Consider the following 71,361-nt stretch of genomic DNA (forward strand, 5'->3'; position numbering starts at 1 on the left):
TTAATTCAAATTTAATATTTTTTATAATTTGTAATAAATTATTTAAAATATATTATATTGAAGAATATGTTACTGAATTTTTTTGTGTTTTTCTCTTTCTTATTATTTATTTATATTTAAATCATTAAAAATATTTTAAATAACCAATTGCATTAAGAATTACTTTATAAAAATATTTATTGTTAAAATTTGCAACATAATAAAAATATACTTAAAATTAATGTTTAATAAAAATTTTCAAAAACTATCTTTCTGCTATCTCTTTTCTGCATAATGTTGGACTATTTTGTTTGATATTCGATAGACAAATTTGAAAGGCTTAGAAAAGGTGAGCATAGAGATTTACTCTAGGAGGTTATCAATGTTTTGATAGCGAAGATGATCAACTCTCTCTTATTATTATGTGTATTTATAATTTAATTAAAGAATATGAATTTGTTAGCTTAGTCCATATTTATCAAAAAGCTAATAACTGAACTGTTGAATGTTTAGCTCCTATGACTTAGGATGTAGATAATATTTGTTGTATTTTAGAGTAAGTTCCATCATTTTAAGGTTTTTGTTGAGATTTTTGAGATTGACTCTCCAAAAGTTAATTTGTAGTAGTTATTGTTTTTTTTCACTCCATTTAATATAAGAAAATAATTTTTTGAATATAAATCTGTCAAATTAAAAGAATAAATATGATAAGAGTACCGACAATTTGCTATTAGGATGGTTCCTTATCGTGGTGTATTTTATTTATTTGTAGCCCACACAGCCTTACCATGATTCGTTACTCGTGGACATCTAAGACATCACTATAGTTCAAAACGTATGATCGGCATCAAGGTATTTTATTTTTTCGCCCAGAAAAAAACATATTCATAATGAGTTTATGATTTCAAACAAAATCCACATTTTAAAATTACTATTATTTCGAAGCACGAATTTATAGCATATTAATCCATTTGATGTCTTATAGTGATAAAATTTAGCTTAAAATGTTATTTTAAATTTTAGTAAGGACTATAAATGATACGATATCTTATCTACCTAACAAGGAGGCAACGATAACTCAATTATAGCCATATCCCATAATTAATGTCTTGATAATGAATTTATGTTGAATCCAACTTCCATAGGTGACTTTAACAAACTAGATAACAGCAGTAGTTGGTCCACATTCGGCGATATTCCATAGAAAAACAAATATAAAACGCGTGAGAAAGAAACAGGTTCATAGAAGGAAAAAGGCACAGCTGTAAGCTAATCAAAGTTTTGAAAAATCTTTGATTTTTGAACTTCACTTCAAAGCATCGAAATTTATCAAATATTATTTTCCTTAATACAACAAATCGCTTCTTATCAATTCTGAGAGTCACTCACATGATATTAAAACCCACGTTGGGAGTAACACAGTTTTTGGTTATGGTTTTTTTCTGGGAAACTCTTCAATTTTTTTCTTTGATCTTTGAAGAGACTCTTTTGGAGTGTTGTCATCAAAGATAACAACTTTGCTGTGTTGGGGGTTTGGAAAACTTGGATTTGGTTTTGGCCGTTTTTTGATATCGTGGCTTGGATTTGTATGTTCTGTGGCGGGGATCTCGGGAGTTTCTGATGGCAGAGAAGGTAGAGAACCATAGGGCTCTTTGGTCTTCAAGCCCAATACTTAACTGGCGTTTTGGGTTGCTCACTCTTCTTGTTCTGGTTGGCATGGTCGTGGTTTGGAGCATTGATGGCTGCACTGTTAGGAACATCATCGAAGCTTGGAGGTATGGTCAAGATTCTTTTTCTCTAAGGTCTCATTCGCCTAATTTTACTCATTCGCTTCATCCCAATATCACTTTTGTCACCCCATATAGTCCAGTTAGTTTCAATCAAAACCAAACCAATGCTACCCAATTTGATCCCCACAATCATGGGAACATCACACTGTCTGAGTACAGTGAACCAGTTTCAGCTAAGAACTATAGTAGTGATGTGGTGTTTGATAAGCTTCACAAAACCCTACTAAAGCCTGAAGTTCAGGAGCATGCAACTTGGCTTTCAAGTGAATTAGAGCCCAACTTGACTTCTAATCTTCTTGCAAGATGGTTAGCTCCTGGGGGAGAACCTTGTAAAGATTCTAAGACACTGGGAATTTCAATTCCTGGTTTGGATGGTGGGCAATTGATAGAGCTATCAGCTGGTGATGTGCATGAATTTGGTTTTCAAGCATTGGATGAATCAGGGAAACCTCGCTGTTTGGGAGGGGATTACTTTGAGACTGATCTTTCAGGGGAATCATGGAAATCTAGGCCTTTGGTGAAAGATTTCAGTAATGGTTCTTACTCCATTTCCCTTCAAGTTCATCCAGATTTTGAGGGGCTTTACAATCTCACTATAATTCTGCTTTATAGACACTATGAAGGCCTGAAATTCACCCCGTGGCGATTTGTCCATGATCAAGTGCTTTGCAATGTTGCTATCAGATTCTACAAAAGCAGTGCTCAGTTACAAGAATTAACGACCTGTAAAGCTTCTGATTTTGGCAAGGATGTTTGGAGTGGAAGGTGGACAAGGCATGGCAAGAACGATGAGTGTCAAATAGGTAATGATGGTAGGTATAGATGCTTAGCACCGGATTTTCCCTGTAAAGCTCCATGGTGTGATGGTTCCTTGGGAATTCTAGAGAGTAATGGTTGGGTTTACTCAACACACTGCTCATTCAAGATGTATTCTGCTGAGTCTGCTTGGAAGTGCTTGAAGAATCGGTGGATTTTCTTTTGGGGTGATTCAAATCATGTTGACACGATACGAAACATGCTCAATTTTGTTTTAGATTTGCCCGAAATACATTCTGTCCCTAGAAGATTTGATATGAACTTTTCTAACCCAAAAGACCCTTCTCAAACGGTTAGGATCACAAGCATTTTCAATGGGCATTGGAATGAAACACAAAACTATTTAGGATTGGATGCTCTGAGAGATGAAGGATTTCAAAGTTTGTTGAATAAATACTTCTCAGAAGACACAATCCCGGACACTGTGATCATGAACTCTGGATTGCATGATGGTGTTCACTGGCGTAATATAAGAGCATTTTCTGCTGGTGCAGACTATGCAGCATCATTCTGGTCAGGTATTATGATGAGAGTGAAGCAAAGAGGTTTAGCATGGCCACGAGTCTTTTATCGGACCACAGTTGCAACTGGTGGATATGCAAGATCACTAGCATTTAATCCTAACAAAATGGAGGTTTTCAATGGAGTGTTCATAGAGAAGTTGAAGAAATCTGGCATTATAACTGGTGTGATTGATAACTTTGATATGACTTTTCCATGGCATTTTGATAACCGGTGTAACGATGGAGTTCATTATGGAAGGGCTCCTGCAAAGATGAAGTGGCGAGATGGCCAAATTGGTCATCAATATTTTGTGGATCTCATGTTAGTTCATGTTCTGCTAAATGCACAATGTGCAAGATAGCTTGGGAGATTCAGTTTAAAAGAGGAGAAAATCAGAATTCAAAACTTTATCACAAAGTGGATATGGACTTGAATAAAGTCTCTTCAGGTAGCCTCCACCATTTTGGGTTGTGTATTATTTGTTCACCACGAGTTAGATTAAGCATTCTTTTTTGTTCATAGATTTTTAAGCATTGAGTGTTGTGTATTCATGAGCTCCATTAATAGATTAGCAGAGGATTTATATCCTTCAAAACACATTTTCCTATGGACGATCAATATGAAGTTTATAGCGAATATATGCTTCATTTGCAAATTTCTTCTTTGAGTAGCTGTGGGATAACAAAATAATAGCTAAGCAATTGTTTTATGACTTTGACGCCATATACAAAGGCTTGTGGTTAGTTACCTACGATAGCTTTTGCACCTTTTCTAGTTGACATGAAATTATGTTGGCGGAGTTTCCATAACTCCTAGTTTGCTTATAAAACAACCAACATAAAATGATAACGAAAGGTAAAACTTCAAATCCAAACCTCCTTAGTTTATTCCACAATCTGTTAAGAATTCTGTCTATGGCTTCATTAGATTCTTGGGGTACACGTCCAGCAATTGGAGGATTGGACAGCTCTTTACAAGAAATAACAATTGGCATTTGCCACCAATCAACAAGTGACGATTAAACAAAAAAAAATAAAAACAATACTCAAACTATTTATTCTGTAAAATAAAAAAAAATACCCGTTTTCCGCACAAATTCTCACCAATTTGTGTGAGAAATTTTTTATATGAGTCCTACGAAAAATATATATTTTTACTTAGATAAAACAAATTATCCAAGCATATGAAATGTTTCTTTTCCTGCATTTTTCTATTCCTACGTAATCCTTTCTTTTCAAACAATATTTTATATAAGCAAACAAATAAATTTTATTTAATTTTTTATTCTGTAAATTGTCTTTCATGATATTTTAAATATTTAAGTAAACTTCATTTAAGTAAAAGATATTTTAAAGATGATTTTATTAAATGGAGTAAAATTAATTAATATTTATTTATATTTTGAAGTATCACCCGAGTTCAAATTTACTAGGAGTACAATTTTAAGCTTGTCAAAGCGTGAACTTTAGGCTGGCTCTAGCTTCCCATAATTTTTAACTTGGTTGTTTTTTTAGTTTTTGGTCTGCCATAAACTTTTCCTTTGTTTTTTTGTTAGCTTCCATAATTACTTACAGTAAGGTTTACCCATGTCCCTGGGCCGAAAACTATACCTATATTATTTTGTCTTAAAACTTAGATAATCACAAAAAAGGGGCAAAACTTAGAAAAATCCATATTTAAACATAGATAAAAAGATTTAATTTTAATTAAAAATAGCACTAAAAATAATTAAATAATTATATTTAAATTATATTTTTTAAATGTGTCTTTAACAATATATGATAAAAACATTAATAAATGATATCTTTTATTAAAAATACAGTCAATCATATCAATGTATTGAACCAATTGAACTTTGATAAGCAATTTTTTTAATGTAAGTCTAACAATACATAATAAAAAAATTATGCATAATTTTTTTTTTTGTTAAAAATCATATAATATTATAATATTTAATACATTTGGATATATTAAATATTGTATTTTTTGATATAAAAAAATCACTTATTAATTTTGTATTGTATCATTGAGCATACATTAAAAAAGTACTTAATTATATTTTAGTCTCGTAAAAATAGTATTTTCATACTAAATTCTTAAAAAAAAGACTATCATTAATATTTTTCTTATTTAAATATTAAATTTCAAAAAAGTCTCTAAACTTAATTATATTCACCGCTTATTTATTTTTTCTTTTTTTCACCACAAGAGAATCATCTTTTTCTACCTCCCATCATTATTTGCACATGAATCTAATAAAACTTACCTTTCCTCAACTGTTGTGCCTTCAAGAGTGCTTCATGTATGCTACGGTTGGACAAAAAATCTAATTATACAAATTTAATACATAACTAATATTAAATTAATTTTAAAAAAATTATATTCATGTCAAACTAATTTTTTTATTAAATATATTTACATAACTAGTTTAGTATTCTAAATTCACTTTTTAAAATCAGATTTTTCTTTATTCATTCACATTTATATTATGTATACAGTACTATTTTATGCTCCGATTTATTAAATTTATATGTTATATTAGTTCACAAATTTTTTTATAATTATATTTTATAATTAATATTTTTTATTAATCTTAATTCTTATAATTAAGATTAAATATTTAAAATATTTTTTTAAATATAATTATTATATTAAAGATATAAAAATAAAAAATATTTTTTAATTAATTACTATTATTATATTTATATTTTAATTTATTTTTTAAAAATTTAAAATTTATTACATAATAATTTTATTATCTTTTTATATTATTAATTTTTTATATATAAATTTTAATTTAAACTTTTATTAACTATATTTATTGAAAATAATGATAAATATTTTATGAAAGCATCTATAAAGTATAATATACTTAATAAATATTATTAAAATATTTTAAGAATACACTGATCTAATGTAATGGTGTAGTATAACAAATTAATTTTATATTAAAAATTAAATGTAAAATTAAATTTATAACTAATTTATTATAAAACTAGACTTAAAACTAATTTATCATAAAGCATTGAATTTGAATTTGAAACAGGTTTTATAAAAAAAAAAAATAGATTTAAAACTAATGTTAAACTAAATTTAAATTTTAAAATTTTTTAAATTAATTTTTTTAAAAATAGATTAATTTAAAATTCAATTCGTATAATTTGTTTGTGTGATAGATAAATGATAAAAAATATATTATATGTAAATATTTATTAGTTTAATACAATATAAATATAAGAAAAAAATATATTATTAACTGATTAAAATATATCTAAATATATTTTTATATTAATTATTATAAGATTTAAATAACTTTTAATATAATAATTAAATAATAGTATAAAAATATTTATAATATATTTTATTGGATTTAAAATTAATTTAAAATTAAATCTAAATTTTAAAATTAATTTCAAAATAATTTTAAAGAAAATTAAAATAGATTAATTTAAAGTCCGATTTATATAATTAAATTTTTAAAGAATCGATTAATTTTTTGTAAATTAGATTGATTTTCCTAGCAATTTTTGTTAATTAAAGTGATTACTTGATCAATTTTAGGTTCAATTAGTCTATCCGATTTCAATAACTATTTTAAATCCGTAAACCTACCCATTCTAATTTCTAAATATGTGGGTTGTGCGATGCCATGCTCTATCAAGTGACACCACCCGCATAGTAGAAGCAACGCATGGGTCAAATTACGAAACTAGCCAACACAATATTTCTCGTATTCTCCAATATTCTCTCTCTCTCTCCAATCCAAAAATAAAAAATAAAAAAATAAAAAGAAAGAAATTGTTGCGAACGAAAAACACTTGAGATTGAGAGAGAAAGATACAAGAATAGGCAAAAGCAAAACGAACGATCGTGATCTGAATCTGTGTGTTAGATGGCCTAAAAATTGGGTACATTTTGGTTGCTTACATTGAAGGAAAGAAAGAAGGAAAAAGCTTCAAATCTGGCAAATCTCGTGGGATTGAGGGCTCGATCTTCGTTGAAGCAACCTTCTCCTGATTTCAACGACGACGACGAGGAGTGTAGGCCTTGGCGTCGCAGATTAACAATGGCTTTCTCCTGGGCCTCTGCCCTCAGGATCACCCTTCTCCTTCTTCTTCTCGCCGCTGTTGTTACCGCTTGTTTCACTCTCCCTGTTGAAAAGGTTCCTCTTTTCTAACACCCTTTTCCTTTTCCATTTCAATTCCCTTCTGGGTCGTTCATCGCCTTTCCATTTCCATTTCATTCTTTGATGTTCTGTTTTTCCTCTGCAGATAATGAAGGACTTCTTACTTTGGGTTGATCGTGATCTTGGGCCGTGGGGTCCTGTTGTTCTGTATGTTTTTTTTAATCCCTCATGTTTTTGTATAGCCACCGTCTTTTTGGATTTTTACAGTTTCAGATTTGTCAGACTTGGTTTAGTTGTGAAAGGGAAATAAATGTCTTGGTCAGGAGTAGCTTATTAGGTTTGTCAAAATGTTGGCTGGCTGGTAGAGCTCTAATACTACTGTGTCATGTGCCATTTGATATGGTTAAGCTAGCTGGGTGAAGTATGACATTATTTATTTTTTTAGGAAAAAAGGGTGTTCTGCTAATGAGTGCACTTAGAACACTTTGATTAAGGGATTGATAAATAAAAATTTTCCGTTTTGATTCCTTAATGATGAATCAATGTCCTTAGGACTTTGGTGAGCTTCTCCTAAAAAGTGTTTTATCTAACTTTTATTGACGAGGTAACAACTTGATCTTCAGTTTATTTTGGAGCTATTCTTTTCTCCCAACCTGAGCCTGCGTCAAAAGCTAAGATGTTTCTTATAAAATAGGCTCTTATGCATCCTTGCATCTTAGCTAGACTTTGTTACCCTTTGGGGTTGGACTACTAGTGAAGAACTGAAACTTTGCTGTGTGCTTGAAATATTGTTATTAGTTATTACCTTATTGGTGTTGCTTGTATGATTGTTAAACACTCCCATGACCATAAGAACCCTGTGTTATGAGTATTGACGTTTTATAATATTATACCAAATTCAGAAAGACATTTATAACTTTTCTTTCTTGATAATAGGATTAGATTGGTCTTAATTATTGTGCTGTGGAAAGCATAATTATTTACATAATTTCTGAATGCATTATTTGTTGGTGATTGTCAGGGCTGTTGCTTACATTCCTTTGACTGTCTTGGCTGTTCCAGCTTCAGTACTTACTGTAAGAACCATTGCTACCCTGGCACTTCTTGCAAAACTTCTTATTTTATTTGTTGTAGAAGATAATTTTCTCAAGTACCTGTATAATACGTCTGCTGGTTGAGCAAATAGTGATCTGTTATGCTGGTTGAGCATCAATGGAAGCATGGCAGCTGGAAGAAGAGAGAAATCTGAAGGGAGAAGGGATTTAGGATTTGAAGAACAGAAGACAAATTTGGGGAGGCTATTAGGGAGAGATCATGTGTTGGTTAGAACTTAGAAGTGTGAATTAGGGTTAGGAATTAGGATATTTTGTAGTTTTTATTTTAAATAATATATTAAGCAATGAGGAAAAGGCTAAAATGAAATGACTCATGCAAATAAATACATAAATATATGAAGGATAATTTTGTAATTTCATAAGGGTGTGAATCTTGTGGGATGAGGAGTGAGGTATCTAGTATTCAGTCGTTTCCACCTGGATCCTGGAATACTGGGAAAAATTGCCATGCCTAATGTTAACTTTAAAAGTTCTAGAAAGGTTATCATTTTCTTTTAACTCTAATGGTGTGAGTATGATATGTCTGTTCTGTTAGAAAGTTTGAATGATAGGTAATTCAGGATAAAGGAAGCATATGCATCAATGATGAGAAAAAAGTAGTACTCAGAGATCACACTGTCAAGGACTTGGATTTGTCATTTCTTATTTAAGGCTTATGTGATTTTATTCATGTTTATAACTTTATGATATGTGATTTGTGTTTTATCCCCTGCATTCTCTTTCATGCTTATAGTTTTATTTTCCACCTACATTACAATACCTGGCAGAGAAGAAGAAAACTTGGAAAAGCAATGTCAAAAGTAAATTTGTTGAGTCACTTTACTTGATATTCCATTTTCAGCTTGGTGGTGGTTATCTTTTTGGGCTTCCAGTGGGCTTTGTTGCTGACTCTATTGGTGCAACTGTTGGTGCTGGAGCAGCATTTCTTCTTGGTAGAACAGTAAGTTTTTTTTTTTCTCCACATTTTACATTTATAGGTGGTTGTCAAAATAATACAAATCTTTGTCCACTGCTTGTCACGGAATAGTTGATTTTAGGTTTTTCTTGAATTGATTAGTCCATGGGGTGCTCTTCATTGGCACTTCAACTGGGCTTCACTTTGATCCATGTGTTTCCATATTATGGTCTAGTTATTTATATCTTATGATTATGAGGTTACTTAATGATATCTTTATCAATTTCTACAGATTGGGAGATCATTTGTTGTTTCTAGGTTGAAGGATTATCCACAATTTAGATCAGTTGCAATTGCAATTCGGAGATCTGGATTTAAGGTCCGTAGACTCTTAATTGTTTAATGCTATTGTGAATTTCTTGAGCCTTTTGCTTTTTACTTTCTAATATTCCTCTTGTTTTTACCTTTTTTCCTGGGATTCTTGTTTTCAAACTCAGAATTCTTGGTGAAGGGAGTGGTTCACATGAAATTGTGTGTACTATTTCTGAAATTTTGGTGTATTAAAGTAGTATTATTTTGATCTACAAATTATGTTAAAAAATTCTAATAATCATGAGTTTTTAAAAAAAATAAATTAGAAGTTGTTTAAGTGCTTCTCTTAGAAGTCAAATAGAGTAGCTTACAAAAAAATCTTTTTAAAGAAAGTTTATCATAGAATCTCTCTCTCTCTCTCTCTCTCTCTTTTTAATCTTAAACAAATGGGTCCTTAATATTACTCAAGTTTTCAATCTTAATTGTTTAGATTATTATTTAGAGGGACCATAAACGTTTCAGTCAAAAGGATTTTTCTGGGGAGTAACTGTAACATGCATTTGAAGCAAGGCGAACCAACCGTTGTCATATACAGTTTACTTAGCTTGGGGATTGGACTGCATGTTATTTAACAAGAGACTATGATCCAATTTTTATAAACTTTTAAAGAAGTCCTTATAAGAGGAAAAAATTAGTATAAAATTATGAATAAAACTTTTTTTATTAGTTAGAAACACCTTATCTTTTTAAATTTTAGAGAAGTTAAATGAAAGAACTTCTCAAAAGAAACATAAGTTGATTTTAATTTATGGAAGAAGTTTGATTCATTTTACTGTTTAATTTTTACTCTTATAACTTGTAAGTATTTATTAAGAAGTTTATCCAAACTGGACCTATGTCTTTCCTTAGTCTTTATAAGTCTATATTCATGTTTGGTTCAACTTATTTCAAAGAAATAATTGTTCATTTTTACCAATTTCTTGAGAGGGCTTTTGAAAAATAAGCTATTATTTTTCTGATTTAAGCACTACCAAACATCACTATCTATAACATCACTCTAGCAATGGCATGTTTATAACATTTTTAAGTTATTGCATGTGACTTGGTATTCCCTTTTGTTATTTTTTTTCAACTGAGTTCTTTTTTCAAAATTTCTTTCTCTGTCCTTACAGATTGTTTTACTGCTTCGGCTCGTTCCACTACTGCCATTTAATATGTTAAATTATCTCTTGTCGGTGACTCCTGTTTCAGTCGGGGAATACATGCTGGCTTCCTGGTTAGGAATGATGGTATGTTCTTTGCCATGATCAGTTATATATTCTGGAGTTAGTCTATTAGTAAATCTTTATTTTGTTGTATGATTCTCAAAATTTAGTTTTAATTAGATTTCTTCCAACAATCACTCTCTTGCTTTCTGTTTATTAAACGCTATCACTTTGGTTTTTAATAAAAAGATGCATAGGCTTAATTAATGGTTACCTTGAAACCTTTAAAGCTATAAGAATTGTTCCTTTTGATCTATACCCCCAACAAAAACAGAGCTTTTCTTTTTTATCGTTTATCGTGCCTCATGAAAAACATTCTTCATGGATGTGCATATCATGGTTGTCAATTCATGAATTGAATCAAGAATTGGAGGGTAATCATATAAGTTCTGAATTGTTAGATCATGACTTGAATGAGTGCATCTTCTATGTAATAATATGTGACCTGTTCAGGAAGAGATGTTTTGATCATTCTGAAAATTATTCATTGTGTAACCCAAAGTTTAAAATCCAAACTCTAAAATGTAAATTAAGGTTTGAGTTATATAGTCTAATAGTGACTTAAATAATGAAAACACAAATCACAACTTTAAAATCTCTAAACAGTCATTCATGATTTGAATTATTGAATTATGCAATTCTGACAACACAGTGGTGTATCAGTAAAATGATTTTTGTAACAAGTATTGAAATGTATAGGATTGTGCTTGTGGTCTATGCCAAAAGGTTGGATCTGTATAACAGTATATGAATTCTGACTATTGTCAACCTGTGATTTGTATGCTTACTGCTTATGTTTTGGGCTGATAGTACATATGATTAGCTCTTAAAAGCAAGTTTATTTGTTTTTGGTATTCTTATATGACTATCTGCATTCTGCATCAGTTTTGACTTTGAAAAGTTTGAGGAAGCATCTATCTTGGTATAATCATGTAGTTTAACTCCTCTTGGTGAGTAGATCTATGAACAACTAGAATTACCACCAGAAGATTCCTATTGCTCATCATGTCATCATTATGGATACAACTTTGTTTCTGCCAGTAAATTTAGTGTAACATCTGTTCCCCTCTTGGATTGATGGTAGAAATTATTGTTCATGCGTTCTTGTAGTTCAGTAGACAGCATTCAAATTATAGCACTATGTTAATACGTGATACTGTTGCTATTGCAGCCAATTACATTGGGACTTGTATATGTTGGAACAACTCTTAAAGATCTTTCTGATGTGACACATGGATGGGGCGAATTTTCAAAGACTCGTTGGGTAAGAGATGCTATGCTGCATTACTTATATTAATGAGCTTTTCAAATACTTGTTTGATGAATTTTATCTTTTTATTTGATGAACACCTTGGACGGTACAATCTTTCTATTTTGTTGAGTGGATTATATATGTGTGCTTTATCTAATATTATCTTCAGTAGTTCTGATATACATTTCTTTCTCTTGTGGATGCAGGCATTTATCATTTTTGGCCTCGTAATATCTGGTAAGTTACATTGTTATTATGGTCTTTCATCAATATAAAATAAAATATTTACTAATTGCATGTGCCATGTTTCAATTGTGTGCTGCATCCTGTCTCAATGTGACTTCCATATTATTCTTGTGATGCATCAGTGCACCTCGATTTGTGTTGCATTTTTCATGTGCAACGTGTAAATGTAAATCAGGACAAGACTTGGAAGACTCCTCCATATTTAGGGCAAATAGAATTATTATACAGCCTTCAAACTTCACTAAAGCAAGATATTTCAAATCTCTCTATGGTCTTTCAGAAGACATTTCCAATAACCTGTTACTTCATATAGTCTCTCTCTCTCACACATGTTTAGCTCATATTTTCTTTGAATGAGTGAACGTACTACACAAGTTAGGATTAGAATTGAATGTATTAGAGAAAAAAAGTTGAGGCAGTACCTATGTTAGAAAGCTTAGATGGTTTGGGCATGTGTGGAGAAGAATGTAGAAACCCAATTAATAGAGTTGATCGGATGGATGGTAGCTCAATAATTAGAAGTAGGAGGAGATCAGGAAATACTGTAGGTGAAACCATTAGGGGTTAATTGTTTGAATATAGACAAGAAAGGATATTATGACAATGTCTGTTCATTTAACTAATCTCACTAAGTGGGAAAAGATTTGGTTGTTGTTGCCTGTTATTTTGTTTTAATCTGTTTAATTTCAGAAGGTATAAATAACAAATGAAGTATTAAATTAGAGGATCTATATGGTTCATTGTAGATAATGATGATTGATAAATTCTTGAGCTTGGAAGAATAGTTGAATTGGTTGGACCATGCTGCAAGATTTGTATTGAATGAGAAACAAAAACATTACAAATATTTATTTGATTAGCCAGGCTAAGATCTGTTATTTTGGACTATGTGCAGTGATTCTGATGATATGTGTTACTAAAGTTGCCAAGTCTGCTTTAGATAAAGCCTTGGCCGAAAATGAAGAGTTTGATGGGATTACATCTCCACCAGAGTTACCAATTGTTGCTGAACCATCAGCAGATCTCAACCAACCTCTCATAATTAAGATAGATTCTGCTGAAGACAATCATGAAAAGTAAAATCCTTTTTGTGTAAATTCTTTCTCTACCCTACCTTCTAAAGGCTATGCTTTTTATTTAAAGTTTAAGCAGTAGCTGCCTGCTTCTATTGATTTGTGATTTGTACAGTTTCAACAATATATATATAGTCTGTGACAGGAGAGTTTAGTCCTACAATCAAGATGACATTATTGACTATGTATCTTTTTGTCAACAGCAGAAGATTTCATTTTATGAACCATTCCTGATTCTCCAATATATTGTACTTTCAGTTTTCACTTACGTTGCATTGGAATCAATGGCAACTAGGATTTTGAATTGTAGTAATTCTAACACTTTACTAAAACTTATTAGCACTGCTATTATTATATCGATTCATAAGTAGGAAAAACTAAACAGAATTGGTGATTTTAACCAAAAAATTGGCATTTATGTAAACTTCTAGACAAACTAGTTAAGAATTGGCCAAACCAGGTCCATGACCGGAGAGCTTATGAACCAAAGTTACACGTAAATACAAGTTATAAGGGTAATTCGAATATGTTAAAAATATATTAGCTTCTTTAGGGATCAAATGAGCTTGACTTTTTCTTCTCTGAGGTACCATAAAGATATTTCTGAAGGAACAGTAGTTTAAAAAATTATCAAAATAAATTTTTTAACATTTTCTTTATATACATGAACATTAATAGAATTCAACCCTTTCTTTTTTATTTTTCAATCTTGGAGTTATTTCTAAATTGGTATAATAGTTTTACTATAATAGTAAAATGTACTATGCGAAAGTGACGTGTCAATGCGTCTTCTACTAAGTGGAATACATATGGTGCTGTTCACTCACATGCTGGTCCTTAATTGCAATGTTGTCACCAAGTACCAACCATGATCTAGTCGCTCCTTAATTTTTATTAAGATTTTATTTTGTGAGTTTTAATCTATTAATAGTTATATTATATATCAAACTCATTAATGATGTACATGTCACTATAGCTTATGTAATTTTTATTAAAATCAAAATTTTAAAAAAGTAATCACAAGCTGAACATATGATTCAACACGGATTTGGATTCTTTACGGTGCTGACAAAAATTACAGCTTAAATTTGTTTAAATAAAAAAAATTTACTTGAATTAATTTGGCAAAAAGTAAATTTTACTTTAACAAAAAAATTAATTTAAGTCAACATCGCAAAAAAAAATTATTTTTTTTAAACTACAAAAAATTTGATAAATCTTTATTAAGATAATGTAATCACACTTTGTAGTCATCTTTATTACTAGTCATGCATATATAAATGAATTCATTTTTAAAGAGTTTTTTAGAAAATAAAAAAAAATAGAAAGTATGTTAATAATTTTTTTTTTCAATATTCTTAACTCAATTCCAAACTATTATACCTCACTAATTTTTTGTACAAATAATACACGTTTAACACAAATAACACACTAGATAATATATTTAAAATATTTAGTAGAATGATATATGCAATAGTCTTTTGTAACTAACCATTAATAAAAAAATATAAGTTTCTCAATTTTCTATAGTTTTAAAAAAAAAGATAAAATTATAAAATAAATTTGCAATTTTAATTTTAAGCAATTTTTTTTCTTTAAGTGAAAAACACTTTTTCTCTAAATTCACTTGAACAAATTTAAACTCCAAGTTACATTTTCCACCAAAACTAGAAAATATCCAAATCCAATTCAACACAATCGATAAATGCAATATATAAGAATCAGATCAACTAAAGGGCGTGAGACAAAAATCTTTGTGGTGTATATAAAATATTCAACAGTTGGACCACTTGGTAATTTCCTAAGAAGGGCAGGAACGGTCACGAGATTATGGGTGTCATATATAAGTAGGATATTTGCAGTTTGATGATAAAAACATAGCATAATTCAGTTTAAATAAAATTTTAATTTAATTTAATAAAAATCGATTTTATTTAAATTGAATGATTCAATTTTTATATTTTTATTTTGATTTAGTTGGAAGATAGTAAATAAGTTATTTTATTATCTCTTCTTCACTATTTTTATTTAATATTTTTTTTTATAAAACATAAAAATTTAAGTTATAAAAAAAAGAGAGAATAATACTTTAATTTTATTAGTATTTAAAACTAATAAATTTAAAATCATATTAAAATAATAAGATCTATCTAAAAAATAATAACACGTGATTTTAAGAGTAAAACCACAAAAATATAATTAAGCATTATAATTTCAGAATATATAATCATGTGTAAAATTTATTTCATGAATAAAATTGTATACATACATATGATGAAATTATTTTTCAAAAATAGATAAACACAATTCAATTCATTCTAATAAACTACTTTTAAATTTATTTATTTTTGAATTTTGGGTTATTTTATTTTTTATTTTTGGCAATTTGAAGAGATTAAATCGAATTTTGAACACTCGACTATAAGATTTGTGCTACCTTGATAGGGAATACTTGTATTACAGATTTTTGTGATGAATTGTACATGTCATGTCAGATTTTTTTGTCAATCGGTACAGGAAACACACGGGTATAAGAATAATATTTTTACACTATTTAATAATTTCATATACACACAATTATAAATGCAAAAATTATATGAAAATTAGCTAAAGAGAGATGGTAACACAATGCTGCAATCTCTGATGTGTAGAAAATATTCTTGCAATAGGACCACTACTTAATTCTAATAAACTATTGTTGTCGTTAGATGGCCATAAGAACTGTCCTATATATATATATATTATATATAAAATATCATGCAGGATGGTTGATTCGTTGTCAACTTGCCATGCATATCAGCATTGAGTACATATTACTTTCTGTACTTTTCTTCTGTTTTATGTCACACACACATATATATAAGCGCGCGTAATTGCTGTTAATAGTGTTGTCTTATTATAAAACCATCTGTTCAGTGTTCAGATTATAACACCATAAAGTATAAGACACGTGCAAGGATCAAATGTGAAGTGTGTGAGTTGTTTTTAATTTGATTCTTTCGTACTAATTCCACAATATTATTAGGCTAAGACTATTTATACGTATAGAGATCAATGATAACTTTTTTTTTGCTATACACACACACCAAATTAAAAATAAAAAGAATGTTATGTATAAAGACCGAATCAAATATAAATTAGTATTTTCATGATTAAATCTTCTTACATAAAAAAGAAAACAAACATGTCTGTGTTATTTAAATGTTCAACCTACCTCTGTTGTTCAAAAATAAAATGCTCCTGCTATTTTTGTTGGTTTATTTTATTTCATGTAACGAAAAGAAGAAAAGAACAATACATTTGTATATATTGCAATTTTAATCACTGTCTATATGTTGTGTGTTCAAAATAACACATCCTTGGCCATTCCCGTGGCAAGTGTCCCACTGAATATGAAGTGTAGTGCAAAAAATTGGAAGGGAAAGTTATTTACTTTGAAACTAGAATTAAATAAAAGGACACCCCTTAAGATAAAGGTGAGGCAACATCATATGCGGCCTCATCATGAATCTGTGAATGCCTTGTATAGGTGCCAATACCCTCTTTTTCCAACCCAAAGCATCAAAGCAAAATCCATTTTCTAGGAATTTTTTAAATTTTTGTCAGTGCTAGAAAACTTTTCCACTGTCTTCTTCTGTTGAATTTGGGGGTTTATGGGACCCTACCATTTCCTTGATGGAGGGGATAAGCAATATTCTACTATAGTGTGAGTTCTGAAGTGCACGTCTCTACATAATCTGTTTTATGATCTTTTATGATCACAGCCGGAAAACCATTACCAACTGCTCTCTCATGTGAAGGATATGATCATGATCCAGAGACAAAAACACAACAGAAGGGAAAAAAAAAATAATCCTTGTGTAGTAATGCATATTTCTCTCAGTATAATATTGATACCTGACTTTGTATGATTATTTTTCTCGATTTAATTTTTCAAATAAAAATTAACAAAAAATAATCAAATTTAAAATGTTAGTATCTATGATAATATCATGTATGGTAACACTAGTTAGAGAATAAAAAACAGAAATATTTTGTGGAAAAACGTAAAAATACACTTATTCCCATTTTTTAAAGTTAAACACCCCTCCCCCTTTTTTTTTCCTGTGTTTTTCTCTCTCCAACAAGTTGCAAAAGAGCACAACTTTATTACAAGGGTATGCTATGGTGCGAGCTATACACTTATAAATGAAGCTTCTATAGCACAAAAACATGTGTTGGTTGGAAACTTAAGATGACTAAGAAGCAGTTTGAGTCTCTCATGGGGAAAGTGCGAGGTTTAGGCCTTCTATCTCTTGGTGGTTGCTTTGATAGCTGCCGTGACCACACTCAAGCCTATGGACTAGGGACAAGGATCTGGAACCTCAGTGATCGACCAGTGGAGCTGCAGATAAGGGTGGGATCAATATGGAAGAAGGTCCACACTTTGAAGCCAGGGACTTCTAAGAGACTGAAAAGTAAACGCATATATAAGGCATATATGCCTGGCAAGAGTGGCAGTGATAGTGGGGCATTGAAGAGCCTGTTGTATTACTATGATGAAACTTGCCACCCTTATATTTGGATTCATGACAAAGGAAGTGATTCCTTGAGGATGGTTAAACAGCAGTATATTAGCCTTGAGGATTTGAGGGATGCTTCTGAGATCAAGATATTAAGGGATCAGCAAAGAGGGTGCATTTCAGTTCTTAAGAGAACTAGGCCAGATTTCTGCTGAATTTGAATGTAATTCTTGCGTATTTCAGTAGTTAAGTGTGTTATGGATATGAAATACCATTTTTACTTCTTGCTTTCCTTTGTTGGGTGTCATTAATTGCAGAAGGCAATGGTCTATGATCATGTTTTATTAGTGTACTGTTTACGTGATTTCTTGTATCCACTTCTTTAGAGATATATGTTAAAAGCCAATCACGATCCTTTAGTAGATTAAGATTTTGAAAGTGTTTTTCTGAACAAACTTAATGTTGTTTTTGTTATACAAGTGGTCAATTGGTAGTCAATATTCTTATTGACAAACGATAGACCTATGAATCATACTTCAAATATAACGAATTTAATATATTTACAATGTCTTTGCGTGGTACCAAGAAATATTTCTCCTCAGATTTTCTGAAATTATAACAATATTCTATTTATGTTCTTAATCTTTGGAGAAGCTATGCAGAGAAGGTACATATGTCTTTACGCAAAATGTTTTATAGTAGAGCTCGACGGACATGCAAGACTCAAATAACAGATTTAATTTTTTTTAAGGTTTAGTGCAGGGTCCTAAAATATGCCAAATTTGAGACATGAATTAACTTTCGACATTGATTGCTTTTTCCCGAGGTCTAAAACCCGGATAGAGAAAATAAGGAAACTGAAGAGTTATCAGCTCATGGATGAGCCAACAAAATGTAGGCCTCTCTCTCTCTCTCTCTCTCTAAAGCCCTCCAGCTACCAGCTACCAGCTACATGGATTGACCCAAATGGGTCAAGAGTCTCGCTAGACTATCAAAGGCACTGAGTTCTGCAGTGTTTAGAGTCTTCAAGAATGATGATATTCAATTGCTAAAATTGCTAAAATCAGGGGGCAAAAAAACTGAAGGCAATAGTAGACAGTCATGATTTCTCTTGAACAAGCCTATGTTTGTCAACCTAAGGCCCATCCTTCAAGGAACAAATTCATTGATTTATCCCAAATCAAGGTAAAACTCATCTTGGAGCTTATTGGCAGCAGAAAATGACCTCTCTGAAAGTTCAAGATTCAACTTAGTCCAATAAATGTCCATACTGACTCGGAACGTATAATCGGGACTGGGTTCAAAATTGTTGAATTAAATGAATATTTTGTTTAAAAATAATTTCTTGCCCAAAATTGTTGAATTAAATGAATATTTTGTTTAAAAATAATTTCTTGCCCAAAATTGTTGAATTAAATGAATATTTTGTCCAATAAATATATATTGTCAAATACTCACCAGATTGTAATTTCTTGTTCCTAAAATTTTAACCTGGTGTGATATAATCTCCAAATTTAGATACTTTATTCAAATATCAAGTTGGAGGTCAAAACTTATTTAATGGTCGATATACGATCTTAGCCTAATCTAAATTTCAAAATTAGCCTTGATCAAAATCAGAACTATGAAAAGCGAAGAAATTAGTTATAACCAACCCAAAACGAAAGCTTAAATAAGCTTCATCTGACGCGGTTCACATGGAAATCAAGCGCAAGTGGATCCACCACAATTACACTTCTCCCAAGTGTCCCCTGCATATTTTACCAGATATCTTCGGAATACCACGCCACTACCAGGATCTATATGGCAAGGCAGTGTTATATAATGCTACAGATAGGAAAGCAAATTAAATTCATTCAAATGAACCATACAAATTACAATATAGAATTGGCAAAAGTATGCACGGAGGCAGAAGTAGAAGACCCTCCCAGCATTTGACAGATTGCTTATAAGGCATGTTAGAAGAAAACTTGCTCTAAGAGATACTGGAGACTGAACCTCTCTCGTAAAACTGTTGTATTACAAATTAAACCATGGCTTAAAATTTCAAGGCTCAGTTAAATGTAGCACCAAGTTATTCTTTATACCTTTTCTTCTCAACGACTGCTTATCACGTATAATCCAATTTGGATTTACAAAGCTATAAAGGAATGGAGAAATCACTTCGGTATATTGCAAGAGCCTTCTATGGACCTGGACCCATTGCACCAGCCCTCACTCTTAACATTTCAGTCCTCTTGCTTCTCTCCATCACCTCCACCAACCATTCTGCACTTTCCCTAATCCCAATCCTGCAACATTTCGAAAGAAAGTCACCTTAGTTAATTGCTTCAATATCTAACAGTTTTTTTTACTTTGAAGATAATGCATATGACCATATACTTTAGAGGTCTCCATCTTTATCAAAATATGATATTATCATTTTAGATTAAGCTTTGGAAAGTTGATACTGCTACTTACCCATCATATGCTGACACAGCTTCAAACATGTAAACTCTTTCATCCAGCTTCTTTAAATCTAGATACCGAGCAAGTTCTTCAGCTGATACTGCTTCAGGAAGATCCTGCAATCATAAAAATGTCAGGCAAGTGACCATCAATAGGTCAATACACACCTGAGAGGACCAGGAGGAGGATGACAACAAATGAGGAAACCAAAAATTCATAATCACTGTGCTATATTACTCATGAACTTCCACTAAAATGCTAAGAGGGTAAGTTGACTTATTGGTCAAGGAAAAAAGAGGAAAATTAACACATAGCTTATAATGCATGAAATGCAATATAAATCAATTGGTAATAAGCATTTGCCTATCTTTTCTTTTTCTAAAACCAAAAGGAAACATATTTTGTATCCTTACAGTTGCCTAGTGCTCAGATAAGTAGAACTGGTACCTCAAAGCATGTGGATATTAAAGAAGACTTTGAACATGTAGAGCAAGAATAAACACTAGATTATATTAGAATTATTTGACACATTTATAAGATAACAGGGCATGCTACAAGGTTATATGGGACAGAGAGAATAGTTATACTCACCTGCTTGTTCGCTAATATCAAAAGAGGTGCTCCTTGTAGATCCTCATGCCGAAGCACCTTTTCTGGAAAACAATCAATTATTAAATCACCACTGTGATGTTTATTTCTAACATATCTGGTATTATTGCAACTGCACCTTAAACAGGTATTTTTCTATTTATGTACAAATACTAAAATCAAATCTCACTAACCAAGTGCAGACTTCACATCTTCAAAGCGTGAGGGACAAGAAGCATCTACCACAAATATTACAGCATGTGCCTCTTCATAATATTTCTCCCAGATTGACCGAAGACCAGGCTGGAAAGAGGGGAACTTACGTTAAAATCTTATTACAAAGAATGATAAAAGATGGAACAGAATAGTAGAAAAACAGTACAAAGAGCAAGTATGTGTTTGCATGAAATGATACATTCTGTTCCTCCTAACAAACAGACTTACAATTAAAAATGAAGTACCGAATTAACTGTGCAAGCACATAGGTCCATAGGACCAAAATGTCAATTGCAAATCTCCTTTAGCATTGCCAAGTTTAACAAATAAACTCAAGCTTTAGATAGGGCAAGGATAAAATTAATGGTCCAAAATGCATAGTTCAAGTAAGAGTTCTAATATATGTAGTGGTTTTATGTGAAAATAGCAAAACATAAAATTTAGACAAACATTAAACCAGCTAGAACAGTAGAGATAGCTTTCCCAAAGAAATTTTTGAGAAGCAAAATAGTTTCCCATTCTTTCATTAATCACATTTAAATAATATAAAGAACCATAACAAATTACATCTCAGGAACTATGCAGATGGTTGTTGGGTTATTGTTTTAGAAATCAAATTTCCAGAATGATATATATTTAAACAAGCAGCTCATGAAGCTAGGACCGATGAACAAAATTGCTTTGCCAAACTAAACTAACAATTAGTCCCAATAACATAATTATAGAACTTACATTGATAGATATTGCCTATTTATTGCACATACCTGACCTCCTAGGTCCCAGAACACAAGTTTTCTACTCGCCACTTCAATGCGACCAATATTCAATCCCACAGTTGGAACAATTCGATCGGGAGAAAGGCCTTCTAAGTTTGAGTACACTGACTTCATCTTCTCCAGCAAAGTCTAAAAAAATTATATGGAAATTCAGAGCAACACAACAAAATTCAAAACATGGCATTTGAAAAATGTATTACCGTTTTGCCAGCCTTATCAATGCCCAAAATGAGTACATGAAGCTCCATCTTGCTGAAGAGGTACTTCCATAGTCCATAAAACAAAGAAAACATCCTTGTATTGTTTAAGGCTTTAAGCTAGCTTAACCTTCAAGGATAGAACAATATAAAGTTCATGCCATGTTACTGGGTAGCTCGTGCGCTCATCATCAATTCACAATTTCATTAACATGCAGAATTCCTGTGCAAGCAAAGGTTGTAAGATGCCTTGAACAAGCAAGACTCTAATCAGAAAAGCCCCATTTCTAATTTAAGAAGTTATATGAGAAAATTCCAATATTTAATTTGGCAATGCACAATCCCGATTGAACAACATAACATAACTGCAAACAAGTTTTTTTTTTTTTTCTTAATTTTCAATCAAATAATTCCTCGATTGCCTGACACATTGCTGTATCTAATTTGACACGTATCAATGACGCTCCACTAGATCTCAGCGTCACTTCGTTCATATCCCTAACTACACCTACATGCATGATTAAGATACTGATATATGAGACTCGAATTCCGATAAACACGAGAGGGATGTATACTGAAATTTGAGTAAGAAAGGGGGAACATCGCAACCTATCGGAACCACTGCACGGTGGTAATTCGAGAGAATCAATTCAGTTATAACAGATCCGGAAACTGAGAAATGAAGAAGAAACAGAAGAAGAGAAGAGGGTGGTTGAATACTTTACCGGCGCCGACGACTGCCACGAATGGCGACAGACTTTGGTTGAAGAAAGATCCGATTATGGTGGAATCGGATCGAGTGGGCGATTCTGTTTCTCGAAGCTGTGTTTCTCGCAGGACAACTAAAGAAATAAGGATAAAAGAATGTTAGACTAATTGGTTCAGTTGATTTCTCCGAAATAATAACTCATTTCTTTCGTCTCCCATGATAGTTAAATAGTTGATATTGATTTAACAGGCTTTTGTTTTATTTAAATATTACATTTTTTAAAACAAATTATTAATTTTTCTTTTTAAATTAATTCCTTGTCTAAAGTTAACGTGGCTACATGACAAATATTTTGCCAATAATACTAGTGAAATTAATTATTTTTATTATTTTAAAATAAATTTTGTCACTAAAAATATGAAAAAGTAAAAATCGTGCCGTATGTAAAGGAGATAAACGTTTCGCTACAAGATCGTGCCATTGCAAGTTGCTGAAATTTCACCGCATAAAGTGTAAAAGTCACATATTAACAAAAATTAAAATTTCAAAATGAAATGCTAAGGGTATGTTTGATATTTGATTTCTGTTTTTAAAATAGTATTTTTTTTTTAAAAATAATTCTAATATAAATTTATATAAAAATAATTTTTAAAAATAGAAAACTATTTTAAAAACAAAAATCAAATATGTATTATTTTGTAACTTTCATGGCAAAAACACCTTTGATCACTGATGTGGCAAAATTTTATTGTTTGACGACATATATTAGAAGAAACAGTATGTTTTTGTACTTTTTTCTCTCTTCCTTCTTCTTTATTTAGTAATAAAATTTCATTGTTTGACGACATATATTAAAAGAAACAGTATCTTCTTATATATTTTTTTTTAATTCTACCTCCTTTTTCTTCTCTCGACATGGAAACTCCCTTCTTTATTTTTTTTTTAAATTTTGTGAAGTATGCAAAGCTAATTTAGGATTATTTTTATCAATTTTGTAGTTTTTAATTGAAATATTAATCATTTTATATTTATTCTTAGATATTATTTTGTTATTTGTTTATTTTTTTTATTTTTTTTAAATAATAAAAATGTAATTTTGTAATTTTTTTTTACTAATAAAAAATTATGTAACTTTTTTGGTGACTAATAAGTGGTAGGACGTGTCCTACAACAAAGGTCAATAACACAAATTTATTTTTAAATTTTTTGATATTTTAATTTAGATTGTGTTTGAATTTATAAAATTATTAATTTTTTAAATATAAATTATATTATAATATAGTTTACAAAGATGTAATTGTGTGTGATGCAATAAAAGTTGTTACACAAATTAGAGATAAATAAAAAAATTTAATTATTTTTTTATGATGTGCTTATTATGACAATGAATATTAGATAATTTATTTTTTTAAAATTAAAGAATAGTAAAATTATAGTTGGCTACCAAAATTGTATAAAATAATAATGAATTATATTTATTTTAATTGTATTAATTTCTATTTACAAAAAAAAAATACTATTTACTATGTACCATATGTAAATTTTATATTTTGTAAATATTTAATTGTATGTACTCTAACTAGTGTGGCAATATAGCGTATGATTTGTCACAATTACTAAACACACTTACAATAACTTTTTGTTTCGTCTTCCAAGCTTTTTTATAAAAAAATTTATATTTAAACTGAGCACTTATCCTCTTGTATATTAATGTGTACTGAGGGTTTCTTAATTCACTATGTGTTTATATAAAATTTCAATTATTAGATCAAAACAAAATTAATTGTGTACGTAATATATCATAAATATTTAAAATATATTAAAGATTTCTCTTACAAAAAATGTATATACAAATTAAATTTTAATCTAACTTTTGATAATTTTGAAAAATTCTAAAATTCACACATGTATGCAAACCACCTCACCATGTAATTTTTTCCTTATTTGAATTGTTCAACAATGAAGCTTTCACTCTTTATATATAACCAAAGCTATAGTTTAAGCACTTCACATACAAACTTATTATTTTAAATTATACTCAACTACAAAATAACTTTGATAAATCTTTATCGTGTAATATTTTAATGCATTATTGACATTTTTTAACGTTAAATAACAAGTCAACAAATAAATTATCTTCTTCAACCTATGAATTAACTTCTTTAAAGTCTTCTTCAGCTATCTCTTGGTCAAGATTTTCCTAATTTATATACTAATAGTGTAGGATTACATTCTAAAGGTAATTTTCACTTTTCCATGCATTACAATAAAATTGTTGGGCTCATTACTATTACCATTATTTAATTTGAAAAAAAGTAATATTTAGCATTCATTCATAATACCTCATGATTCTTGTTATATATTTAACACTACTACAAAACCTGTAAATATAGACATATTTACAGATGATTTTTTTAATTATTACAAATGGATTTTAAAATTACAAACGGATTTACAAATGGTTCCAGTCAGTTTGTAATATTTAGGGATCGTTTATAATATTCGCATCGATAAAGAATTATAGACAAATTTTTGAATCTGTCTATAATTTAAAGATGGAAAAATCTGTCTGTAACTTACGGACGACAAAATCCGTTTGTGATATTTCAATTTTTTTTTCACTTTTTGTTTACAAACACAATTATTCCTTGTTGTTCCTAATTATCACAATTTATAAATATAATGAAAACTACAAAATTATATAGTTAAAATAAGAAATTATTTATAAAATATAAAATTAAAATGTTATTATAAATGAAGAAGTAAATATCTAAATGAATAATGTCAAATTAAAATAGCTGTGTCTATAAAAAACAATGCATGGCCATCAGTAGAGGAGGAGTTGGAGGAGGAATGATGCATAGAGTTGAAGACTGATGATGCTAAAGTTGGTAAAGGAGGAAGAATAGGATGATAATGGGTAGGGTGTTATAGTACTCACTCCCATACCCATGTTTTAAAAAAATACTTATACCCAGCCTTATACCTGCGTGCATAGTAATTTTAATGCTCATACCTTTTATTTTGCATAGAAAAAATTTTGAAAATAGAGAATTATAAATTGAAAGACAATATTACTCAAAAATTCAAAATAAAAAATTTGTCTATTCAAAAAAATAAAATAACTATGCCTATAAAAGAACTCTGAACTGATTAAAAAATATAGGACATAAAATTACGTAAAATAAATAGTAAAATCTTTATTTTGACTAAAATTTTACAAAAGCATCCACCAAAACTTTTTAAAAACTAAAAGGGTTAGAGTCTTGTTTTCTTAAATTCTTAGTTGCTCCATTGTAAGTAAAAAAATTATTCAAATAAAATTATATGAAATTAGAACAAAGATAATTGAAAATACCAATAATAATTATAATAGAGTTTTAGACTTATTTGTTGAAGACTTACCTTTGTATGAAAGTTGTCGTATTTGGTATCTAAATTCTATAAAAAAAAATGACAAGTTAGATATTTCTCTGTAAGTCACATTCATAAGACATAACTCTTGATAGAGTAAGTTTTAGAGCAACTTATATGATTACATAATTGTTAATGACCATAGAGAGAACCTAGCCAAATATATAAAGTATTAATTATTAACCATAATTCCCTCTCATCATGGACTTTTGGGTTAAGGCCTCTCTCTCTCTCTCTCTCACACACACACACACACACACATATATATATATATATATGTGTGCGAGTATGGAGCGAGGTGGGTACTTAGGTACCAATACCCGCATCTATCCCCATTAAAATTTGCAAGTTTTTACCCATATTTATACCTGTACACGTTTAGTAGGTCAATACTCTACCAGTTGAGGGTAAATTTTGTGAGTACCCATCAAATACTTTATCCATTATCATATTTAAGGAGGAAAAGGTGTGGAGTTGCTTACTCTCATGAGATCAAAGTAAGCATGCATCTACATATGTTGCTACTACACTTCTCTTTGCATCCTCGATGTCGTCTTCTTCTCCATTTTCTTCACCCACTTTTTCTTCCATGCACTTTTCTTAGTCTTCCACATATCCTCATTCTACTTCTACAGTTCTTCATTGAGGGTATAGACCTAAGTGCGAACCATGTCCTCCATTTCTCAGGGGCAAGTGAAAGGACATTTTCAATGATAGATGTACGGGATATAGAGTCTGCAAAGCAACCTCCATGCCATAAATGCAACATTTATAAAGGCCACTCACCGTCTCTAGCCACATAGTATCCCCATCAATTGACTCTGAATCTTGAGAAGATGCCTCCTCAAGCCTTTGAACATAGTCATCCTACAGTTCAGTGCAGATAATTATATATTAGTCTCGATAACTATTTAATAAATCATTAATAATAACATATAGTGTCAATAAAGATGATGTACATATGTGGCCTGAGATCGTATATCGACCCACAAAGTTTTGTCTTCCTTGCAAGTATGTGTCTCCTTGGACATCTCTCCATGCATAGGTGGTCTCTTCAACGAGTTCTCTTACAAATTTCCATACTTGCACTTAAAACATAGACACCTAACTTTCTAGTCAATGATGAATTACTGTGAATTACAACAAACACGTATGAATTTCTCAACACCTTCAAAGAATTCAGGTTTTATACCTTCTAGCCTGGGTGCAACCTATCATACATCTACTAACGATCTACTACTTATTACATATATCATTATCATTATCAAGAATTGAGAGATCTATTTCTCATTACATATATCAAGTGACGTCGCAATATGAAAACTTGATTTTTTGTGCACCTGATAGACAATAATTTAAGAAAATACATGTCATGCTCTTATTACTAACAATTGCTCACGAGATCCTATTTCAATTGCATATTCAAAAATCATAGTATAGGAAAATATCACTTGAATAATATGGTTATACTCAATATTGATATAACCATATAAATGGACTTATATCTCTTCACTTACTCATGAATCAATTACTAATAATATAAGATATAATAAGTAATATATCATGGCAATTTAATTTTCTCATAGATAAGACACACTTAGTGTGTAACCACCAACCCAATGAGTTCATACCCATTATTTGCATGCACTAAAAGAACCAAATTTCCTGCCTATACAATTCCATCCATAATAAAATTCAAAAGGATAAATGATAACATAAACCTAGTCCTAATATATAAATCCTACAATTGTCAAGAGTAAATGAAAATTATCTAGAAGGCATAAAAACACAATATGCAACTATCAAAGTTACAAAAAGAAATACATTACACCTATTTACTAAAACAATATATAAATTATTCAATCCTCCACCACACTGCTTGTGGAATCTACAAGTAGCTAAGCAACAACAAAAAAGAAAAAAGCATTTGATCAGCAAGTCTGGATTCCTCTAAAGGGTCCTTTTCCCTCTCCTTGGTGTTTGAAGGGTCCTCAATTTGAACTTTTGAATTTGAAGGTCCAACTAATTTTTGGCTATTTTATAACATTAAGGGATGGGTACAAACTTCCTAGTAGTAGTCCTAAAACAGGATCTAAGAGATCATCGGGTAATTGAATCTTTGGATGAGGAATCTCTAGGTATGGGGACGTATAAAGGTACTTCATTAGAAGAGTCAAGGTTAATAGTGATAGTCTCTTATTATAGATGGTTTAAGTACAGGAACAGTAATAACCAAAGGAATGTAGAAAATAAAAGTGTTTGGGTTAAAGACTAAGGTGTTCTACAAAAACTCTGGAGAAGGATTTCATGCGAGGTGGGTGTCTAATCCATTTACCATGGTTCTTGTTGAATTTTTAGCTCAACTCAAAGGAAAGGAAGGAAAAAGACCATTCTTAAAATATGTAACAACTAAAAGAAAGATCCAACACCATAGCACATTTTAACAAAGAAAAGAAAGAATGAGATATGTTTTCAAGTAAATAATATTTAGAAAAAGAAATAAAATAAAGTAAATACAAGAATATGCCACATTAGAACAGTTATAACTTTCACAATTTAATAAAATATAATTTTAACTACATGATGCATAATCAATGCAAATGATAATTCTTGATTTGCCAAAAATCTCATTTTTATACTTATACAACTTTAGATCCATAACAATCTTATTGCTCATAAATTGTTGAAAGTTTCACTAATCAATCTACATTTTGCATGTATGGTGGAAACTTGAACCTCCACTAATTGATCTAGCTCAATTAACATGATAAGTCTCATAACAAAATTAGGATAAAAAAAGCATCACACAAAGACTCTCAGCTAGAGGTTTAGGCCTAAGATTACTCATTAGGCTATTGGTAAGTCACCTAACTCCATTAAATTTCTTAGACGTTAAGATCCTCCTTATCCTTCACCAACAATAGTTATAAAATAATCTCGTGACTTACTTCACAGAGGAGTGAAATTCATACACATTTACCTTCTAAATAGTTGTATATATCATTGAGTTTTACTCCTTTAATCACATACATGGGTGATAACCAACTTTAGATCTCATATCCCTTTCACCAACTATTCTAAACCACATTAAAGAATTGACAAGTACCTATACACATGCTCTTATGCAGTTTCTCTAAGAGTTCCAAGCTTACTAACTTCATCTTTTTTCTTAAGTTTCAACCATTACCCATCTAGAGTTACACTACTCATTTATTTTCCAAAAGAAAGAAAAACAAGTATTCACAAAAGTTTACTTTTAACCATTAGGTTCAATTATGAATTCAAGGTCTAAGTTAAAATCAAGGGCAAATTTCTTAAAGTGCATATACTTACATATGGATTTTCTTTTAGCATTTTATTACGCATTTCTCACCCTTAAAAGGGCTTAATTTCACAAATTGTCTCTACTCAGATTGCAAATGCTTATATGCACATCCTTAGTGTTTTACTGATGAATCTATATTTTTACTGATATTTTAGCATAATTCTAACTCATTTGATAAGGAAAATATATAAAGAAAGCAGAAAAACTCAGAAAAAGAAAATGATTTGAAGTTTTCTTTCAATTTATAGTTATTTTAGAAACTGTGAAATTTTAGCTTAGAAATTAAGTTTTTGATCTTGTTTTTGAAGGAATAATTTGAGCAAGGTTCATGAAAATGGAGGCTTGATGAAAAGGAAGAGGAAAGTAGCAAGTTTGGACTCCAAAACACAAGAACAAAGCAATGCAAGCTGGGCGCGATCACTATTGTCAGTGAAAGTGATCACTCCAAAACTCAAAGAAGAAATGAAGCATGGGCGTTACCACTTTTATCATTAAAAGTGAGCGTTCCAGAGAGGCAAAATATCAGGAAAGCTCTGCGTAACCACTATTATCATCGAAAGTAAATATTCCAGAGAGCCTTCAACTTGGCGAGTTGCGCGTAATCACTTTTATTCATAAGAGTGATCACGCGCAACCACTTGAGCTCTGCGTTGTTACTTTTATCAGCAAGAGTAATAGTTCCAGAAGAGCTCTCAATATCAGAAAAGTTGCGCGTAGTCACTTTTTCTCATAGAAGTGTTAACGCGCAACCATAAACCTTCTGCGTAGCTACTATTTTTCATAAAAGTGATAACGTACAAATCTGGGAATTTCTATAAATACCAGATGCGCCCAGATTTTTAGAGTTCAGTTTTATTTTTCGTTTTTCTGTTAAATTGTCATTAAGAGAGATTGATAGAGAAGATTTGGGTCAAGTCTTGAAGCTTCCAAAAGGAGGAATCGGATTGGAGCTTTTGGCTATGGCTTCTTGGAGTTCTTCTTCTTCTTCTTCTTCTTTCTCTTTCTCTTCTCCCATGGCTGAGTAGTTTTCTTGTAGTTAAGAGTTTATGGAACTTGAATTGATGTATTGATTTGACTCTTGTTTTTGAATTTTGAGTTCTTGGATTAATTGAATTGTGAATTCTGCTTTTCTTGCAATCTATGAATGGAAATTCGTATGGTTCATCAAAGGGGAACATTTACCAATAGAAGTTGGATTTGATTCTCTGATCTGAGTTTGCAAACAAAATTTAGGGATTTCTTAGGGATAAAGAGACCTAATTCTGCAATCTTAAGGTTCTAAGTCTTAATGCAACTTGAAATTGAACTTCACCTAAGGGATTAGGGTGGTTTAGTTGCTTATTAGGGTCAATGAGTTAAGGGATTAACCTTTGGCTATTGATATGCGAAACTGGTTGTCAATTAATTAAGTTCTTGAATTTTCAGAAGCATAATTGAATTAATATTGACATTCTTGTGAAGTAAATTCCTAACTACCTTTCAATCCATTTCTAATCTCACATTGCATTCATTGATCTGTTTTCTGCACGTTTTTCTTTACTCTTAATTGTTTTAGTTTATTGCTTTTGTATGTTACAACTCTCCTCCAAAATTCGTATGGCTCAAATGGTTATAATTCTGTAAAGTGGTACTTGAAACCTAAATTTCCTGTGGAGACAATATTTGGATCTTAAATTTACTCATTACTTGCTGCAATACTAGTGCACTTGCTAGTGTTTAGATTGCAAACAACATTTACATACATAGTCAAACACATCCACCAAACCGTACCTTTCAAAAGAATACAACAATCGATGTAACTTTGTTCAAATAGATTAAACATGAGTACTCATCCATATCAAGCATTTCAATTAGGTTCTCCATCAAAATAACTTTCTGGATCAATAACTAAACTTGAAAATTACAAGTTTCATAAGACAATCTCCATTCAAAAATTAAATATAAAGTAATGATGTCCTCACAACTAAAATACACTCACAAATACATTTCAAAACATAGATAGAAATTTTTATGTAGAGACTCAAAAATATTACAATAAAAACAAATATCACAAGTTCTTACTTTTTATTTGAAATACTTCTTTTCCCTTAACTTATGGGTAAGGTAGGTTTGCAAACTCTTTTTCTTAGGTCTCTTTTTTTCAAAATTTGAGATTTCTTGATTTCTTGGGTTCTAATTCATATAGGAGTCCATCGTAATCTTATGAACTAATTTCACCAAAAACTACTATATTTTAAAAAAATTTAAAAACAACGATACGATCATGCAAAAAATTAAAAATTTTCATATTTACACGATATTTGTAAAATTAAGCTAATATATTGAAATGATATTCGAATCACGATCTTCAAATTTTGTTAAAAAGCTAAGATCTTAAGGATAAAGATTAACTTTTAAAATTCTTTTTTGATGCATAAATAAGTGCATAAAAACCAAACTTCTCTGTTGTTCATGTAGATTTTACATCTTTGCACCACTTATGTATTTTCATGTCATAAGTTACCTAAATGAGGTTCAAATTAAAATAAAAAATATGTGTTGGAAAACCATTTTCATGTAGTTTATGAAAATAAAATCTTCAAATTAAAATGGCTTAGTACATTGGATGGTAGAGAGGGTGAACATTGTTGGAGTATAACTTAGGATACACTGTTAGAAAGGTATTTCTACAAGAAATACAGAGAAGTAATTGCATGTTAAGTTTGGAGATTAGAAAGAAAAAACAAACTCTTTTGCTGTTGGAATGCAAAATACCCAGATTAAAGGAAAGTCTCACTGTTTTGCTTATAACTTGAGAATTTGGTGTTTATTTTGAGTGAAACAAAGTGCGTTTGGAAGATTTTTCTTTGCACAAATCAAATATGTAATTATTAGATGAAAAGGTCCATGTCTAGAGGGCCAAAAATGCCTCACATAGCGGCCGTATACACAAAGTCACAACCTTTCTCATGGAGGAATGGTAGAAACATTGTCTCCTTGCCTTTGATATGTGAAAAATGGAGAAAGATATATGCGAAAGGGTTTGTACCTTGTTTTAGTATCCAGAAGAACAATTAAGGTTCCTCTTCACCATGCAAAAACAAATGCATGGATAGGGAAAGACTCAAGCTTTTTGGCCGTGAAGAGCGGCAGTTTTCACCCTATTGGATTTGATTTTCCACCACTACACCACCCCCCATTCATATGTGCTAGATTTACAAATCAAATCCACTTAAAGAGTCTTCTCAAGGTAATACTCAAGAGTCAAAACTTTTGAGATAACTTACTAAATAATTTTTAAATACTTTAAGGGTATATTTAGGAGGAGGTTTTTGGAAGGAAAGACATATTTTTTAATTTAAATTTTAAAAAAATTATATATTATTTATGATGACAAATACATTAAGTTTTTGTTAATATATTAATTTATATATTTTATTTTTAAACAATATTAATTTTACATATATTTATTTAAATATATAAATTTTACCCTCCCCTTCAAAACCTCCTTCCCAGACAACCTCTAAAGCATTAGAAATTTTCTTTTTCTTAAAAATCAAACATGCATTTAGAAAGAAATTATTTTAATGAAATAAAAATAAATACTTTTATTTTAAAACCTCTTAACTAAAAATCATAAAAATTTATAAAATAAATTGGATTACTTGGAAAAGAAAATTGCTTTACACCCGCAAAAATCAAGATGTTACACTTATCATACAATCAATATCTTCATTATCATATTCTCCAAAATTATGTACTCCTTAACATTTTTATTGGTAAAAGAATATAAAATTAATTTAAAAATAACTTGATTATGATTGATATAAATTTTAATAAATTTTTTAAATATTTTAAAACTTAATCCTCGTTTGATTTGAATCATTTTTTTTATTTCTTGTGAAACTCATTCCTTCATTTCTTTACAAACTCTGTCATTCTAATATAAAATAATAACAATTCAACTTATTATGCATTCTTACAAATGAAAAATAATTAATTCTTATCATTTTTACTCTAAATTCAAACAAAATAATAATAATTTCCTAAATAAATATATTATTTATATATTTAATTTAAATTAAACTAACAATAATAAATTTTATACTTACAAGCCGTAACCCCTTTACTCGGCAGACTTTAGAAGCGAGATTACCAGACAAATGGAAAAGTTTGATGTTGGAAAAATATGATGGAACTTCTTATCCTGAGGAGCACGTGGATATATTCACTACCCAAGTCGGCCTTTACACTAACAATGATGCCCTACTATGTCGAACATTCCCGACATCACTCTGTGGACCAGCTTTCAACTGGTTCACTGGATTACTGTCCGCTTCCATAGACTCGTTTGTGACGCTTGTCACGCACTTCAATTTGCAGTTTGCCACCAGTCATCCTCATCAACTGACCTCATTGGCTTTAGTTAATATTCGTCAGGAGAAGAAGGAAACACTCAAGACGTTTATGGAACATTTCGGGCAAACGACCCTCTCGATCCGAAACTTGGATCCGACAACTGCGATGCACCATCTCACAACAGCCCTTAGGCCAAGTCTGTTTGTCAATAGTATCTGCAAAAAAAACCCCTATTGACATAGATGAACTACTTTGCCAAGCAACCAAGTATATGCAAATGGAAGAACTAGCCGAGTTCTGCAACCAAGCTCGGATGGAGCAAGTACCCAGTTGAAGAAAATCTGGAGGGAACGAATATGCAAGAAAAAAACACAAAAATAAAGACCAAAAGATCAGAACTGAACGTCTCTTAAAGGGACCTAGGTCTGCGAGTTACACAATGTTAAACACCAATTGATCTAGGGTACTTGAGCAAGCTTTAACAACAAAGATATTGACAATACCGAAGCGCACAAACACTCCCACTCAAGCTAGAAATTGTATTTTGTAAATTTAGTGCACTATTTTCTTACTCGAGTTTTGTCCTCTTAAAAGAACATGAAAAAAGATTTTTCAAATAAGGTCTTTAATGAGACACTTCATCAATAAAACGACAGAACTTTCTTTACAAGTTAACAATCTCTTATTATTCCCTCGCGGGTACCTTACTCGGCTAAGGTTGAATCAAAATTTCCTCCCGAGTACCTCACTCGGCTAAGGTCAAATTAAATATTCACTCCTGAGTACCTCTCTTGGCTAAGATTGAATTGTCATCACCTCTCGGATATCTTCCTTAACCAAGATTCAATTATTTCCTCTCTACAATTTATCTCAGTTAGTGTTTATTTTTCCAAGAATCTCACTTGGTTTGATTATTTTATCTCCTAACAACTCCTCTTGGTTAAGGGAGACTTTACATTTACCCATTCGGTTAAAATATTCGTAGACGCTTACTATGAATTATTACTGTTGTGTAACTTATTCGGTTTGAAGTGTTAACTAGCTGCAAATATTATGGTTACCAATCATTTTTAACTTGTTCAGTTTTTAGTCATGTATAATGTTGTCACTAAAAATTTCATTAGACAGCAAAATTTTATTAAGAAAGAAACTTGTATATTCCAAATGAAGGCACTAAAAGGCTGAGGTCTTACAAAAATTGGTGCTAATGGCCCAAAACATACAAAAAATACGTATAAACCCCCTCGGCATAATTCATTTTTTAGACTAATGATCCCCCGCGATTTTCCTATATTCAGCTAGTACTTCATTTAAAACCTGAGCCGCTCACTCTTTCGGTTGATACTCCATTTAGGGGTTCAGCTATTAAACCACTCCTAACCTCATCAATTAAACCATTACTCGGCCCCAAATTATCCCTTAACCCAGATGTCGATAATGAGTCTTTCCACTCTATTTTCCTCTCCATTTGTAAAAACTAACAACAAAACTCAAAAATGGCTAGGCACACGTACTTGAAATGCAAATTGCAGAAGACTCAGACTAGAATAATATAGACCCCTTTTGTGCAGAGCAAAAGTAAGCATTCCACATTGCCCAAACCCACTCTTTTATAGTGTGGAAGGCATCGGGCAGATGAAGAGTCACCTATCTTCCTAATGGTCAAATTTGATGAGTATCAGCAATCGTAAAAGCCTAACCTTTTTCTTTCATAACACAAACTACGAGGCAACATCACCTTCGTACCTACTAGTTCTAAAAGAAAGCCTAATTCAAGCCCTTGCGTCATATCTCCTCGGGCTTGGGGAGCAAGTGTACCAGATAAGGCACTATTCAGTCATCCTTAAATAAATCAGGAACCCAACACTCCTTTGGCCTCACTTCTGGAGAAAAGGTACCAACACCCTTTCGGCCTCACAACCCCTTCAGCCTCACTCTCGGACGAGAGGTACCAACACTCATTCGGCCTCACCTCTTGACGAAAGGTACCAACACCCTTTCGTCCTCACAACCCCTTCGGCCTCACTCTCGGATGAGAGGTACCAACACCCTTTCGGCCTTACCTCTAGACGAGTGGTACCAATACCCCTTCCGCTTCACTACCCTTTCGGCCTCACTCTCAGACGAGAAGTACCAACACCCTTTCGGCCTCACTCTTGCACAAGTGATACCAATACCCTTTCGCCCTCACCTCTGAACCAAAGGTACCAATACCCATTCGGCCTCACTCTCAGAAGAGTGGTACCGTCATCGCTTCAGTCATGTCAAAATAAATTAACAAAGTTAATTAAGGTAAATAACCAATAAAGAAAAGGTTAATTATACAAACAGTTAGAAAGTTAATTTAAGACTGACTCATCAAACTCATTAGCCCAATATTATGCCTAGAAAAGGAAAGTAAGAAGGACAGGTAAAAGGGAGACTTCAAAATATTTAATAGCATTTATTATTCTATACCGAACACTTACTTGACCGTCGGAGTGTCATTGCAAGTACTCTCCCCTTACGGACAAGGAGAATTTGAAATATTCTATGAAAACGTCACAGCAGTATGCAAGAACAAAAGTTATAGTGAACGAGTATATCCTTTACAGGAATACTACGTAACTAAATTCATTGCACATAAAAAATAAATGTACATTAGATCTTGATTTAATTTTCACATGTTAATTTTAATATAATAAATAATTTGTTTAACAAATACTAATTTTAAGAAATTAAAAGTAAATATTTTGTTAAAAATTATTATAAATATACTCTTGTCAATAATTTTTAATATCTTTTTTTAATTAATATCCATAGAACTGATTTATAAAATTTATATTTTTTATCCTAAGAACTAGTAATGCTGAAAATTATTAAACCAGGAATAGAAAGAGTTTAGTTTATGAAAATAATCTATAATTTATAAGTTTTTTTTATTTTAATGTACTTGTTAAATAATTTATTTAAAAAATATTTTTATTATATTTAAAAAACTATCATCAAAATTACAGTAAAATATTGAGTATAAACATAACTTTTAATAATGACTCTACTAAGACAATTTTGCTTGGGTAGCTAACTATCATATAATTCTAATCAAGCCGAGTAAAATTTGACAACTTTGAGTATATAATAAAATATATATTAAATTTGAGTCAATAACATTTAAAGTGAGATTTATTTTTTTTTTAAACCACTCTTCGTCATGTATAGAGATGAAATAGGCTAAATTTTGTATAAATAATTTTATTTAATAATTTTAAAACTTAAGTCTAGTCTATTACCTATTATAGAGCTAGTCACTTTTTAAAATCTGATTTTGATCTGTTAGCTTTTTCAATAGTCTCCTTCCTAGTGAGATATTCAATAGAAAATAAATTATTAAATCATCTAAATAAGTATGTCCTTTTAAAAGTTATAAGACTTATATTTAAATAAACTATTAAAAAAAATTAACACCTTAAATATATATAATAAAATTACATATTCTTATTTATTACTTTTCAATCACATACTTAATTTAAATAAATAAATCACTACACATACAAAAAAATATAATAAAATAAACATTAATTTATAAATCTTTAAGCAAATCTAGTAGCATAAAGTCTTATATATTAAATCAACAAACACAATATAATTAAATAAATTTCAGACCTAAAATTAGCAAATGCACAAATTATAATATATTTTCATAGTAAATAAAAAATAACAAATAAGACATCAGATTTTTAAAGAGATCTCTTCATGTTATTTATCAACCTTTAAAATAAAAAATATATATATTATTAGAATAAAAATACTTTTAAAATAGTTATTTCAAATATTTTTTAAAAATATTTTCAGAAGTTATTGCCTTTGATTTTCATGTCAAATTATACTTGTGACAAAATTGAATTTTTATATATTATTATATTTTAATTTTTATATAAAATCATTTAATGTATTATTATAAATTTTAAATAGGTTATTCTAATAGGTTTAATAGGTTTTTTTACACTCAAAACTGACTTATTTAATTAATTTAAATTTTTTAAAAAGTTTAAATTATGTCTATTAATTAAATAGGCTAAGCTTTAAAAAGGTCAAGTAGTAGGCTCTTATTGGACGACCTTACTTATTTCCATCCCTAGTAATGCACAATATGATTTTTCTTATATTTATAAGGATATTTTTTTTACTCAACTTAAATTATCTCTTATAAAAAATATTTATAATTTAAAAAAAATTAAAAAAATTCTCAAGTGATTTTTAATACATCGTGTACTTTTTTCTACAATAATTTTTTTTTATTTTTCCACAATTTTTATTATTTTAATTTAATCTATATCAAGCGTTTAATAATTTTTCATGCCTATCAATTAAAATTTATTAATTTAATTTGTGGTCATATCAAATTGATCACGATTTACATAATTAGTTTTTATAGTTTTTTTTCAAATTTTAATATCTTAATTATTATTTTAATTCATTTATACATAAATTTTTACTTTAATAATAAAAAATTATTTATATATTTTTTTCTTCAATATGTAAAGCTTTATTATTATTAAACAATAGTGATATTTGTATATACTATTTTATAAAATTTATTTTTATAATTTTTACTAAAATTTAAAATGCCTTTATAATTTCTTTTCATAAATTTTGTATTATTATTGGTTATTATTTCTTATTTATTATTATTATTATTTTATATGTCATTTAGTATCAATGTATATATCTTAATAAAAAATTTAATAATAAATAATGATATAATTAAAAAATATATTTTCAAATTAATAAAGAATTTAAAATAAATACAAATATTTAAATAATTTAATATAAAATAAAATAAATATAACTATCATGCTTATTTTTATTATTTAAATACAAATATATAACTAATTTAATTATTTGAATAACATAAATTTAATATTATTTTTATTTTATCATAAAATTATAATATCTTAAATTTTAATTAAATGAATGATGATAAAAAAAATATTTATTCCCATTAGCCTAAAACAATATGATAAATGGTAAAGAGAAAGAGAAAATAATTTAACAATGATAACTAATATTTTTATAGTTTTTGAAATCTTTATAATATTAATGTATATGTAAATTTATGTACATACATTATTTATTTAAAGTTATGTAAGTAAATATTTAAAAATTTAATAATTATAATTAAAAAATGTAATTATAAATACTAAAATAAATAGAAACTTATACATAAATTTAATTAAGTTATAAAACTTTTAATGTCATTATTTTTATATATTTAAAATTAATACAATATCAACAGTTAACATATTTTTTAATGATTATTTATTTTTTAGACCGCTCAAACCGAGGGAAAGGAAAATAATAATTAACAAAATATTAGAATTGCGTTGAAAGAGTAGAGAAAGAAAAAGGTGGGTAAGAGATACAGAGATACCTCACCTCAATTTCTAACGCATCTGATTCGCAGCTGTGTTTCTTCAACACCACACCAAAACCCTTTCTTCTTCTTCTTCTCCATTAAACTATCTTTCTTTCTGATTCTGAATTTGATCACTTCCATCACATGGGTATCTCATGGAGTAGCAGAAGAAGAAACAATTTCATTCAGAACCCACCTCCACCACCCTCATACTATTACCCTCCACAATCTCATCCTCCTCCTCCGCCACCCCCTCCGCCGCAAGGCTACTATTTCCCTTCAACAACCCCTTACACCCCTCACTGCACTAATTATGTTTCTCCCCCTGCTTTGCCCCCTCCTCCACCACCACCACCACCTCAACCTCAGACCCATTCCTTCTATTACTCCAATCCCAATGATTACACCAACTATGCCAATTCTACTGTGAATCGTCTTCATTACCACCCTTTCTATGTGAATCAGCCTCATCCTTCTGGTTGGCCTGCGATTCGTCCTTCTGCTTCTACCCCTCCTCCTTATGTTGACCACCAAACTGCTAAGAAGATCAGAAACTATGTTAATGTCCATAAAGACACCTTGCGTCTTGAGCTTGATGATCACAACCCCGATCATCACCTCCTTTCTTTCGTTTTTGATGCAATCTATGATGGGAGGTAAATGTTTCTTCTTCATATCCCCCTTCTTTTGGAAAGTGTAAATTCGATTGGGTTATGATTCTGTGTTGCGTTTTATGGATGAACTTTGCAATTTGTGATGATGGGTTGTTCTGAAAGCTTTTAGTTCCGTTGTGATGCTTGAAATTTGGGCCTAAAGATGTGGTTTTTCAAGTTTGGACATGTGTGCGGTTGTTTTGCTGTGGTCCTGTTATGGAGAATGGTTGTGTTTCCAGTTTTCAAGCTCTACTAATTTTTGCCAGCTGAAAACTTTTACTGTGACTCGTAACCACTCCATTTTTCTTGGCAAGGTATCTACAAGGAAATTGTGTCTATCTGAATTCAGATGATACCGGAACTTTGTAGGCTACTAATACCATAACTATGTCTTTAATTCTTATCTTAAATCAGCAAAATATACGGGTAAGATTTCTATCATGCACAGTACAGAAAATATTTATAACCTTAGTTATCAATCGTAGCCAGTAGCTGCGCCATTTCAGCGTTGCAGTGCCCTGGCTTGATTACCATAAAGGAGCTGTGGCGGAACATTTCTCTATTAAAGTGAATTGCGACCAATAGTAGTCCATTTTGCTGTTTTAGTGGCTGATATTTCACTCTATGTGAGAAACCACTATATGCCTCTATTTGTGATCATTCCCTTCTGTTTTTTTTTTTTTTTTTTGGTCTCCTCTGAGATCAAATAGTGTTCAAAGAACTCAGACCAGCCTCTCCTTCGCATCCTTCTTGCTTTCTTTGTTTGTCGTGTTCTTCTTTTTCATTTTATGACATTTTCTGGATAAAATAACCATTTTTCCAGCAACTCAGAATTTTTCTGATGACCTACCAGTTGTTCCTACTACCCACTACTTCTTCCCATTCTCTCAGAGGTCTGGTCACACATCAAACGCTGTCTCTATTATTCAATCTTCACTGTTTTGTATCTTGAAGATATGATTGGGGAATTACGATTATTATTGAATGATTAAGATATAGGTATACATTTAGAGAAAAAGTTAATATAAAAAATAAATAAAACTTCACTCATAAATTAAAAACAATTTATACTTCTTCATCTTTTGAGAAATTCTCTGATTTAACTTCTTTAAAATTTAAAAAAATAAGTTATTTTAACTTATTAAAAAAAAATTATTCATTTTTTATACTATTTTTTTCTTTTATAAGAATTTCTCTAAAAGTTCCCCTAAACTAGGCCATAATATATTTGAAATTTGAATGTTTAGTCATGACAATGACTTCTGAATTTTGATTATTAGTTATAATATAATTTTTAACATCTCATACTTATAATGTTTCTGTAGAAGCCATCTTTATCCCTTATGATCCAATTTAACATGAATGAAGTTTGCTATAGTGTCAATCAAGGTAGTTAAAATCCCGATTTGAATCTTAAAATCTTACGATTTTACGATTTTGGAAGTCTCACCGATTTAAATCGTGGATAAAATCCTAATTGAGTAAAATCCTTGTAAAATCCCGATTTAAATCATAAAATTTCTCAAATTATGGGATTTCACGATTTCACTTCGATTTAAAAAATTTCCCGCAAAGTCTATTTTGTTGAACCCTATCGTAGCTGATGCCTCTTTCATATATCTCCTTTTTATGGAATCTAATTTGCCTCTAGCAGCTTTGAACCCTAACATTGTTGTGAACATTCAATAGTCCTCCTAGTGCGTGCAATCTGGTCTACAACTAAATCTATTGTTGTTGTTCTTGCATATTTTCTGTTCTGGTCTATTTTTTACTCATGTAAATGCATTACATTGTTATGGAATAAATTATGATTTGTGAGTGCTACATTGTTTAAGTGCTTTTACTGATTTAAAGCTTTTTTCTCTTAATTTATGATATTTTATATGAATAACATGAATTTATATCATATATATGAATTTATAAAATCTTACGATTCAATCTACGATTTTACGATTTACGATTTTCACTCTCTTTTATGATTTAAAGTAAAATCCCGATTTTAACTACCTTGGTGTCAATATGTGGTTCGTTGCCATTCCGGGTTGAATAATCTCCTAATTTTGAACCATACCAGGACTTAGAAAATAACCAACTGGGAGGTAATCTTCCTTGGAAAAAAAAAGGCTTCTCCTTCCTGCACATGTATTATAAATATGGTTAATTTTTCTGTGAGAGGCATTTCCTGGGTTCTAAAATGTGTTCTAGTTATGCTCAGTTTGAAATTGAAAAGTATAAAAGCTTATTTTTAATGGCTTACATTTTCTTTCCAGAACTGGATGAAGTCAATAAGGTAACTTGTTGGTGTTTTATCTTAATTAGGATGCGCATGTGAATTCAACAGAAGTTTTCCACATGCCAGCCAACAAAAATTGCTTAATTGCTTCTTCAAATAAAATATACTACTACTATTGGTTGAATGAGCTTGAAAAATGTAAAATAAGTATTTTAATCATACATGATACATTAGTCCAAGAAAATATAATCTTTACATGGCTGATGTTTAAAGTTAACAACAACAAATTTTTATTTCATTAAGTGAAGTCAACTACATGATATACAATGTTATTGAATTTAGTTGAAAATCAAATTTTTAAAAATGTTATTTATTGTGAAATCCCTTTTAATGATTTTCTCCAAAATGTAAAATACGTACTTTAGTCATACATTAGTCCAAGAAAATATTATCTTTACATGACTGATGGTTAAACTTAATGACAACAACAAACCCTTATCCCTTTAAATGGAAATGACTACATGGATCACACAATGTTATCAAGTTGGGTTGAAAACCAAAATTTCATAAATGAGTAAATAATTGTTTTAGTTCTTCAAATTATAAATGTCAAACATTTTAATCCTTGAAATTGCACAAACTTTACTTTGATCCTTGACTTTATAAAATGATATTTATTTTAGTCCTTATTTATATAAAATAACAGCAAAAAATAGAGTAAAATGGTTAAAATGAGTGTTTTAAAAATATTAAAGACTAAAGTGAGATTTTTGTAAAATTAATGACTAAATTGATTGACATTCACAATTTTAAGGACTAAAATTTAGTCTTTTAAAAATCTTAATTATTGTGAGATTTCTTTTGAGGATTTCTTCCAATATTCCTTTTGGTCTCCTATTCTTTTGCGCAAGGTTAAGGATCATACAATCAACTCTCTTCACTGATGTTTTTGTAGGTTTTTTTTTTTTTCACATGTCTAAACTATCTTAATTGATTTTTTTTTGTCATCTTCTCCTCAATGTTTGTCATCCTAGTCTTTTTCATAAACAATTATTTTGTATATTTTTTTGTTTGTGTGTGGCCACAAATCAACCTGAACATTTTCATTTTTTGCTGCTCTCACTTTTTTCCCTGTGTAGTTCCTTTAAAGCCTAATATTCATTTTCATATTGAATAGTTTATCATATTACAATTTGATAAAATTCCTCTTTGCATTTGATAAGTACTTTACGGTTACAAATAACCTTCTGTGTTTTTTTTTTTTTTTTCATTTTAATTACTCAGCTTATATTCTCTATGTAACATTTTCATTAATTTTTAATTATTCTATAAAATATATTCCAAATACTTAAACTTAGAAACTTATGATATGACATCATCTTCAATTTACTTAGCACATTGTCAATTTACTTATGCGTACGTCATGTGAAAAAGAACCCAATACAGTAACATTCATTATTACATCTTTTTCTGCTCTGAAATTTCAATTTTGCCTATATTATGATTTTGAGCAGCTTCATGTAGGTATTAAAAGCAAGCTTACAATGCTTGAATTATTCAAGTTTTCAAATCATTTCAAGTGCCAATAAGAGAAGAAATAAGAAACCACAGTTTATGTTGAAGTTGTGATTCTTTTTATTTATTAATTATATGAAATGATTGTTGTAAAATGTGAATATTTAAAGATTGAGTAAATATTGCATATTTAATGAAATATTTTAGCTTATGTAACTTCTTTACTCCTTATATTTGTAATTTGCAGCATTACTATCTTCTACTTTGCCAAGGAAGAAGAAAAATGTAGGTTTGTTCCATTATTTCCTGATGCATTTGAGCCAATCAGAATCCCCTTTCAGAAAGGAGTTGGCCAGAAATTTGCTCAGCCTGCAGGAACAGGGATTGACCTAGGCTTCTTTGAGTTGGATGATCTTTCAAAGCCCTCACCTGGAGAGGATGTCTTTCCTCTGGTAATATGTGCTGAAACATGTCCCTCAGCAGATGAAACTCCTGGTGATTCCTTGCAAGATGCATCCCCTCACATGCAAATCACTCAGGGTGTCTTAGAGAAAAGTAACAGTGGTGGTCCTTTCCAGATAAAAGTAGTTAGGCAGATTTTGTGGATTGATGGTGTTCGTTATGAGTTGAGAGAGTTATATGGAATAGGAAGCTCAGCTGCAACAGATTTTGATGACAATGATCCTGGGAAGGAGTGTGTAATATGCATGACTGAACCAAAGGATACTGCAGTGTTACCTTGTCGACATATGGTAAGATTTCATATCAAATCTATTGATATATTGAGTACTTAACCAGTTTCAAGAAACAAAGGCATTTTAATGTATTAGGATTTGTATTGGATATTATGTGTAATGTTTTGTTTCAGGCAGACACATAAACATGGATAATAGTGTACATATTTGCTTAGTGTTCATATAAAAAACTGAGCTTGAGATTAATCTTCTAAAAATGTAAATTTGGTCTTTTGTGATCCTTATATTACCTTTTTTCTTCCTGTTAAGTTGCTTTAAACGTTGTAAGCTCGTTGCATGTCATATGAAGCAGAATATTTATAATTGCATATTTATACCATGAGAGAAGTGAATATATAGTGCTTTTGTCTGTTTCTGACTAACAATGAATATACTAATTGCTCGATTGGGAGATACTTACAGATAGTTGCTACTTCACGTCATGACTCTATTTAACATTATGACCCATTTTGAATTAACTTCTAGTTTATGATAGCATTTTAATTGTAATACCCTATTCTTTAGACTTTTATAAGGCAAGAATGCTAAGTTGGTTAAGTTTATAAGTATTTATGGGAAGTTAGATGAGAAGGTTTTGAAAAAGTTGAGCTATAGAAGTTGAATTTAATTCATGAGAAGATTGATTCATATTACCTCCTTGATTTATTTTATTTTCTTTTGCTAGGAGTATTTGTTTAGAAATATATCCAAATTGGCTCCGCATTCCTTTTCTACATTGATTATTAACACTTTACATCTGTTGTGTTTTCCCAGTGTATGTGCAGTGAGTGTGCAAAAGCTCTGCGACTTCAATCCAATAAATGTCCTATATGCCGTCAGTCTATTGAGGAACTCATAGAGATCAAGGTGAACAATGCCAATCAATGAGACTTTCTCTCCTTAAGCTAAGTTGAATTAAATGGCACCAAATAAATTCCTCTTAAGAAAATCCACCCCCTTTTTACATGTCTGCTGTCAGGTAATATATAGCAATTTTTTTTTTATTTTCTTGTAAATTGTAGTCAATAATTTGTTTATAATTTTTGTGTGATGTGTTCGACGGAAAAACTAGATCATATCCGCATTTCATGTGATTGAATGTTAGCTCCCATGTCATCTATATTGTACAGGTGATCATTTTTCCCTAGTTCTTTTTTTTTTTTTTTGTCTTAATGGTGTTTGATAGATCTTTTACCAGTGTTTGCTGAACAAGGGAGAAATGAAATAACACCTGGCTTGGTCCCCAGAATTACGATTGAAAGTTATGACCTTTTCAATCATGTGTTTGGTCAAATTTGAAACTGATTCCATGTGTTGGACTTTCTGATTAATGTGATATATTGAGTATAAAGAGGACAAGATCCAAGGCATGTTTCTTTTTTTTTTTTTTTTTTTTGTCGTCAATACAAAATCTTAAGCGTTGCAATCAATTTTTCCGTCTTGCTCCCCTGGCACATCTTGTGTTTAATAGATTCACTCGGGCATCTAAAAAAATTCATTGGGAGGACAATTTTTGTTTATTAAACCTTCAGATTAATTGTTAGGTAAATGAGTTTGATCATAGGTAATAAAGAGATTTTATGTACAATACTTTTGAACCACAGGTTGATATTCAGCTTGTTGACGAAGAAAATTGATAACAAATGGGTAAGACTAAGGGATCCAAATTTACTAAAATGAGGGGTGTATGTTAAAAGGTAAAGGATATTTATAGTCGTCAATTAAAAATTTAACATTGAGATGTTGATTAAAATTAAATGCGTATAATAATTTTTAAAGTTAGTTATAATCATATGTATTAGTTTTTTTAATTAATAGTATTAGTACATTTTATCTTCTAAAGTGTTTTTTTTTTAATTATTATTTAGTGAGTCAAACTTCTAAAGTAGATACGAGGAAAATCGATGCGTACTTTTAGAGGTAGGAATGTGATTTGCAATGATTGTACTACTGTGTGTGTTTAAATTTGCAAAATTATTACTGGGAATATGAATTTGGGAACGTACCATTTTCATATTTGTTACTTTTATTTTTTAAAAAAGTAAATATACTTTTTAAAAATGAGTCATTTTTATATTTTAATTGACTTTTATTCCCACGATAATGGATGGGAATATTACGTTTCTATGGGAATGTTAGAAGTTATCATATACTTTTATTAGTGGCTTATATTTTTGTTATTTTTTCTTTTATCATTTGGATTTTCAAAATGTTCTTAAGAATATCAAAATTTAACCTAACATGTTTACTCTATAAAAAAAACATTCTTGGTAGTGTTTCTGGGAATATTATTCTTAAGAATAAAACTCGCAAATTATCCAACCTGTTCAGTGAAAAAAAAATATTTAGCCACCTTGAGCTAAAAAAAATTGAAAATATTTTATTTTTGGCTGTTACACAATCATTTGGATTAATCTAGAAATTAAATATTGTTACAAGCAAAATAATTAAATAAATAAAAACAGGCATGGGCCAAGTTTGCTTTGGTGTCCCGGTTTGTTCAACCCACATACTTAAGTGGACTGGAGCAAGTCAGGTTGGGCTAGCCCACAAACTCAATGCTATTCATTTTAGCTTTTGCAAAGTGAAATTGGACTCTTGAATCTTGAAAATGCATATACTTGAATATCTTTCCGCTTTATCTCTTTCTTTCACTCAAGTGTAGGACCAGCAAATAATGCGACATGAGTAGAGTTTCTGATGAAATGTCTTTTTGTTTTCAAAATCCCTTACGCATGTAACCGTGTAACGCTCGGTTTGAAAAATGGTGACACCTGAAGCCCCAATTTATGGGTGACTGCAAGAAACTTACGGGCATCAAATTCCAGACCCATTATTTTCATTATTGCTTAGTATATGGCATATCTAGCAATGTGCTATTCAACCTTATATTGGCTTATAAGGCACTACAAGTCTGTCTCTAATTATCAAATTGTCGCTTACCATACATGATTTAATTATTCCTTATGAAGAAATGTGGTGCAATAGAATTAGTGATATACTTTATACTCAATTATGTGAAAAAATTGAGAACCGGGGGAACTAAAACAAGAATCAGATCACAAATAAGGCATTTTGTGCCGAAACATGGTTAAAATTGTAGAGCGTATTCGGTGGAAAAAATATAGATACTAACTATACGCTGTAAGTTCTTATTGGTGCCAAAGCCGGCGCACCATATAATAACATATTATAAAAAATTGACGAGCTTATCTTTTGGTCTAGCAAAAGAGATGAAGTTCAAAACCAATAATCAGGGTAAGGTACCAAACTACCCAAAGTTGATCTAACTCCCTAAAATTTTTCAAGACAGTGACTTGATACATTTTGGTATCTTGTGCAATCTTTTGCAAGAAAAGAAGTTAACCAAATTCAAAACCTCATGAAATGCCTGAATATACAGACCAAAGAAAAATGTGGCAACCAGATATTCACCTAAATCACTTGTCCTTGAATTGTTGACTCCCTTTAGCATTTGCTTCTTTATAATGTCATTATGTTTGGAATAATGGTAATAATTAAAGCATATGCTTGATCCCTTCCAACTTCCCAAGTATATATAGAACAAAACGATTGGGAATAGTACAAGAATCAAAACTTTTCCCTTGTGGTAAAAGCTTCTCAACACCTGCACTCCATTATTAATTTCCCATACCATGCTAAAATCTAGTGAGATAAAGAACAGGCCATGTGTGAGATGCAACTGCAACTGTACTCTTCTAGGTGAGGCTCAATAAATAGCCCCCTTCCCCTCCTCTCTTATTGTGCAAAATCTTATTCTCACTCATCAATCACTGTCCAAATTAAGACCATGTGGTTGCTTTTGTGAAGTCTTCAACGTAAATGGCAATGGCTTTGCATGGCTCCCCAAGTCATTCCCCAATAGAAACTTTGGAGACAAAATCTGTAAAATCATATCACCAAATATAGATGGCCCTATTCAACTCAAATAACAATTACCCACCACTCCTTCACTTATGTAAAATCCATGCTATCATAGCTGTGCCTGTCACGATCATATATATAGCTAAGTTTATTTATTTATTTATTTATTATACATTTGTGGATTCGGTGGTGTTTGAGGTCAGAACAAATCCACAAGAGATGCACCATACCTTTTCTTTAGTCTGGGATCCACCATACCCATCTCACACAAGGTTTTGCAATTATGTGTACAAATAGATAGACAGTACACATACTTGGTTCACTTTCATCTAGCTTGGTTTCAATCAAAGCCTAATACTACTGACTTACTGAACTATACAAAACACACTTACATTATAGCCTAATGTCTCTTTCTTTAGAATAAGGCAAGAAAGGTTAAGTTGTTTTGGTCTTAATTAGTCACCATTACAAATACTCTTTGAGGGTTGAAGTGACGTGCTCAAAGAGATAAAGGGTAAAACCAAAGGACAAAACCAGAAGGGTAAGATCACGGTTTAGGCTTTCAAGAAGGGCAAATATTAAAAATAATTTGTTCGAAAAAATAAAGGTGCATGTTAGAAATTGAAGAAAAAATTAAAGAAACATGGAACGTGATCAACGATCTGTATCCAAAGGGTTAGCTGGTTTTATGGGTTACTTTTCCTTTTTTAAATCTGGCTAATTAGTAGCTTTTATCAATAAATTAAAAAAATAAAAAATAATTACGAAAGAGCAGGGCATGCATTATTTAATCAAAATACTGGGTAGCATAATTTTAATTTCTTAAATATATTTTTTTATTTTTTATTTTTTATTTTTAGTCAAAATACTATAGTTAGTATTTCCTTCTTTTTTTTCACCTAATGCTGTTAAAGCAGGGCATGCATTATTTAATCAGAAGAGCTCTATTATTGGTTGCAAACAAGACCTATAAGGCTACCTGCTTTTAGAAAGCACGTAAAAATGCGACCAAAGACAACTCAATTTTCATTTCAAACAAGTTTGGCACCAAACACTTCACCAAGAAGACCCCATGGCTTGGCGATCCAACTGAAATTCCCTATGATGGGTTTTACTTTTAATGTTAAAATATAATTACACATTGATGATATGTAATTAATTTTTCTCCTTGCAAATGAACATACATAACTGTCTTCCATTAGCATTTGGTCACCTTTTAGATGAACATGGCAAATCTTTTTATGTATGGAATATTTCCTTCCTTTGTTGATAACTATAATATCCACAACTGGCACTCCATGTTTAATCTCTTAAATAGCTAAGTCAGGGCTCATTACAAAATAATGATAATAAAAATATCACATTGTAACGACTATGGTTATATTTGTCTCCATTAATCTAAGCCTCTATTTGATAAAACTTAAATTAACAGTATTATAATTGTTTGTCTATTATAACATATTATGTTGATAAATAATTTTATTCAAATGAAGCACACACAATATATAAATATTAGTATAATGCATCAAACTATAAATTAAATCTACAATGTCTACATGAATATCTCACTCTCTGTTAAATACAACTCTTACTAATAGATACAATTATAACACTATAAGTTTTAGTTTCTTAGAAAATAACACTTTTCTTAATGGAACACAGATCTGGTTGACAATGAATTTTTAAAATTTATTATTTGTGAGTTGTTCTCAATTCACCACTGACAAATTAAACTATAAATATTCATTAATTAAATTTTTTTTTTCAATTGGTCTTCATTTAAAATTTATTTAATTTTATTCACTTTAAAAATATAAAAAAATTTACTTTGAATGCTTATTCCAGCTAAAATATACATTAACTTAATTAAATAGAAATTAAAAACAAATGAAATTTCAATATAATTTAAAAAATAGCATATTTTAAGCAATAAAAATATATTTAAATAATATTATATAATTTAAAAACTTGGAATAAATAAATAAATTCATTTCAACTGTACCTATCCTGAATGCACTTTTTTTTTTATTATCCTAACTACACTATTTAGCAACTTAATAAATTTTGGATGCATATTGGATAATAACTTAATTAAGCGGTTATTTTATAAGTTTTTATCTAAAAAATTATATAATAAATTTATTTATAAAATTTATTAAAATAATTTTTAAATAAATCATGTCAAACAATGTTTTGAAAATAAATTTAAAAATTTTACAAGAGTCGTAATATTTTTTAAAATATATTCTTTATTTATGTAAACTGCTAAAATTCACTAAGACATGTTAATTTTTTTTAATAATGTACTATTTTTAATACACAATGGTTGTTATCTAAAAAGTATAAAAAGTATAAAAATTATAAAAAATATATTTATTTATTTTCATTTATAATTTAATTATTATTTTCATATTTTTTTATAGTTTTAAATAAAATTTAATAAATCATAAAGAATGTGTTAAATAATATATTCTGAATATTCTTTTAAATACTGTGTATTTCTTTAAACTTTATAAATAAATTATATTTATTAATATAGCCAAAAATGATATTATTTTATTTTACTTTTGTCATCTATTTTTACTGTGATACAATCAGTTATAAAATAATAAAATACAAAAATCAAACTAAAAATAAATATCATAGGTAAGGATAATAATATTACATTATTTTGTCTTTTTATAATAAATATTTTTTAATTTAATTGTTGTAAACATCGAATGTCAATTTTACAAATTTCTAATAAAAAATAAATAATTTACATATAAAAAGCAAATTAATTTTTTTAATAACATATAAATAAATACAACATATAAGTGCAAAATTATATTTCAACTAACATATTTGGTAATAAAAACAGGAAATGGTGTATATTACCCTAAACACACAAAATGGTGAAAAAAATATGTTTCACAAAAAAACATTGTTAAAAAAAATTACTGATTCAAAATTTAAGATTATGTTTCTTTTAATAAAAAATTATATATATATATATATATATATATATATATAATTTTAAGATTGAATTTAAATGATTGCAATTTTATATTTATCTTTTTCCTTAACAGATATTTAATAATATTTAAACTTCAAATCAAACTTTAAAAACATTTTAGATTTAGTTAGTCTTTTAATCAAATATTGTTTATTTGATAAAAGATATCTCATCCATTTTAATATTTTGTTTGGTAACTTATAATTTATCATTAATCTAAAAAATTTTCTTTCTTATTCTAAGGCTTTGTTAATATAAAACTTTCTACAATTCTAAGATAATTTTGAAGGTCTAATTAATCTTTTATCTAGAAATTCTTGAATTTCTTGGTCACATAACTTAATCTGTTCTTAATTCATTTGTATTGGCTTTACTTTCGTTGGAATATCTTTCTCTTTAAAATTTTCTTTATAAGGAAGACTTATTTCATATTGTTTTATATAATGAAATGTTATAAGATTTGTTTTGCAAATTATTTTTTTAAAACTTTCTTGAAAATCTTTTATTATTTTTTAATTTTTAGTGACTCTAATTGTTCTTCAATTTTTTTATATTCAATTTTCTTATGAAAAAAATTTATTTGTTTTTGTTTTCTATTTATCATATTTTTTTTTTATAGAAAATTCCTGTAATAATTTGAGTTCCCTTGTTTTAGGCATTCTTAGAAATTCAAAGGTAATTATCTTTCCTAAAATTGTTTGTGTAGTAATTCCTTTGTTGCTAATCTGGAAATGGTATAATAAGGTTAAGAATGAGATTAGTAAAATTATTTGATTGTTCATATTTTTTATTATTACAAAAGACGTTGTAAAACATATATTGTCTTTATAGAATTTTGTGTTAGATAATTTATAATTAACTATCATTTTACTACCATTAGCACTGATTACTCTTTTTATAGTTTTTTCAAAATATTTTGTAGGTATGAACCTTTTTTGTATGTAGTTTACATCACATGAATCTATTAGTGCAATGAACATGAACTTTTATTTTTCTACTACTCAAACTACTTCACATAGCCACTTATGAGTAGTAATTAAATTTAATAATTACATTTGAAAGATTTTTGACTCTTTTTCTTTTGTTATTTTGGTTTGTTGTTCTGTTAGCTATTTTTCTTCTAGCGCTCTTAGCCTATGTTCTAAAGTTAGCTTATTTTCTTTTAATTTTGTAACTTCTTGTTTCAATCACTTAATTTCATTTTGTAAGTCTTTTATTGTTGCTTGATTTTATTTTCATTTAAATTTAAAGAATATTTCTTTCATTTCAACTTGTTTTATTTCTTCAGTAACCTATTCTATTTTTTGTACTAATTCATTGAGCTTACTAATAAATTCATTTTTTAGAGGAGAATCTTCTAACTTATCTATAATAGATATTAAGACTCCTATTTGATTTAAGGTCAACATATTTATTTGCAACCTAATGCAGCTATTACAATCGCATAGAGTCCTAAACAATTTTTTTTTTGTTATTCATAACTTGTATTAGAAAAATTATCTAATTAGTATATTTCATTATTGATATCTTTTTCAAATTCATCCTTCGAGCTTTCAGGTTTAGGTTTAGAGTTTATCATTGTCTTTTGTAGTATTAATTTTAACTCTTTATTTTCTAAAGAGTCAATCTTTTGTTGTACCTAGCAATTTTTTGTAATATGACTAGGTTTTTCACATTTCAAACAATTTTTTTTTGTGATTTATCTTGTCAATTTGCCCTATAAAATGACTTTTATTGTCTTTGTTTGTTTTCATGATTTGCCTTTTTAGGAAACTATTTTTTAATTTTTCTACTATGCTTGCTAGGTGCCCTAATAGGTTGAAAATCAAAATCTCAATTTCTTTTAGTTTCCTAGTTTTTCTTTTCTTAATTGGTTTTGTAGTTCTATATCTGCACATATTTTTATGTCTATTTCAACAGTTATATTATGTATTTGGCTATAAGTTAATTGTTCACAAGGGATCATACCCCCTTCACATTTTGTTTTTAGATTTTGAATGACTTTTTGTGCAAATAATGGTGAAAAAATGACAATGAACATTTATTTCCAAAATCTAACTGTCAAAACTTCTCTTAACATTATTTTTGATAAAAATATGTTTTTATACTATTGACAATCAGATGTTGGACATCTTAGATTTACTAATTACAAATATACTCATTTTTTAAAAATATTGGGATCTCCTATAAAGTATAGTATTATAGTTAAAAAAAGAGTAGATGTTGCATATTTTTCTTATGTCTTTTGCTTAACATGTACTAATATTACATTTTTACTTTACGAGGATAACATATTATCTCACTATCTTCTTAATTGTATTGTAAATCTTTTGTTACAGTTTTATTACTAATTCCTCTTATTTTATATGTTGTGACTGCCATAACTATTTGTGTAGTAAAATCTAAAATTATTTGTTTGCTTAATCCATCCAGATTCTATTCTATTAGATCATTTTCAGAATAAGAATTTTGTACAAATTTTTCCTCTCTTCTAAAAGTATATCTGGTAAAGATGACCTATGATAGTATATTTTTATTTTTGAGTGGTTATATTTTGTATTTAACTTATTTATTTTATTGTATTTATAGAAGTTTTCCCTAAACTTTATATAATGCTAATAAATATTTTTTAATTGTATCTTATTCATAATATTTTTTAGTTTTTAATTCTAATAATAATTGAATGTCAATTTTACAATGTTATATCACAACAAATACATTAATAATATAAAAATATTTTACATAAAAAGTTAACTCTTTACTTATAAATAAATTTATTAAATCATTAAAATATAAATAATTGATTTAACTATTTAGTATTATAATAATTTATAAAATATAATATAAATTCATAAAGAATATTATTTTTCAATCAGAAGAAGTATTTGTTTTTAACATGTGGTGATGTACCTTGTCTAATTAGTCAGGCAAATTTGAGAGACAGTCATTTCTATCATATACACATAATATAACTTAGAAAGACATGTTTGTGTGTGAATTTCAGATCAGTGAAATCCGCTAGAATTTCTAGAGAGGCGAAGTCAAAATGTACTAAAAAGACCAGTTTTGAAAGGAAAATTTACATGTAAGCCACTGCATACAATAAATGGTAGTATTAATTGTATCACCCAATTTGGGGAGATAAAATCTGACACGATTCATTCCCATCTGCTGATAAATATTATCAAAGATTAAAAAAGGAATTAAATTATTCAATAAAATGATGATATTTAATATTTTATTTTTAATAATCAAATCTCACTCATTGCATTTTTTTCACAAATTAAAAGAATAAAACAACCCAAGAAGGTTTTAGCAAAAGAAAGAGCTTCTTCCAAATGTCGCTTGAAGACACGCGTGAATAAGCGACATAGCCACCGCCTAGAACATCACATTGCTCAGGTTTTGTTTAGCCCGTTATTTAAGAAGCAAAAGAAAGATTACAGTGTTGACTTCTTAGGTTTTCTTCTTTTCATACAATGAATTAGTTTGTCGGTGAATTTATTAATAGATAAAATTTAAATATAATATTATAGATATTTTTAGTATATATATTTTTTTATTAATAAATAAAACTTTAAATTAAATAAAATTAAAGTATAAAGCATTTATGATACTGTATTTTGACTTAAAAAATAAGAATACTTTTATTAAAAATATTGCTTATTATATTAATAATATAAATATTATTTATATTTTTAATAAATATATCTAAAACATTTATTAATAATATTTTATAAAAAATATTATACATATATTTAATTTCTATAAAATAAAAAATATTTTAAATAATAAATTTTTTAATTATTTCAATTTATTTTATATTAATTATCACCATTATATCTTTTAAAAAATATCTTTATAAAGAACAAAATTAAATCCCTTTCTCTCATGAAAATATACATAAAATTTTTGTATGGTCTAATAATTTTTTTACTTTATTTATTATATATTTTTTAACAGGTACAATACCATACAAAATAAAATTACATATTTCATAAGTTTTATTAAAAAAAAATATTAAATATATTAATATTATTAAAAATTATAATTTTTAATAAAAATTATGATATATTATGTTATTATATAACATTATAAATTGTCAATTTATCAATTTAATAACAAAATAATATTTTAACGTGTATTTTAACTTTTTATCCACCAACATTAAATAAAGAAAGAAAAATCTCCTTTAAAAATAATGAGTAAAGTCAAGTTATTCATAGAAGGAATATTTTTTTTTCCCCCAAGTTATTCTTAAGAAAACAGACTCAAAGAATGAAGTAATGGAATCTTACCGTTCTTGAAAGCCAAGCCAGGCGAAGCCAAGCCATAAAAGAAGAAATTGTGAGGGAATTAAAGGTAGTAACTTAAGCCAAGCCAAAAGCTCCACATGGTCTCGGTCACAACATAAAAAGTCTCCACAGAGGAGCTAATGTCATAGCTGCATTAATAAATAAATAATAAAGAGAGAAAAGAAAGAGCAAAGTGTTGGAGCACCGTCTCTCTGTGCTTGTGTTTGCTTAATGTTTCTCCCTTTTTTTTCTTTTGCTTATGCTACACAGTTATGTCTCACCCTTCCCTCATTTCTTTCTCTTTCACTCTGAAAAACACCATTCAAAGGTTTTAATGACTACCCTCCATTTTTGAACCTCTCTCTCTCTCCAAGTCTGAGCCTTGTTGTTCAGACTCGCTTTCTCTGCTTACTCAGACACTGAGACACTTTTCTTTTCTGTCATTGGCTCTCTGTTTGCTTCCAAAAGCGGTACCCCATAACCCAAACATTCAAACAACCTCTTTTTCTATCTTCCTTTATCAGATCTATTATCACCCTCTTTGTTTCTGATAGCCATTGCCGGGTAAGACATGAGTAAAGAAGAGTTTTTGAAGATACAGGTACGCCATTTCATTTTTTATCTGTTTCGGCAAAGCCTCAAATTTTTCATTTGATCCACCTTTTATTTTACTTGCTGAGTGTTTTTGCCTTGTATGTAATGTCATTTCTGATAAAGTAACAAGTTTTATCCCATTTTAATTCTTGTTCACAATGAAATTTCTCTTTATTCTGTTTTGCCTTTGGGGATTGCTTGTACATGCAGAAATGTGTTCTTAAAGTGAACATACACTGTGACGGCTGCAAGAACAAAGTTAAGAAAATCTTGCAGAAGATTGATGGTAAGCATCTATTCATCTGCTAGGCCAAAAAAAAAAATAAAAGGGGTGTTATACCTGATTGATTCACATATATAGCTCTCAAAAGTTCTGTTTTTTTCTCTTTGTTCATTACATTTTGAGTAGGTGGTTCGACTGGTTATTTATTGGGTCCATTATTTTTCACAGGGGTTTTTACCACAGAGATAGATGCAGAACAAGGGAGGGTGACGGTTTCGGGGAATGTGGACCCCAACGTTCTCATCAAGAAGCTTTCAAAATCAGGGAAACATGCAGAGCTATGGGGTGCACCTAAAGGAAACAACAATAACAACATTGCTAACCAGTTGAAGAACATGCAAATTGACAATGGCAATAGTGGAGTAAACAACAAGGGTCAGAATCAGAAAGGTGCAATTAACCAACCAAAGGGTAATCAACAAGGACAGAACCCCCAGCAACAGCAGCTTCAGCTTCAACAACAGCAGCAGCTTCAGCAGCAGCTGCAACAGCTTCAGCAGATGAAAGGGTTTCAAGATCTGAAGCTGCTGCCTCAATTCAAGGACATGAAACTGCCCAATCAGAACCCCAACGCCAAAGCAGTGAAGTTCAGTTTGCCTGAAGATGATCTCTCTGATGATGATATAGATGACTTGGATGAAGATTATGATGATGAGTTTGATGATGATGATGATGAAATGGATGATCCTCAGCATCCTTTAAATAAGACAATGAAGCCGCCTATGGGAAATGGGGCTCACATGATGTTGAATGGTATGGGTATGATGAATCAGAAGGGAGGCAATGGTGGAGGAGGTAATGGGAAGAAAGGAGGGGGTGGCGGCGGTAGTGGACATGTGCCTGTTCAAGTACATAACTTGGGGGGTGGACATGATGGTAAAAATGGGAATGGAGGAAAAAAAGGTGGCGGCGGCGGCGGTGGTGGAAATAATCAGAATCAAGGTGGAGGTAACAAAAACAATGGTGGCAAAAATGGAGGGGGCATGGGCATGCCGGAGGGTAAAAGTGGAAACAAAAATAGTGGCGGTAATGGTGGAGGCGGCGGCATTCCAAATAACAATGGGAATGGAGGTAAAAAGGGTAATGTAATGGATAGTGGTGTTCAAGCTGTGAACAATGGGTTCCCAAACATGGGTGGTGGTCATAATCCTACTATGGCTGGGCCTAATGTGGGGCCTATGGGTGGTAACATGAGTATCCCTGTGGCCAACATGCAAATGAACCAAATGGGTAACATCCCAGCCGTTCAAGGCCTTCCCGCAGCCACTGTGAATGGTGGCGGTGGGGGTGGATACTTCCAAGGTGGTGGTGGTCCTGATATGATGGCCGGAAATCCTTACCAACAACAACAGTACATGGCTGCTATGATGAACCAACAAAGGGCAATGGGGAATGATAGATTTCAACCAATGATGTATGCTAGGCCCCCGATGGCTGTCAATTACATGTATCCTCCTCCTTATAGCTATCCTCCTCCTCCTCCTCAGGAACCATATTCCAACTTTTTCAGTGATGAAAATACTTCCAGCTGCAGTGTTATGTGAAGAAATATGGAATAGTGTGGTGGTGCTGACAAGAGAGGGGTGTTCGTTATGCTTGCAGACCCTTTCTAATCTGATGCAATATTATACAATGGGAATGAGTTTTAATTTTAGTTTGGTTTTCAATTTTCTATTATATTATCCCTTTTCATCCAAGGTAAACTAGAGCTTTAAATTACCATAGGAGAGTAATTTATAGATTTTATAATATTATGATCTTGGAAAGTATGAGATGTAACTGGGGGGATATGGTGGTGGGCTTCCTCCATGTGAGATGTTTATATGTGTTTATATGTCGCAAACAGAAATAAATTTCAGAAGAAAAACAAAAAAAAAAAAAAAAAGAGAGAGAGGGAAGAGGTGAACAAAAAAAAGGCCATCTCGCCCTCATCTCTCCAGAAGTCTAATTTTTCTTTACAATCATAATCTTTTGCTATTCTTTATCATTTCTTCTGGCACGCATAGTAATATCAAGTTCATTAATGAATGCTGTGTGTAGCTTTTGGACTTTATAATATTTCGGTGTCCCTTGTTTCAATGTGAGGGAAATCATGGATGTTTGCGAGGTGGGGTGCACACTGAAGTTGGGATTTTGAGGCATGGACCCAGCAACAACCCAAACAGTGTTTTTATATAGGCTCTTGTGATAAGTGGGGTGGGTGGGCCACCATACATCATCACCATCACTATATATTGTGATAAAACCCAAATTCCTGTGTCAGGAGTGACTTTGTTTATTTGAAAATAATGGTTACACAGTATGTGTTCCATCCCATTTAATTATTCTACTTATAGTACACATAAATCAATGTTTTGCAGCTAATTGGCGCCTCTTGATATCCGCGGTGCAATTGGGATATTAGGTGCAAAATATAGGATATTCACGTGGGTTGACTGTTGACGCTGTTGATATAATCATTCCTCTGAGTTAAATACCCAGAACAATTATTCACCAAGATTCCTAAAACTTTATACTAGTATGAATTTTTCAATTTTCCATTACAAAAGTTGTATAAAAATGCATTGTAGTTATTAGCACAAAGTATTGTATTGAAAGTGATAAATTTTTATATAATTGTACTTGAAGGGGTATTGTATTGAAAGATGAAAACTTGAAAAGCCCACTGACTTAACCCTTATAGAGTCCAGTAGTGGTGAGTGCCGAGGGAAGCAGTGTCAGACAAAGCACCCGGAAGAAGCTAGAGGCCAATGGGGTATTAGCTGTGACCTGTGTGTAGATCCGAAAATGTAAAACACTTAAACCAGTAGTAGTAGGAGGTGTTTTTTCACGACAGAGACAACCTAACTACTTTTTAATTTTGTTTCCAAAAATCTAACGGCGTTGACACTTTGACACCAATTTTTTTGTAATCGTCAAGTCCTATCAACACAAGGACAGAGGGCACACCAGGTTCTCTCTCTTTTTCCTTTTCTTGTCACATTAAAAGATAAAAGAAAAGGGTCGTGACCCTTTCTTGCTCCATTCGTGATGATCATAGATAGGTCACATGATTATCATGATAATGATGGGGTCATCTGAAACCCTCCATCAATCTAAATCTAATCAGACAGTGATTGTCTGATCCGGGTTTATGTGGGCACCACCCACCCTTGTTACCATTGTCCTAAATTACTTGCAAATTTTCCGACCTTGTAAATAAACAATGAAAGCTTTCTATCCTTTATAATTGTATGCACCAACTAGTATTAGTTTTAAAAAATATGTAATAACAATTAAACTTTATTTTGAGTTCAGCTATAAGGAACAGAGGGTGTTATTAAATTCAGTTAAAATTTTTAAATTTTAAAAACATAATTAATCAAAAGATCTGGTCAGAGCTGATCTTAACTTTGAGTAAAAAAAGAATTGCATGTAATAAATTTAAAATTTTTATATATACATTTTAATTATGCTTTTTATTTATTTTTTATAAAAATAATTTTTATTTATCTATTTACATAAAATTTTAAAATAATATTTTTTTCATGAGATCTTTTTGTTTATAATAAATTAAATATTTGTATTAATTGAATAATTTAAAAATAATAATAACAACCTCACTAATAAATTAAAGATTTATTGTATTTTTAAAAAAATATTAAAGTATTTTTTATATATATATATATATATATATAAAGCATAACGCAGAAGATGGATTGTGCTAATCTACAGCTGCATTCATCCTTGACCCCTAGAATCTGAGATGGGTGGGGTGCTGTGTGTGTGCTTACGCAACTTGCGGTACAGCCTACGGTTTGCACGGGTGCTGTTACCTGAGCAAGCATTTAATGTGGGTAGTGTTGCTCGGGATCTAAAATTCTCCAGCTCGTTTGGTTATACGGTTAAAGTTATCCTTATCTTTGTTAGGGTTACAAACGGTGCTGGTGTTATGCATTGTTCATGCGCAGTGACACGTGGCTGAAGAGTAAAGAGTTAACATTCAATTAATCACATTCACATGGGGATGAGGAGCGAGAACGTATAACTCATAAGAGGTGCAGTAGGGCAGTGTTTGGATGCATGCAAGGCGATGGGCGCAGTTTTACATAAACCCAACAACGAATTGCGTGTCTACGTCGTTTCTGTTGGTTTACTCTTTCTCATTCATAACAATCACTCTGACACAATATAATGGTGTTCACCTTGGGAAATATTTTTTAATATTATAAATTTATATATAAAATGTTGTTAATTAATATTTTAAATATATTAATTTATAAATTTAAACCATTATTAAAATTAAATATAATATAATAAAAATCATAAAAAGAGATTTATTAATTTTTAATTTTTAACTAAAACTTAACATTTATTATATCCATAATGTTATATATAATTTTTTTATTTATTATTCTTATAATTATATCTAAAAAATAAAAAATAAATTTCAATTATCCCCAAAAAGTTAGTAAGAAATACTGTCAAATATTTTCAGTGTTTACATGTAACTATAAAAATTATTCTACACAATATTTTTGTACATCTATTAATTTATATAATATTTTTATCTTTTTATTTTATTTTTTTATTTCACTATTTTTATGGCACCAAATCATTATTTTTTTTATGTCTCTTGCTAAATATATACATAGCACATTTAAGTGTATAATGATGATTTTTTTAAAATGAAATTTACACACAAAAATATATTTTTAATTAAATTATTTATATTGATATTTTGGTAAATTTGGTTTTTTTAACTTTTTGTCTAATTCTTTTATTTGATTTTATTTATCATCGAACTTTTAAACATCTACTAAGAAAGTTTTTTAGTTGATGATACTTCATTAATTATTTTGTTTTTTAATTATTGTTATTGTCATTATAAATTTATAATTAAAACAAGAGTAAAGTTAACAAATTAAAAAGTCAAGTAAAAATATAAATATTTAGAAGATTAAAATATTAATTATATCTAAAATCAAAATAAAACAGAGACTGACTGTTATAAAAAATATATTAATGAAAAAGTCTTTTAAAAGAATAGGTTCTCCTCATTTTAGGTTTCTGTTTCACATAACTTTACGCGGTGTTTTCATTGCCGCTACGTTTTGCTTGTTTCGCTGCGCGTGTAATAAATTGAAGAAATAAAGAGCATGTATACAGTAATTAATAACATTAAAAATTTGAATAAAATATACTCCTTTTTTTGCATAATAATAAAAATGAGTAAAAAAGGATAAAAAGAATATAGTTTGGTCAACTTTAAAAGTAGGTTACATTTTTATTATTTATTTGACCCATGCAAAATTATATACAATAAAAATGTATAAATAATAGAATTTAAAATTTTATAATGTTTAATAATATTAATATATTAAATTATATTAATTTTAATCATTTTAATAAAAAAATGATTATATTTAAATTTTATCATGCACAATTAAAAATAATATATATAACTTTAAAAAAATGGTTAATTTGAACATGTAGCTTTTTAAAGGTGGTTGAAAGCCAAATTTAGGCATCAAATTGAGGAGAAAAGAGCAAAAGGGTTTAGGTGTATATGTCTACGTAGGGAAGAGACAATCAAGTTAATCATATGGAAGATGCAGCAGGTGTTCATGTTTTGTGCAGTTAGTTGGACACTTTTTCTTGCTTTTAGTGGGTCCTTGGTTTTGACCATATGGAAACCCCTGGACTTTTACGTGGACCCTTCTTATCTGAAACTTCCATTGACATTCAATGGATTAAGATAGTTCATTTTATAGTGCTATAAAATAAGACCATTTATTTAATTAATTAATATAAAATAGGCTCATTCATTATCCTAAAAGTTTGATGAGATCATTGTAAAATGGCGCCGATCAGCTATATTTTCTCTACCTAAATATCAGTATTTTGTAGCGTAGCTAATGGTTGTCAAGATATCATACAAAATTTTCTAGCATTAGATAATTAGTATTTTTTAAAACTTTAAAATTTAATATAACCGAGTGCATTAATATTATTAAATATAATAATTTTTATAAAAAAACATTGTTTATTAGTTTTTTATTTCAAGCATGAAAATTTACATAAATTAAAAAAAATTGATATTTGAGTCACTCCTCAGAAAGTTTCTTCCTAATGAAATTTAACTGAGTGGACTTTTAGTTAACACTAAGGGATTTGAGTTTAGCAATTTTTAATTCAAATTACCTACTCTAAATAGAATTGATGAATAATTTAATTAAATATTTACTTGATCAATTTTCATCACATAAAAAATTATAATGTATTTAATTATAAATTTTATGAATTTTTGTTATTTTTTATACTGTATTCTAAATATTTCTTAACACGATGATTTTTTTTTTTAATTTTTAATTGATAAACTATTTAGTTTTTATGTTGTGTCATTTTTTTTATTCTCGTTGGAAGGACTTGTTTTATTTATAATTAAAAAGTTAATTTATAACTTTTAGTTATAGCACAAATATATAATTTAAATTAATTTACATGCTATATTAATCATACTTTACTTGTTAAAGATTAATTTTAAATATGATGAGCATTAACTCTTAGTAAAATAATGATGAAAAAACAAAGCTAGCCAGTCTTGTATCCATGGTTTCATCATGGCAACTCTGAGCCTCTAGCCCATGAAATGATGGCACAATTACAACTGCTTTCGCCACACACCCACCCTTGCAAATTACATTACCACCAATTAATGTTCCTTTCAGTTTTCATGATTGCTGCTGTGTTTTTTCTTTCAAACTGATTAGCCATAAAATCCCGCCCCTTGATTTTTGTCGGCTTCACGTCCATTTCAGTTTTAATAATTATGACTTAACTAAATTGCTAAATCTTGTTATATAATTTTTCAGCTATTATTTTAAAAATATAATTAATGATTGAGTTTAAATAGATAAATATAATAATATTCTATAAAATAATATTTATTATATTAAAATTATAAAAATATGATACATACATTTATTTTTTGATAAAAATGTATTCATTTTAAATGCTTAATATTTAAAATATATATAAAAAGCTATTTATCAACTATTTAATATGAGATTGCTCTATGTTTTGATATCATGTTTTTCCTAATATTAAACTATCAGTACAAATATTACGAGTTTTTATTGATCCTATGATATATTATATAATAGATATTTTTATTGATGCAAATTTGCATATATATTATTAATATAGTCCTCTTTATATTTTTTTTGGTAAAATAAATTTTATTTAAACAAAAATCATCTAAATACTACAAAATTGATGTTGAATGTGCTTATGTCAATTATTGTCTAAATACTTTTACTATTAATATAATTATAAAATAATAATAATTTAAATAAAAGTAACTTAATAATAATAAATATTTAAGAATGATAATAAATATATCTGTTTTGTTTATTAATAATAATAATTTTTATAATAAGAGTGAAATTAGAGTAAATATTTCAATACTCTTATAATACCAATTTCCTAATAATTATTTGTCTTAATTTAATAATATTTTTTATTAAAAAATTATTATCACATTTTTAATTGAAGAAATACAGATTTTTGAAAACTGAATATATATTCTAGAATGGACTATTTACAAGTCAAAACTTGCACATTAGTAAAATTATTGGAGTTGTTAGCTAATTTTAAAAAATAATTATTATATTGGGGTTGTTAGTTTTACTATATTAATTAATATTTTATTTCTTTATTGTTCTCTTAAAAAAACATTAATTATTAAATAAAAAATAGCTATTCATTAATTTATAAAACAACAATAATAATAATAAATAAAATAAATATCCAACAACAATTCTTAATTGGTGTTATAAGGATGACATTAGTTGCACAATAAAGTTTATAAATGTTTGCATTTATTAATATATAAAATTTATTTATAAAAATGACAATTTTAAATTTTTTTAATTTATTTTCTTTCGTTTAAAGCAAATAATTACTATACTTAAATTATTAACTGAGAAATTAAAACAAAAAAATAAAAAATTATTAATATACTTTAATAATAATTGTTAATACACTTTTAGCATGATATTTTATAACTCAGATATAACAATTGATAGATAAATAAGTTTTTTTAACTTCGTTGACCGTATTTAACTTTAGAAAAAGATTTGTAAAAGTAAAGTTTAGTTTTATAATTTTTGTATTTTCAAATCTCTACGTACGCACTAAAAAAAGCATCATTAACGCACAATTTTCTAACAGCTTCATATTAATAAATTTAACGGTGCTAAAAATTATGTAAAATATCAAACTTTAAAAATAATGTATTAATATATTATTAAATATAGAGTAATTTTAAAATATAATTTTTAATGTATTATTAATATAATTTTTGTACTTTTTTGCATTATTTTTTAATACTTATATTTTGACACATTATTTCAAAAGAACAACACATGATATGCAAAAACTATTGAATAATATATTATATATTCAATCCAGTGACATCAAGTGTTGCTTAGCTTGCAGAAAAAGGAAAAAGCGAATAAAATAAAGTTTACAAAGTTACAAGTAATAATTACATGTTAGAATTTGGACAAAGCATAAAAAATTGAATCACGACTCACGAGTCAGTACTGCTGTAAGATTGAAGCGAATCAACTTTGTGCTATACTCTTATATTTTACACCTACTTTGGACTTGGGAGTCGCAAGAGTGGGATACCATTGGCATTCGAGACTTCTTTAAGAAAATTGCTAATACTTGAACAAAGTGATTAAAAAATTAAAACAAATAAATTTTATTAAAAATATACGATAAGTTTTCTTTACTAACACGTATTTACAATATTAGTCAAAGCAGTAGTTAGAAAAATTTTGTTTAAACCAAATATTACATAATAACTTTAAAATATTAACTAAAAATTCAAAATGATTTTGAAAAAATTATATTAACATATTAAATCTTAACATTTTATGATAAATTTGCATTCAAAATACAACAAGAGCTAAAATAAATTATTCCGCTACTAATTACGACTCACTTTTTTTCCTTGAATGATACAAATCTTACTAAACACAACCTTGGAATTATTAGGTAAATGTCTCTAAATGACACTGTAGTCACTATAGTCCTCTCCATGTGCATTCGTCCAGTCAGAGTCCATTTGAGGAATTATATTCTGTGCATTGAAAAATGGTGTTGCGTAATAGTTAATAAAATGGATCACTATCAATGGTTCAACTCCAGCCACGGTTGACTTGCAAATTTACATGGTACCCCATTACATATTAGAGGAGCCCAAGCTGTTGAATAAGATCGGAAGATTAACTGTACCATTTTTTAATGCATTGAATTCAAATCCAACATACTGCTGAGGACAAGATTGATGGTTGCGACGACCTTGACAGTGGATTAAAGAGTACATCAACACTTAATTATGATTACAAGAATGTTGAATGGGACCACATTGTAGTAAAATGGCAGTCATGAATGGAGAAGCAAAATGTTTGGTGGCACAAGGGGATGCTCATGCCATAGATGAGGCACAGTGATTTAATTTGGTGCTTAGCCTTTCGGGAAGAATGGTAGGTGATAGCACAAATTGAATGAAAGTATGTGTCAAAGAAAAATTGAAACCCTAAAATTAAAATGTGAATTGGATTCACCCACTTCGCAAATTTGCATAATATGGCAAGCTATAAGGGGCAACTCAATATGTTTAATGTATATCAAATTTTAATTCAAGGTTCATGCATCTGATGATAAATTTGTTTTTAATTAATTTGTTCTCTAAAACTTTATATTTTTAAGATTAGATCGACCACTAAACTAAGTTTACGATTCATTAGCTCAGCTGAAGTTGAATTAGAATCAAACTTAAACGATATATATAATATTATAAAACATATGAAATAATTAAATGATATAAAAATGTAAAAAAAAAATTAATCAGAATTTAAAATTAGCATAAATTCATAACATTACATATTTTGTATGCTATAAAGTCATAATAAATATTTTAAAATTATTATTTTTTTAAATTATTTTTATGTACTGATTAATTCAAACTGATTTTTTACATCACATTTTGTCGAATTTTACTTTTTTTTTATGATTTTTTCTACCAATTAATGAATTCGATTTTAATATCTGTTAAGAATCAGTTGGAAAAGGTTTTAACAAAAAGTTTTATTTTTAAGATAAAACTATATCCTATGTTTTTTATGTTTATTTTGACTTTATCTTTTTTTTTAATTTGGTCTTTTATTTTTTTATTTGTGACGTTATTTTGTCAAATTCATTTTTTGATATAACAAAAGCTTAGTACTTGGTATTGATGCCATTAGTAGAATCTTAATTAACAATTAAACATTGTAAAACAATATCATTTTACCAGATAAAGGACCGTGCTGAACTTAAAATAAAGTTTGAGGACAAATTGATAATTATGCATAACGAGGAAATGTAGGATTCATTATTCTTAAGATAAAGATGTGGTGACTAAAGGAGTTTATTATGATGACTTGGTTAATTTTAGGCATGATTTTGGTATTGGGTTGGCTTGTAGGTGTGGGAAGGTTTGAAAGTATGGGAAAGTTCTGCAAGCACGAAAAAATAATGAAAAGAAATGTAACACGTTTAAGAAAATAAGGGCGTTGTGGTGGTAAAAGTTGTATCTGCATATGAATAGATCAAAATTTGATTTCTTGCATTGTAATTATGTAACATCCTGCTTTTATTATTTATTAATTTTGTATTTTGTGTGAATTATTAATACATAATGTTTGAAATTAGAAAAGTTTTAGGTGTGTGAGTTGCAGAATTTCTTGCTGCAGTGAGATATATCTCGCTGTACCAAAAAATGAGCGTCCAAAATTAGTCTCTCTAACGCTCTCTCGCTGTAGCGAGAATGCTCTTATTCTAGTTAGAATGACAGACAGTAAAATAAATTTTTATCTGGTTTTTTCGCTACAGCGAGAAAAGGTCTCATTGTAGCGAGAATGTTGTGAGTTGAGGGGTATTTAACAGTTTTCAAGTTAAGAAACTTGGATTATAATATAAGTTACGACTCTTTCCATTCTCTCCTCATTTTCTCAGAAAATCTTTAAAAAGTTTCAATCTTTCTTCAATCCAAGTTTCGAAGTTCACTCTCCTTGCTATTTGGTAAGGTCTTGAAGCTTGATTCTCTATTCTTTTAGTTATTTTCTTGTTTTCCTCCTCTAAATAGGATCTCTTATGATATTTAGAAAGAACCCAACCTTTTGAGCAAGATCTCACAAAAACTATTCACTAAACTTTCATTTCAAGGTAAGGAGAACTCTATCTTGTTATTAAGAAAGTAGTATGTGATGAAATGCATGGTTTTGAGTATATGATGGATGAGAACATGTTTTTGCTATGTTTGAAGCATGTTTTGTGGTATTGATGACATGTATTATCCTTATTTTGAGTGTATAAGCATGTTTGTTGTAGATTGAGTTCGGGGTGACTCACTTTCGACAATGATTGATTGATGTATGATGTGATAATGAACTAGAGCAAAACAGGGAGATAAAAGCATGAATAATATGATAGTATATAGGTAATGAATTCAGGTTATAGTAAATAATAAATTTAGACCATAATGATTAATAAGAAGAGTAAATCCATAGTGAGAAATGTAGAAATGAAATGAAAAATATGGAAAGAGAAGTGAATGAGGAAAGAGCATGATAAGGACAAGTATGAATAGTTCAAAGGTACACTAAGGGTGCGAAAGATAGAGGCGATTGAGAAATCTTGGAGAAATGAGAGTGGTGGATGCTCTTTTTGAATTGCACATTACAAATAAGAGTAAGAGCACCAAATACCTCATACTTGTTTCCTGACTTAAACTCTTGACCACACTTTTGCTAAAAAGGGCTAGGTCGGCACACTTTGTATTTGTGTCACTGCGGCTATCCAACAACTGTCTATGCTTAGAAAGACCTCAAAGGATCCCAGCGGTAGTGAAAGTGTAAAGTGAGAACTCTGAGTGTTAATAGAGAAAAAAATATAATAAATTGAATATTGATGAATGTTGCTTTTATTTGCATGTGATCTTGTGGCATGATGGTTCGTTGTATTTTTTTTTTTTGTTTGTATTGTTGACATGACTGTAAATGTATGCTTAGTAATGAGAATAGAGACTCATCCTTACATAACTTTTTAGGTAACTAGGATGACAACACCCAAAGAGAGCATTAAACTTATAGATAGCTTTGTATAGTGTTGATTAAATTATGTATTTAACGAGTACCATAGATTTTGTTATTTTAAGTTGGCCTTACGTGTTGATAATGTACCTCGTAATATTATTATGCTAGAAATGGAACTATCCTATAGTGTACCTTTTGATTTTCCTATAAACAATAGAATTCATCATACCCTGTGTATGTACTCCTACCAAGGCACAGTTAGAACTCCAGCAGCTGTGACCTACCTGTTCACATATCATGATTACGACCACTTTCAAAGACCAACCGATAGACTTTTGAGCGAATTACTGGCAAGCAGGCTACTACGGATTCAAGAGATCTTTATCTCAGGTTAGATAAGGACCTTGATTCTGAAAATTTTGCAGAGACAGAGAAGTGGCATGGGAACAACTAGTATCGTTTCAGTTTTGGGATAGACTACTCACTAGGATTTGTTATATTTTGTATATTATAAATGTTATAAATGAGTTCTAACATATTTTGATATTATATTTTGTAAATGTCAACTCCCTGTGAACTTATGAGAACAATGTATATTAATGATATTTCATGTTTATTTTAATTGGTTTAATTCCCATTACCTTAGTTAATTTCCATTACTTTATTATTTATATTTTGTAAATTTAAGATAAATAAATAAAAATATTTTATAATTTTATATATTATATTGAGCTGACAAATGAATTTAATTTAAATCTTTTTTTTTTAATTATATAATAATTTTTTTATTATTTTGAATAAAATAAGGATGTCACAAATTGCAATATTCATAATCGTTTCATGACTTTTTACTTAAGACACACGTCCATCAATTCTAATCGAATTATTAATCACTAAATCATCAATAAATTTGAAGCTGATTTAACTTTGCCTCACTCTTAAAAAATAGAACCAAACCCTTTAAAGATATTGTTTTGGCATTTATTTACATAGAAGTCTTGTGATGCAATTTTTGTAACATATTTTACATTTTTTTATGTTATTTATTTCCTTTATTGTGCGCTAGCTTTAAGAGGTTCATCGTACACAAAGAAGAATAACATTCCAAAAATTGAAAATGTTTTTCGCATTAAAATATTATTAGCTATTGAATTTTTTTTAAATTACTAAACAATAACTTCAAGCATTAATTAAGAAATTAAAATTAAAAAATATTACCAATATTTCATCAATTATGATGACTTTAACAATTTTGTAATATGATTTTCGATAAAAATTTATTTATTAATTCTTTGATTTAAGTTCTTTGAGTACTAATTTTTTTATATAAGAATTCAGGAGAGATCTAGGCTTAGTGAGGTCTATTTAACTGTTTATATATGTTTATAGCAATTATATGGTTTACAGAGCATCAAAGCAATGGGCTGAGCTATGGCTCAACACCTTCCCACTACACTGCTAATGAGCACATCCATATTAACTCGAATGCACGCGTTTCACCTTCTTTGCATTATCGGGAATCAAAGGCACATGAACAGATCTGATCTCAACATGAGACTGCACAGTGTTTACAAATAAACAAATTTATTCTTTGGATGTCAAGCCATTGGATCAAATTTGATATTCCTAAGCTGTTTTAATGTTCAACCTACAATTGCACAGATCAAGTTAACCATTACTGAGAATTCATCAACAGCTACTATTTTTCTTTTCACTAGAAATGACAGGACGATAGTAATACGTTCTTTTTAATATATTTTTATTATTGGCTAGTTTTTTAAAAAAAAATACATGAATTTTACTTTTAAATTAATGTTTTTTCTTATTTTTTAATTTTAAATAAATTTTAACTAATAATAAAAATTGTGCTAATAGCATTCCTTCTTCGTAGAAATTTCATTTTTAATCTTCATGCTGACACACACTGGGTTCTGTTCTATTTTTCCTTGGTACTAATCTCACTTATATTTACATATTTGATTTATTTAAGCATCATATTAAATGCATGTTACTTCGTCCAAATTAAACAAGCCTAATGATTTTATAACACACGTTACAACAACAACAAAAATATAATAACCGTTTCACATTAAATTAATCCTAATATCTAACAAGAGATAAATTATAATTATAGATACAAATAGAATATTTACAGGTTAATTCATTTCAAGAAAGAAATAACTAAAGTAAATATACATCACCTTTCTCTTAACAAAATATTTTTTACACATAATTAAGAATCAAACTCTTATTAATGTTTTTAAATGATCGAGTAAATATAAATTTTTTCAATTGCATAATATTAAGTATTAACAAAAGATAAATATTTAATATGATAAAAAATTTAAAAATAATTTTTTTAAAAATTTTGTTAAACTCAGACTTAAAGATTAAGAATAAGTAATTAATAATAGTAAAATTTTATTAAAAAAATATTTATTATATTTTTATAATTTCAATACAATAACTGTGTATTTTTTTTTATAAATTCTTTTTATTTGTGTATACTTAAACTCAGCCTAAGAAATTAGAGCTGAGATTAACAATTTTTTTTTAAATAATAGAGATAATTTGTTAAAATATACTCCTTCCGTTCCATATTATGTATATTTTAAGGTTTTTTCATACAGATTAATAAATACAATTAATTTCCTTATTTTTATTTTTAAATTTCTATTATACCTCTATTACTTTTTTTCTTTTTTCATAAAAAAAATATTCAAATAGACTAAAGTAAGTGTTATTTTCTTCAACATATAAAA

General features: G+C 29.2%; 7 protein-coding genes across 10 annotated transcripts; 6 read left to right on the forward strand and 1 right to left on the reverse strand.

Annotated features, from left to right (window-relative positions):
* Positions 1 to 773: 773 nt before the first annotated feature.
* LOC113852420 lies at positions 774 to 4,102 on the forward strand. The gene has a single exon (XM_027482674.1). It carries the CDS (start codon positions 1,600 to 1,602, stop codon positions 3,448 to 3,450), a length of 1,851 nt encoding a protein of 616 aa, XP_027338475.1. The 5' UTR covers positions 774 to 1,599; the 3' UTR covers positions 3,451 to 4,102.
* Positions 4,103 to 6,848: 2,746 nt separating this feature from the next.
* On the forward strand, positions 6,849 to 13,600 carry LOC113847972 (TVP38/TMEM64 family membrane protein slr0305-like). Its single transcript, XM_027477317.1, has 9 exons — positions 6,849 to 7,251; positions 7,361 to 7,422; positions 8,237 to 8,291; positions 9,172 to 9,270; positions 9,518 to 9,604; positions 10,710 to 10,826; positions 11,974 to 12,066; positions 12,261 to 12,291; positions 13,196 to 13,600. Exons 1-9 carry the CDS (start codon positions 7,156 to 7,158, stop codon positions 13,378 to 13,380), a joined length of 825 nt encoding a protein of 274 aa, XP_027333118.1. The 5' UTR covers positions 6,849 to 7,155; the 3' UTR covers positions 13,381 to 13,600.
* A 4,005-nt stretch (positions 13,601 to 17,605) lies between these two features.
* On the forward strand, positions 17,606 to 18,090 carry LOC113849090. Its single transcript, XM_027478703.1, has one exon. It carries the CDS (start codon positions 17,608 to 17,610, stop codon positions 18,088 to 18,090), a length of 483 nt encoding a protein of 160 aa, XP_027334504.1. The 5' UTR covers positions 17,606 to 17,607.
* Positions 18,091 to 19,645: 1,555 nt separating this feature from the next.
* LOC113865068 (ADP-ribosylation factor-related protein 1) lies at positions 19,646 to 23,025 on the reverse strand. 4 transcript variants are annotated; one of them, XM_027499450.1, is made up of 7 exons: positions 22,826 to 23,025; positions 22,104 to 22,323; positions 21,892 to 22,032; positions 21,106 to 21,214; positions 20,915 to 20,976; positions 20,336 to 20,439; positions 19,646 to 20,166 (listed from the first exon to the last, which is right to left on the reverse strand). In XM_027499450.1, the coding sequence occupies exons 2-7, from the start codon at positions 22,194 to 22,196 to the stop codon at positions 20,061 to 20,063; spliced, it is 615 nt and encodes a 204-aa protein (XP_027355251.1). In that variant the 5' UTR covers positions 22,197 to 22,323; positions 22,826 to 23,025; the 3' UTR covers positions 19,646 to 20,060. The 4 variants fall into 4 exon arrangements, with proteins under 4 accessions (XP_027355251.1, XP_027355244.1, XP_027355236.1 ...); XM_027499443.1 differs by having other exon boundaries at positions 19,653 to 20,166; positions 22,104 to 22,230; positions 22,821 to 23,001; XM_027499435.1 differs by having other exon boundaries at positions 19,653 to 20,166; positions 22,821 to 23,001.
* A 10,678-nt stretch (positions 23,026 to 33,703) lies between these two features.
* Positions 33,704 to 36,083, forward strand: LOC113852153. The gene is made up of 2 exons (XM_027482399.1): positions 33,704 to 34,082; positions 35,743 to 36,083. Exons 1-2 carry the CDS (start codon positions 33,704 to 33,706, stop codon positions 36,081 to 36,083), a joined length of 720 nt encoding a protein of 239 aa, XP_027338200.1.
* A 3,192-nt stretch (positions 36,084 to 39,275) lies between these two features.
* LOC113865060 (probable E3 ubiquitin-protein ligase LUL4) lies at positions 39,276 to 45,784 on the forward strand. Its single transcript, XM_027499417.1, has 3 exons — positions 39,276 to 39,937; positions 43,930 to 44,434; positions 45,191 to 45,784. Exons 1-3 carry the CDS (start codon positions 39,426 to 39,428, stop codon positions 45,302 to 45,304), a joined length of 1,131 nt encoding a protein of 376 aa, XP_027355218.1. The 5' UTR covers positions 39,276 to 39,425; the 3' UTR covers positions 45,305 to 45,784.
* A 9,967-nt stretch (positions 45,785 to 55,751) lies between these two features.
* LOC113848312 (heavy metal-associated isoprenylated plant protein 33-like) lies at positions 55,752 to 58,363 on the forward strand. The gene is made up of 3 exons (XM_027477776.1): positions 55,752 to 56,192; positions 56,396 to 56,471; positions 56,637 to 58,363. Exons 1-3 carry the CDS (start codon positions 56,163 to 56,165, stop codon positions 58,010 to 58,012), a joined length of 1,482 nt encoding a protein of 493 aa, XP_027333577.1. The 5' UTR covers positions 55,752 to 56,162; the 3' UTR covers positions 58,013 to 58,363.
* The last annotated feature ends 12,998 nt before the right edge of the window (positions 58,364 to 71,361 follow it).

The sequence above is a fragment of the Abrus precatorius genome, unplaced genomic scaffold (assembly GCF_003935025.1).
Source record: "Abrus precatorius isolate BTA unplaced genomic scaffold, Abrus_2018 Scaffold10, whole genome shotgun sequence".
NCBI classification, from domain to species: Eukaryota; Viridiplantae; Streptophyta; class Magnoliopsida; order Fabales; family Fabaceae; genus Abrus; species Abrus precatorius.

Excerpts from the sequence above, each read along its gene's own strand:
- LOC113849090 (XM_027478703.1), top strand. The coding sequence starts at position 17,608 with ATGACTAAGAAGCAGTTTGAGTCTCTCATGGGGAAAGTGCGAGGTTTA.
- LOC113847972 (XM_027477317.1), top strand. The coding sequence starts at position 7,156 with ATGGCTTTCTCCTGGGCCTCTGCCCTCAGGATCACCCTTCTCCTTCTT. Across the intron at positions 8,292-9,171 it reads TTCCAGCTTCAGTACTTACT|CTTGGTGGTGGTTATCTTTT; the intron begins GTAAGAACCATT and ends TTCCATTTTCAG. Across the intron at positions 10,827-11,973 it reads CTTCCTGGTTAGGAATGATG|CCAATTACATTGGGACTTGT; the intron begins GTATGTTCTTTG and ends TTGCTATTGCAG.
- LOC113865060 (XM_027499417.1), top strand. The coding sequence starts at position 39,426 with ATGGGTATCTCATGGAGTAGCAGAAGAAGAAACAATTTCATTCAGAAC. Across the intron at positions 39,938-43,929 it reads GATGCAATCTATGATGGGAG|CATTACTATCTTCTACTTTG; the intron begins GTAAATGTTTCT and ends TGTAATTTGCAG. Across the intron at positions 44,435-45,190 it reads TGTTACCTTGTCGACATATG|TGTATGTGCAGTGAGTGTGC; the intron begins GTAAGATTTCAT and ends GTGTTTTCCCAG.
- LOC113852420 (XM_027482674.1), top strand. The coding sequence starts at position 1,600 with ATGGCAGAGAAGGTAGAGAACCATAGGGCTCTTTGGTCTTCAAGCCCA.
- LOC113852153 (XM_027482399.1), top strand. The coding sequence starts at position 33,704 with ATGTTGGAAAAATATGATGGAACTTCTTATCCTGAGGAGCACGTGGAT. Across the intron at positions 34,083-35,742 it reads CACAACAGCCCTTAGGCCAA|GAACCCAACACTCCTTTGGC; the intron begins GTCTGTTTGTCA and ends TAAATAAATCAG.
- LOC113848312 (XM_027477776.1), top strand. The coding sequence starts at position 56,163 with ATGAGTAAAGAAGAGTTTTTGAAGATACAG. Across the intron at positions 56,193-56,395 it reads AAGAGTTTTTGAAGATACAG|AAATGTGTTCTTAAAGTGAA; the intron begins GTACGCCATTTC and ends TTGTACATGCAG. Across the intron at positions 56,472-56,636 it reads AATCTTGCAGAAGATTGATG|GGGTTTTTACCACAGAGATA; the intron begins GTAAGCATCTAT and ends TATTTTTCACAG.
- LOC113865068 (XM_027499450.1), bottom strand. The coding sequence starts at position 22,196 with ATGTTTTCTTTGTTTTATGGACTATGGAAGTACCTCTTCAGCAAGATG. Across the intron at positions 20,977-21,105 it reads AGATGTGAAGTCTGCACTTG|AAAAGGTGCTTCGGCATGAG; the intron begins GTTAGTGAGATT and ends ATTGTTTTCCAG. Across the intron at positions 20,440-20,914 it reads TGATATTAGCGAACAAGCAG|GATCTTCCTGAAGCAGTATC; the intron begins GTGAGTATAACT and ends TTATGATTGCAG.